General features: G+C 39.5%; 2 protein-coding genes across 3 annotated transcripts; one reads left to right on the top strand and one right to left on the bottom strand.

Annotated features, from left to right (window-relative positions):
* Positions 1 to 5,855: 5,855 nt before the first annotated feature.
* On the bottom strand, positions 5,856 to 24,497 carry CYTH4 (cytohesin 4). The gene is made up of 6 exons (XM_039353137.1): positions 24,324 to 24,497; positions 12,308 to 12,390; positions 11,486 to 11,550; positions 9,326 to 9,392; positions 6,067 to 6,185; positions 5,856 to 5,940 (listed from the first exon to the last, which is right to left on the bottom strand). Exons 1-6 carry the CDS (start codon positions 24,334 to 24,336, stop codon positions 5,856 to 5,858), a joined length of 432 nt encoding a protein of 143 aa, XP_039209071.1. The 5' UTR covers positions 24,337 to 24,497.
* An 8,754-nt stretch (positions 24,498 to 33,251) lies between these two features.
* Positions 33,252 to 47,855, top strand: RAC2 (Rac family small GTPase 2). 2 transcript variants are annotated; one of them, XM_039353132.1, is made up of 7 exons: positions 33,252 to 33,407; positions 38,648 to 38,719; positions 39,853 to 39,970; positions 41,212 to 41,274; positions 42,156 to 42,315; positions 45,522 to 45,654; positions 47,596 to 47,855. In XM_039353132.1, the coding sequence occupies exons 1-6, from the start codon at positions 33,373 to 33,375 to the stop codon at positions 45,650 to 45,652; spliced, it is 579 nt and encodes a 192-aa protein (XP_039209066.1). In that variant the 5' UTR covers positions 33,252 to 33,372; the 3' UTR covers positions 45,653 to 45,654; positions 47,596 to 47,855. The 2 variants fall into 2 exon arrangements, with proteins under 2 accessions (XP_039209066.1, XP_039209067.1); XM_039353133.1 differs by lacking the exon at positions 47,596 to 47,855 and adding an exon at positions 45,957 to 46,177.
* The last annotated feature ends 12,388 nt before the right edge of the window (positions 47,856 to 60,243 follow it).

Genomic DNA, 60,243 nt, shown 5'->3' with positions numbered 1-60,243 from the left:
TGACTGATGCTCTCTTTTCCGCAAGCTGCAATGAAAAATTGGGTTTATTTGCCTGAGATTTTTGGGTAATTCTAATTCTACTGTTACTGGATTTATGATTCTTTTAATTGGAAAAGGTCCTATATATTTTGGTCCAAGTTTTTTACAGGGCTGTAGGGACTTTAGGTATTTTGTAGATAAGTACACCATTTCTCCTATAATGAATGGTGTAGGCTCAACCCTTTTTTTATCGGCTGGTGTTTTATATGCCTGCCTAGCTTCATCTAGTGCTTTTCTGACTATTGGCCAGGTGTTTTGTAATTTCTCCATCCATTCTTTCAGCGAGGGGATCGTTGGTTCGTTTTGGGTTAATTCTGGCATGGGGTTGAAACTTTGACCGGTGGCTATTTGAAAAGGAGTGTAACCTGTGCTGGAGTGGAACTGCATTTTGTAGGGCACTTTCTGCAAAGGTAGAGTAAGTCCGCCCACATCGTTCCTCTGAAACTAGAAAACATCTTAAATATTTGCCTTAATTACGGAGTTAATTTTTTCACCCCGCACCCCCAATTTCCTTTAGGTGGTGGCTAGATGTCAGTCACTGAGTGGTTCCTAAGAGGGATAAAAATTCCTTCCAAAATGCAGACGTAAATTGCACCCCCCTGTCAGAGATGATGCGTTGGGGTGCCCCATGCAATCTGTACATGTGTTGGATGAAAAGTTTTGCTAAGGCTTTTGCAGTGGGAATCTTTTGGCAAGGGATAAAATGCACCTGTTTGGAAAACAGGTCCGTGACCGTCCAGACCACAGTATTCCCATTGCTTTCTGGCAATTCCACTATAAAATCCATGGCTATTTCTCTCCAGGGGGCTGAGGGACTTGCCACTGTTTGCAATAGTCCTGGCACTTTCCCTTGCAACCTCTTTGCCGTGGCACATTTTGGACAACTGGCTATATAACTTTCAATGTCCTTTTTCATGGATGGCCACCAAAATTGCCGTTTAATTAAATGTAAAGTTTTTACCAATCCAAAATGCCCTGCTGATTTTGTGTCATGGCAAAGGTGCATGAAAGTTACTCTTTGAGTTGTTGGTATATATAACTTTTCCCCTATCCAAGGCAACCCGTCTTTCATTGTGCACACATTTTTTTTTTTCTGGAACCAATCATCTGTTTCCAAACTTTTTCTGAATTCAATTCCAGTTTGGCTGTCCGATTTGTGGTTTTAATGTTGGCTTGGGTTCTTGTGGTTTACTGGTGCTGCCAGTTGTGACTCTGCCATTATTGTTCTAAGTCCTATGGTTCGTGCGTCTGTTATTATTGGGCATGCAGGATAGTGCATCTGCCAGGAAGTTCTTTCTTCCTGGTAAATGTTTGAGCTTAAATTGGAACTGGTGAAAATGCTGGACCAGCGGGCTTGTTTGGGATTGAGTTTCCTGGACGTTTTCAGGGCTTCCAAATTTTTGTGATCAGTCCACACCTGGAAGGGGATTTTGTTGCCTTCCAGGAACTGTTGTAATGTGAGTACTGCCCAACGTATTCGATATGCCTTCTTTTCCCATACGGGCCAGCGCTGTTCTGTTTCCATGAGTTTCTTTGATGTATATGCCACAGGGTTGCAATACTGCATCATCATTTTCTTGTAATAGCACAGCCCCCACTGCCACATCACTTGCATCTGCCTGTATTACGAAGGGCTTGTCCATTTCTGGGTGCCTTAGTATTGGTTCGGCAGAAAAAAGTCTCTTTAGTCTCTCAAATGCTGCTTGGCACTCCATTGTCCATGTTAGTGGCTGGCTAGGTTTTACTGAGGATGTTCCCTTCGTTTTTAGTAAGTTAGTGAGGGGCAAGGCTATCTGTGCAAATGAGGGGATGAATTGGCGGTAAAAATTTGCAAAGCCCAGGAAACTTTGTAGTTGCTTTCTTGTGCGGGGTGGTGCCCATTCTAATACTGCTCTGACCTTCTCTGTGTCCATTTCAATGCCCTGTGGGGATATGCGATAGCCTAGGTAGTCTATCCTTTCCTGGTGGAATTCGCATTTTGAGAGTTTGGCATATAGGTGAGCGGCTCGCAGCTTCTTTAAAACCGCTCTGACAAGTTTGACGTGTTCTTCTTTTGTTTCGGTAAAGATAAGAATGTCGTCCAAGTCAACAAGGACCCCCTTAAACAGGTGCTCCCTTAGAACGTCATTGATTAGTTGCATAAAGACTGCAGGGCCCCCTTGTAATCCAAATGGCAAGACTTTGAATTGATAGCAACCCATGGGGCAGTTAAATGCAGTCTTCCATTCGTCCCCTTCCTTGATTCTCACTCGATAGTAAGCTTCCCTTAAGTCTAGTTTAGAAAAATTTTCCCTTTCGATAGGTGTGACAGCATGTCTTTCATGAGGGGCAGCGGGTCTAGGTTGCTTTCACTGATTGTATTCAGGGCCCTATAATCCCACGCGATAACGTAAAGAGCCATCCTTCTTCTCTCTAAAAAGGACCGGGGCAGCCACTTTAGGCTTGGCTGGCTCAAATGAAACCTCTCTCCAGTTTTTTTTAAAATCTTTCCATTTCCTCCTTCTCCTTTGGGCTCATGGAGTATAATCTGGGCTTCGGGAGTTTTGCCCCAGGCTTGAATTCAATGGTACAGTCTGTGGGTCGGTGGGGGGGAAGCTCATTCGCCCTCTCCTCACTGAAGACTTCAGCAAGGTCTCTATATTCCTCTGGTATTTCTGTTAATCTTTTTTCCTCTCCTATGGATGCTTTTTCTATTCTTGATTCTGGTAGCCTCCCTTGGGGTTTTAAGTCCATAGGGTCCCCCTTCGGGAATTTGATTTCTGTCGTCCTCCAATTTACCCAGGGGTTCCATTTTTTCAACCATTCCATCCCTAGAATCATTGGGCATTCCATACCTGGGGTCACCACAAACGTTAAGTCCTCTTCATGGTTGCCCAGGGAGAGGTGTATTGGCAGAGTGGCTAGGGTAGCTGGCACCCCCCCTGCTATGGATCCATCTAGCTGGCCAAATGAGATTGGTTGTTCCAGTCTCCTGGATGGGATGCCCAGATTCCCCACTAGTGTTGGGCTAATGAGGCAGCGGGTACAGCCAGAGTCTATTAAGGCTTTCACCTTCACAGCTTCGGGCATGGGGGGGATTAATATAGTCACTGTTTTGAAGATGGGTGTGATGCATCCACTTACCAGGGGTTCGCCCTCCGAGCTGTCATCTGAGGCATCCACCGGCCCTGTGGTGTAGGCTGGAGTCCTTTCCCCTTGGTGAGCAGAGGTGGGGGTTTCTGCAATTTCCATCATTCTCATGGCCGTTTCTTTTGGCTTAGCTGAATACTTTCCGGGTTTGTTGATTGGGGATCTGTCTGGGTTGTGCTGGGGGGCCTTTGAGCGGCATTCTACAGCTCGATGCCCTTCTCTTCCGCACTTGAAACATCCCATTTGCTTCTTGGCTGTATCCAATGATTTCACCGGTTGGTGTGTCAGCTCAGGCGGGGGGCGGCTCCATTGTTTTCCTCGGCGGTGCCTCTTCAATATGTCGATCTCTGCTTCCTCTGCCAAGACGTACCATTCCTCAAGTCGATGTGGGTCCCCTCGGGGCAGGCAAGCATCATATAGATCATAGTTTAGTCCGTCTTTGAAATGGCCAAGGAGGATGTCTTCTGGCCAATTCAGTTTGCTGGCAATGGCCCGGAATTCTTGGGTATACTCAGCCACTGGGCGTTTGCCCTGCCTCATCGTTGTTATTCTTTCACGGGCTTTGCGATCAGCCAGGGGGTCTTCAAATCGTCTTCTCAAAGAGGACATGAAACGGTTGAAGTTACTGAGTTCTGGGGCATTGGAGTCATGCAAGTTCACTACCCAATCCGCAGCTGGTCCATCCAGGGCAGATTGCACGATCCGGATGCGGGCTTTGTCGCTGGGAATATCCTGCCCATATTCCTCCATGTAGCTGAGGACTTGGGTTAGAAAAAACCCCAAGCGTGTTGGCTCCCCTTTGAATTTCACTTCCAACGGTGGACGTCTTGGAATGGATCGGTGCCTCTGTTGTGGGTGGTAGTGCCTTCCGTCCAGATTGCCATCTGTGGTCCGGTAGGGGGTGGGAGCTCCTGGATCAGTAGATGTCCCTGGGGTTGCAGGTTCCATGTCCCCCTCGGTGTCTCTCCCTTTGCGGCTCCAGGAACTGGGGCGGCCGTAGGGTTCAGTATTCTCCTCTCTTAGGGAGCTGAGAGTTCTCTTCATCAGGTCAATAGCTTTCTCTAGGATCCAGTCTGAGTACGGTGCCCAGCTTCCTCCCTTTTCACTTGCGTGCAGGGATTTCTCCATCTCCTGCTTCCATTCTGGTTGCTTGGTCCCCCTTCTCAGGGTCACCTTTCTTGATTCCTTTCCCCACTCACTTTTCTTTCCAACGCCCATCGACCAGCGAGGCTTGTGGTCCTGTGTCTCCACCACTTCTTCTCCTGAGGAATCTGGCCTCTCGGATCCCAACATCTGGCAAGGTTCCAACTGGGTCAGCGGCTCTCTTTCCAGGGAGTTTTCCCCCTCTCTTGCTCCATTGTCTGACATGGTAAATTTTTGCAAAATCCCCCGGCAAGGGTCTTCCTTCCAGGTGGATTAATTTTGCAAGTCCTGTCTAATGTAAGGACCCACCCCACTTTGCATCTTAAGAAGACAGAACTCTTGGAATAATTCTTCCAACAGGAATCCTTTATTAAGAGAAAATGGTTGCAGGCATGCTAGACAGGACTTGGGGTTCAAGCTCTCCCATTCAAGGTTTTAAGGGGTTCCCCAGTAGTCCCACCCAATCAACCCCCCTTCCAGTGATAGTTTCAAGTATCACAATTCCACCTCCTTTCTTCTTTCTTCCGTCTGGATGGAGACTTCAGATACTACATGAAAGGCAATTACCCTTCTTTGATATGTTAACGCTTAGAGGTTACAATAAACACACATTCAGCTCTTTGAAGTGTAAAGAAGGAAGTGAGGGCCATAAAGCCCCTTTGCTCTCCCCCTTCTCTCCCTCTTATGGCAGAATCCAGAGAAGGCAGAATTGGGAGTTTCTATATTTGATAATTTAAAGATGAAATATAATTGGATTCTGACAACAATCTTTTCTTTTTGCAATAAACTGAAGTCCAGGTTATAATTGTGGCTTCACACATGTGACCTAAGATTTACTTCATACAAAGCAGCTGTGTTCATCCAAGCTGCATAACTAGTTCAGTTATGAGCCTAGATGCTACGTTTCCACAGTATACTAAAAACTGGGTTAGTTTTGGGGGCTTAGTTTCTTATTTTGTGAATTTGAGCCATTTGATTACATTATGGTTCAAGTTATGGTACAAGCTCAGTGACCATCTTGTGTGCCAACTGCTCTACTATTGGATGGATTTCTCTTCCATGCCACAAATTTAGAGTCATTTTTCACAGTGGCAGAGTCTCCAATCTTTACTGGTTTTGCACAACAAGGCTGGAATTTATCTAGATATAATATTATGTACATAGAAGTGGAACAGAAACTGCTTAAGTGCCTGAGAGAATTTACCCATTTGCTTCACATTCACAGCATCTCAGTTGGTTCCCTTCTAGAGAAGAAAAATGGGCATGAAGATCAAAAGAGAGCCATAGAATAATAGAAGGGACCTTGGAGGTCTTCTAGTCCAACCCTTTACTCAAGCAAGAGATCCTATTCTATTCTAAACAAGTGGTTGTCCAGACTCTTCTTAAAAGCCTTCAGTGATGGAGCACCCACAACCTCTGAAAGTAAACTGTTCCACTGGTTAATTGTTCTCACTGTTACAACATTTCTCCTTGCTTCTCTCCTTGATTAGTTTAGCACTTAATACCTAGTCTCAACATTTGAGTTACTTTGCATGTTTTGAAACTCACCGTAGTGCTTGCACAAGATTGAGATTGGCAAACTGGTGGCATTCTACAAAAGCCTGCAGTATCTGGAGATTCAGTGGATCCCTGGAAGGAGAAGAAAATTAAGGTGAGAGACGTGGATTTTTTTTCCTCCCCCAAACATATTTTCCCCTGTGGCCTGAAGGCTAGAAGTGAAACATAAGTGTGTTTATTCACTGACAATGGACTTACCTTTGCCCCAGGTAATCTCCTATGGCTGTTTTATTGAGTCCTTCTCCCTGGTAAAGAAATTTGGCAACTTCTTGTGCATCCAAGGAGAGTACCTTGTGCTCAACCAGATATTGAATACCCTGTTGAGGAAAATAGAGGATCCCTATGAGTTAACTGTGAATGGACTGTTGTTTCCAAGAAACAAACAAGAATATGTAAAATAAGGGGCTATAAAAATGAGTGATGGTTATTGTTATATGTGATCAACTTAGCTTAACTAGTTCCAGTTCTGGTCACCATAATACAAAAAAATGCTGAGGCCCTAGAAAGAGTGCAGAGAAGAGTAGCAAAGATAAGTGCCTATCAAAGAAAAATATTATGAGTGACATGATAGCTGTCTTCCAGTACTGAGGGGCTGTCACAGAGAAGAGTGATTAGAAGTTGTAGATGTTCCATCACTTGAGGTTTTCAAGAAGAGATTGGACAACCATTTGTCTGGACCAATGGGAGGTCTCCTAATCAAGCAGGAGGTTGGACTAGAAGACCTCCAAGGTCCTTTCCAACCCTGTTATTCTATGTCAGTGGTGGTGAACCTATGGCACGGGTGCCAGAGATGGCACTCAGCCCCCTCTCTGTGGACACGCGTGCCATTGCCTTCAGCTGGGTTTTATAAAACCCTTTTGCTTTAGGCCTCTACTGCCGTGTGCAAAAAAAAAGGTTCAATCAGTCAATTTCAACTTCTCACGGAAAAAAAAAAAGATTTTGCGAAGTTGGAATTGATTGATTGAACTTTTTAGTCCCACCCAGTCTGCCATTACCACCGCAGCCACGCCCACCAATTGGCCATGCCCACCCAATTGGCCACACCCAGCCAATGGGCCACACCCACCCGGCACTCGATGATGCATAAGTGGGTTTTGGGTTGCAGTTTGGGCACTCAGTCTCTAAAAGGTTCACCATCACTGTTCTATGTTCTTTGTTCTATGACCCGAATCTCTTTTAAACCATGAATTATCCCTTATTGCAAGCCTCAGGAATATTCAGTTGCCTAAAGAAAGAGGTAATAGGTTGTATAACTGGTTAATAATTTCTTCTGCTCTATGTATTTTAAGATTTCCAACATTTTTTTTTCTCAAAATTCCGCTACAACAGTTGGGCCATATGTTCCTAGTAAGCAAAATATAACTGGATTCTGGAGCTCTGCTTTAGGCCCTGTTATTGTAGGAAATCAGAACTGATTTTTTAACAAGAGATTTCTCTCTGGTGACATCATAACCATAGGGTTCTCCTTCACGCATATGTAACTTCCTTAATTAATTGCATCAATTAAGTGAAGATATTTTGTTCCACCAGGTCCTTATTTTATTTTTCAATGTGTTTAACTTGCAGCTGTGTTTACAATAGCACTCCTCAATGTGAAGGTAAGTGGGAAATGGTTCTCAGTGTTGACGGTTTAGTGTTTACACACATATTCTTATTTGAAGGAGATGGATTTTAAATAGGACTGGATATATTCTCTAGTTGAACTAGTTTTGCATGTGTATGTTCTTTAATAACGTACAAATTGATCAGAAATAATAATGCAACTAATAAAGTGAGCTTAAAACACAATGGAAATCAATCATCCTATCAAATTGTCCTCTGTGTTTTTTTCTTAAAGTCCTTGTTCATATTCAACACACCTTTACCCCATTGTAGTAATGTAGGTAGCTGCTTTTCTATTAAGGTTCTAACTACCATTTAATGATTGAGTGGTCACTTTTGACTGTAGTGTTGTTAGTAAAAGGAAGTAATTACATTGAGAGTATCAGAAAGATATAGTGTAGCACTAAGTGCAATTCACAATGGGTTACAGTTAGTGGAAAGCACAGAAATAATTACATCTAGAAAAGAAAGATAAGGATAAAGACAATTTCAGTTCCATCTTTATGTAGGCAAGTACCTGGTTGTGACAAATAGAAAGAAATATGGTGAAACCAAAACATGGGGATGTATAAGAGGTTCAGAATGAAATTAGCTGTAGTTAACACAACTGCTAATTAGTAATTGTGATTTTTCCTTTTAAAGTATATGCTATCAATTCCAAAGAAGAGAAAGACGATTGGAGAAATACCAATGCACTCTTTATTCATAAGGAAGCGGATGTCGGAAAGGAGCAGAATATTTTGTGTATTCATAGCATTTTTCATTAGAAAGAGGGTGCTTTCTGGTTATTCATTAGAAAGAGGATTTAGATTTCTCAGAGCTGGACCTGTCTTTCATCATATGAGTTATTTCATTTCTTATAATTTCATAGTGGTCTCATTACTTGGCTTTGAAAACTTTCATTCAAGTTTTCTAATTTCTTCCATTCTCTTTTTCATGTAGTATATAAAAATTTGGCTTAGCTAATAATGTCTGTCTGTGTGTGTGGTTTATTTTTTTTATAAAAGCAACTAAGAGCCTTTCTCCATGGCTGTGTTAAAGTGCTATCAGCCAATCTTTGAGCCAGTGAAAAACTTTATTGGCATTAAAGTTGCTGGATCCATCAATTCCCTATTCTTCTATTGGCACAATGCTGCCAAGTGATGTCCTCCTTATTTATTATCCATGGGGCATGTTCAGAAAGGGCTTTGGATAATTTCCTCAACTTTGTTTTCCCTCCTCTCATCATTATCTGACTGAAAATAGCTATCAATTACACTCCTTATTGGGGCATAGGGATTAGGGAGAGTTGAATTTTTACCAATGGCTGGTCTGGCATATTTAGTAATCTTTAGTCAAAATTCACTCTGACTTTGAGCAAATATTTTGCATATCTGAGTTCAACAGGAGCCAACTATTATCTGATAATGGGGATCTTTTTGACATGGGTTTAATACACTAAATCCAATTCAAAACAAATAAAAGCTTTAGTGCTTTTCTCAAAGACCATTAAAGCCATAATATTCAAAACCAGGGTAAACAATAGATAACTGGGTGTGGGTTATGCCACCCAGCCCAAGTACCACCACCTCTGTTTCAGCTGCTATTTGGGCTGGCTCCTAAGATATGGATTGGCTTTGAGACATGGTAGGTACAAGAGTAATTCCTTCTTTCCTTCCTTCCTTCCTTCCTTCCTTCCTTCCTTCCTTCCTTCCTTCCTTCCTTCCTTCCTCCCTCCCTCCCTCCCTCCCTCCCTCCCTCCCTCCCTCCCTTCCTTCCTTCCTTCCTTCCTTCCTTCCTTCCTTCCAGAAATTAGCTTTTTGAAACATGAAAGCTTTAAATCTTAAATTAAATCTCAATACAGACTTGTTTCTACCTTATCAGGATCCATATTAAATTTCTTCCGTCCAATGCTCAAGTTCTTATCCCTCTGAATACGTTTGCTGCAAATATGAAAATAGGATCAGAGGGAAAAACAAAGGAAAGCCACCTTTTGTCTTTTCTAGCTGTTTGCTAAGTCCCAGAAATGTACACCAAACTTCCCCCATTGGATGCATTCAAGTTCAGTTTATACAACTGGTTTACTTATTTTTAGGCACATTAAATCTCAGTCGCTTACTTGTTTTATGTCAGACAAAATATAGGTACAAATTAAACATTACTAATTTATGAAATAAAAGGAACAGTATGAAGCAGAATAGATCTCCCCTGGTGTTGCTCTGTGCCCATTAATTATAAGCAATATTACAAGCAATAAAAGCAAACTAAGTTTGGTCTAGTGCTTAAGGCACCAGGCTAGGAAGCCAGGGACTGCGAGTTCTAGTCCCGCCTTAGCCATGAAAACCAGCTGGACAGTTACTTGGACAGTTACTCTCTCTCTCTCAGCCCATCTCACCTCACAGGATTGTTGTTTGTGAGAAAAATAGTGGAAGATGGTCTGTTGGATACATTTGCCACCTAGAGTTATTTATAAAAAATAATAAAGGTGGCATATAAATAAATATTTCTATTCTACTATATATTACTGCTATAGTATGGTATACATAAGACATCCAATACTCTTGTTCTCGGTAATCTTATGTTTCAAATCAAAGTTTCTATTACAAAATTTCTATTTTATTGTTTAGAAGATCTCTTTGAGCACTTGTTTAGCTTAGTTAATAGTTTAGTTTATTGATTAGCCCATAGGCCAGATCAAGATACAGAGTTCCAAACATATAATATTAATAAAAACAATTGGAGTAAAATACAATAATTTAATATATAGACAAGTAAAATAAGATAAAATTATATTTCAGTGTTACCTCTACAATCTACCCCAATCAGTCCCACGTAGCCAATTTTATCCGAACCATTTCACTCAAGTACTGTGCTGTACTAAGTGCTGTTTTCAGATTCTGGCCACACATAAGATATGTTGTTTTAATATGGGGTTCCCCGTGGATCATTCATTTAATATATGAACCAAGATACCTGTCTCTCACCCTCTTATACAAACAACAATTAAATAGTATGTGAGCCAAGTCTTCTACCTTTATTGCTCCGCAAATGCATATACGTCTATCAAATGGTATAGAATGGAACCTCCTATATTTGACCATTGTATCAAGCTGTTCGAATCCTGCTTGCATAAATATCTCCCTAAGATGTTTTGGCAATTTTAACTCTAAATTTTGGCTTAGTGATGTTTTCAAGAAAACTGGGAAACTCTGTATGATTGACTTGTCAAATTGATGACCTATAATTGCTTATAAAGATATACCTGTCCCAATCAAATAGGCAAACCAAAATGGCAATTTAAATTTAGAATTTAAAGAAGAAACAGTTTGCAGTTTTGATTAGTCTGGCTTTAAAAAAAACCCACTTAGATTGCTTGTGTTCCTTGTGCATATAAAATCCAGCTGTTTTATTGGATCAGTTTCTGATCTCCCGTGGAGCTCTCCCAGGTCCTGAATACCTGACACAGGCTGCCTGTAACTAGCTTTTTTTTTAAAAAAGTAAAAAATAAAAATCCAAGAACTGCTGTTACAAATTGCAGGCAGAGTTAAATGACAGAATGGCAGTTCTTATTTCAGGCTAACAGATTAATCAAACAGAAGTTAGGATGCAAAGCAAGCTGTATAACTCTGAGTGCTTTTAAGTCTCACTGCTGCTGTTTTTCCCTTAACGTATGTTGCTTTAAAGTAGCTAATTCAATGTTTTTCAAACTTCGGCAACTTTTAAATTATATCAGAGGTGTCAAACTGCTGGCCTGCGGGCTGGATGCATCATGCCAAACTACACCCCTACCCCATTGTCAGCAATGGAAAAAAAGTTGTGATACGTCGCGACATGTTACATGACTTTGCAAGTTTGACACCCCTGAATTATATGGATTTCAAATCCCAGATTCCCCAGTCAGCACTGTGGATCATTGGTTAAACTCAATTCTCCACTTATTTAACTAACATTAGCTGCATGAAAAAAACCTTTTTATATACAAAGAGCATTTGTATATATATATTTACTATATGTATGTATGTGGCGGGCACCTCACCATGATTGTGCTTGCTGGAAATGATCAATCTCCAGTAATATTTCAGCAATCTCTTGATTTATTTTCTGGAAGCAAGAAAAACCAATGAGAATCAATACAGCCAGAAAAACAGTGACCACACTGAATGTTTTCCACATATTCTGTATAGGTAGTGAAAAAACAAACAAACAATGATTACATGCCAAATAAACAGATGGATATATTTTTCAGTCATTTCATTTAGATGCAATACACACATTTATTTATCCTTAGAATATATGTCCATGATACAGATGAAAAATATATGTGGAAAGATGAGATTCTCTAGATCAATAAGTCAGAGGCCAAGTTGAGATGGTCATGCATCAAACTTCTAGTAATAATGACAGAAGTCTTGTTTCAGAAGCATAACCTTTATCCAAATATATTGTTCTATCTCACAGGAAAATAGTGCTTACTCAGGGCAATACACTTGACTTTATAAGACCTTTTCTACTATGTATAACCCTATTAAATCCCAGGTCAAAAATTAGCTAGCTGCATTATTGATTTGCTTTCTCTCAGCCATCCCCAACTGGGATAATCCAAATGTTCTTGAGCAGACCTCTTACAATTTCCACTCCACAGTCAATAGGCATATGGAATGGAATTGTGCAAGTTGTATCTACCCAAGGGGTCCTCAACCTTGGCAACTTTAAGACTTGTGGACTTCAACTCCCAGAATTCCTCAGCCAGCAAAGCTGGCTGAGGAATTCTGGGAGTTAAAGTCCACAAATCTTAAAGTTGTCAAGATTGAGGATCCTGGTCTACCCCATCTAGTTGGGGAATTAGAATGATTCCTACCTGAATGTCTTCCAGAAAGTCTTTCTGGTGCTTCTTCATTATCTTTAGCTCAGTGTCCTCAGCTTCATTCAAGTCAGATGTATCTGAAAGAGAGCAGCTTTTTTACTCCCACCATAAAGCTCACTGCAGTAATAAAAATAAGATCCCAAAGGGTAAAAAAAAGGGCAAAAATATGCTTTAAAAAAATCCCACTTATATGTAGATTCTTTCATTCACCTTCATTGAAAAACAGGCAGATCTAGACTGTCATGGAATTTTCATATTCCAGGGGACAAAATTGTTTGATTACTCCAGAACAAAACCCATGAGTGTTGAAGTTCAATTGGGTAGTCAGAAGATAAGTTTGGGGGAAAAAAGTAACAGGAAAAGGCCTGAAGTAGACTGATGATGTTAATCCTGGAAACTGAATTTGCATTAACTAGAAACTTTTATAATGAGAGTTTTTCTGGTTATGCTTCTGTTTCAGCTATTTCTCAGATAAATGACACCATATGGATGTTATTGAAAAGTCTGTTTGTGTGTTTTTCATTATTGAAAGCAGGAGCTGTGATGCAAATCCATGCAGATGCTGCTATTCCTGAGAATTTAAAAGGAGTTCCAGATTTCTTTTCTGGGTTAAATGCAAGGCAAGCTGAACTGATTCTTCTTTCCTATTATTACCATTTTTAGAACATACCATGATGCCTGCGGAGCTATCTTCTCTGAATAGATGTCTTCTTCTGGAGAATGAAGTTCATGACTAATAGGGATTTGAATCCAAGGTTTTGAAATGCTAGTATGTCACTCAATTTATTTTACTCAATTCTATGTCCCTATCCACTTAATTTTTAAAAATTAATATTGTGGGAATGACAGATCTGTTTCCATAAAACTGTTTCAAATCCACTTGAATTAAAAACTTTAATTGCTGTCATAATATAGTAGTAAAATGAATGGTTAAAAATCAGACTAGTGCAGGCAAAAGTATTCCCTGTGACATTGTGTGGAAGTTAAAGTTGGAGTTTGAAGAAGCAAGATAAAAAGCATATTGGCATTTTTGAATTTCTGGTATTGGAAAAAAATCCCTATGAATGCTATGGACAGTGAAAAAAAATGGATCATTGAACAAATTGACCCAGAGTTCTCACTCAAGACACATAGTATCAGGATGAAATTATCTTACTTTGGACACATCATGCAAACATCTAGCTCCCTAGAGAAGTCTACGATGCTGGGAAAGGTGGAAGAATGGAGAAGAGGATGATCAGCTGCATAATGGATAGGATTTGTTACAATGGCAATGGGTACACCCTTGGAAGGTCTGAAAGACCTAATTGGGGCAAATTGTCATGAAGAAAATCTGTGTGGTTACTAAGAGTCAAAAATTTGATGGCACATAATCAGTCAATCAGTCAAAATGTGAGATTGAGCAGAATAATCTTATGGACCCTTTTAACTCAATACAGCCTTTTTGAATGGTAGGAAAATGGAAAGAGAACAAATAGATAACCAAATGGAAATTACAGCAATACAGCTGGTATTGGGTTATGAGAATGACTGCCTGTAGCTGCACTTTTGTTGAGGAAGAAAGATTGGAGTAGAGGATCAGTTTCTCTTCCTGCCGGGTGTGATTATGCAGAGATTTGCATAAAAGCAAGCAGGCTTTGGCTTTAGTGGAAACAGTCTACAAAATGGTGAGGGTTGGATGAGTTGCTTTGAACTGGTATCTACCCATCTTTGCTCCAGTAAATGGCTTTAATCTACCATGATTTCTTTCAAAGAAAACCAATCCTCTGTGTAAAGTGCTTGAGTCCCAGAAAACTCACAGCATGGAGAACTGAATGAATAATTCCTTAGAGTCATTTTCATGTATATCCTGAAAGTGGTCCAAATTTGGTAACTATTTTGTTGAGACGGTATGCATAAACAATTACAATGAGAGCTCAAAACCTAAAATTTATACAAGGATACCTGTTGTAATATCCTTATCTACATATATCTTCCTCCTCACTTGAAGGGAGATTAAGATAGTAGAAGATTTTGAAAGAAATGTAGGCTTTATCAGAAGCTGTCCATAAATCTTACTCTAGGCTGTGCACAGTTTCTGTTTAGTTCTCAGGAAATGGGGTGGCTGATGTCAGAGATAAAAGCCACAAAATGGTTTACTAAAGAAGCAGAAGTAGCAAGCCAGCAGGGTGATGGTGAATACTACAGTTAAATCATGAATGCTTAGTAAATATTTGTCTGTTAATGATAAACAGCGATTGTAACTGCAAATAAACGTATTTATTTGATGTATAAATTGTACCATTTATGAGGCATTCACTTTAATGTAGAATAAAGGTATCACAGAAACTTATCACACAAATGTAAATGTCAGGTCTCTCTGTGAAGGCTGTGCTTTGCTTTAGCTAAATACTGATATTCAGAATGGACTTTAGTTAGTTTAGAGAAATTAATGTTTAGCAGGGGTCAGGATTAGTTCTTCCATTAAAGAAAATGAGATGGTTCATTTCCAATAGGAGTTCTGCAGATTTAACTCACAGTAGTTATTTTAATTATTAGGACATTTTAAACCACACTCACATTGGTTTATTTGATTGGTCTATGCTACATTAGAACAAATATTTTTTGCAAGTACACTCAGTAATTTAATAGCACATCATAATTTTATTTTTGTCTTATTTCTGTTAGGATAGAAAAAGGAAGTTTAATCCATTGGTCCTGGAAACTCTTTCTCTACTTTGTATTTCACATGCAGATTATTGCTAAATATGGTCAGAAAAAGGGAAGCCACCACCTAGACCCAAGGTGAAATTTGGGTAGAAAAAAGATGGGAGAGGAACAAGAATCTCATTCAACATGCCCTTTTTTTCTTGGCTACATTTTTAAAAGGAAAAAAGAGGAAGGCTGATGTGTAATTATTTGCTGAACACTGATGTGAAGCCTGACAGATATGGTGATATCGACATAGAAGAAGGATGGCTTTTTTGAATGAAAATTTGTCACTGGGAGAGGATATTGATACATGAAATATTTAAAAAAAACCTCCAAGTTTGTGTTTTCCATTGAATACATATACAGCATAGTTTCTGAACAATTTTTTTTCAAAATGCACTCACAGATTGCACAGTCTCTGTTCTACAGCAGGAAACATTCATATTCTCATATTTTTCATTGGAATTCAGAGATAATTCACTGCCTAATGATTACCTCAACTTACTATGTCACTTCCTGATAGTACAATACTAACCATATTAGGGCACTCATCTGGTAATGCAAAGATGTAATATTTCAGCCACAGCTAAGATGAGCAATGGAGTCTAGAAAAGATACAGCAAGATAAAAGATACAGGAGCCGTGTGGCACACTGATTCGAATGCAGTATTGCACGCTAACTCTGCCCACAACCAGGAGTTTGATCATGACAGGAGTTCAAGATTGACTCAGCCTTCCTTCCGAGGTCACTAAAATGAGAACCCAGATTGCTGGGGGCAATATACTGACATTTAATGAATTACTCAGAGAGTGTTGTAAAACACTATGGAGCAGTAAATAAGTCTAAGTACTATTGCTATTGCTGTACAGAAATTGTGCAAAGCTGACTTAAGACTTGGACACATGGGGCATTTTCACTATATTGGATGTTTTTACTCAGATACATGATGTAAACTATTAGTGCCAGTGGCACAAAGTTGTTTCAGCACCAGGTAAGAAACTAGAAGACCTGTATGAAAATCCTGCCACCCACCTAGTTCACTGGATTGCTGGGACCAATTACTATCCATCATCATAACTCCTCTTAGATTTAGAAGGATAATATTCAGAAGGGCACCACTGAGATTATTGTAAATTCCTTGAAGATTAAAAAAATGTAGCAAATATTGTTAATTTTTGCCAAGATGTTTCTGAGCAAGGTCAGAAAGCCAGCAATTACCAAACATGATTAGAAAAAGAAGTTTGCAAACTTAATGACCTTTAAAAGGCGTCAACCATGGTTGCAAATAAGATGGTTATTCATGCCTCAGTGCTTAAAACCCAGCAGAAACTGCTGCCTTGTGGTCTCCTCATCAGGAGTGACTGTTCTGAGTGCATGTGAGCAATCTCCCATCTTCTCCTTGTCCAGAGAGATTCTGAAGAACCAGTCTACTCACTGGCTCTTTATTCTTTATTGCAGTCATTGAATTTCTTTTTGTCTGCAGTCTGTCATTTCTTCCACTGGAAGTCTGAGATTCTTTCCCTTAACCCATGTAGAAATGCCATTTAGGCTAGGCCAGAATACTTTTCCAAAGTTTCCTATATATTTTGTTAAAAGTGCCCCAGATCTAGAATGCACCTATATGTGTATTTTCAGCTTCCTCTATAAGCAGTTGTTGTTTTCATACATTTCCTCTGATCAATATTCTATGCAGAAGTAACCAGAATCACAGAAAAATGTTCATTGAAGGTGCAGTTGCAAGGTTTCCTAGGTGAACCTTTAATCTGGGAAGACCAAACCAGAGTGCTTGCAAAAATCCCCCAAAGTAGAAAGGCTGACGATGAATAGAGTTAGCATGACTGCTCTTTAGAAGGCCAGATCCTGAAGTTGAAACTCAAGTACTTTGGCCACCTAATGAGAAGGAAGGACTCACTGGAGAAGGGCCTAATGCTGGGAAAGATTGAGGGCAATAGAAGAAGGGGACGACAGAGAATGAGATGGCTGGATGAAGTCACTGAAGCAGTAGGCGTGAGCTTAAATGGACTCCAGAAGATGGTAGAGGACAGGAAGGCCTGGAGGAACATTGTCCATGGGGTCGCGATGGGTCAGACATGACTTTGCAACTGACAACAACAAAAGCCAGCAAAATTGGCAAAACATTTCCTCCAGTACATGCTTTCTAACCATAGAGTGTTTAGTCCAATGGATAGAGAATTTAACCATTCTTTCCACTTGCAAATTCCCCTCAAAAAACTTTATTCTGAAAGTGAAACTGAGGCTGGAATCCCATACATGTAAAGTAAGTCTTTTGGACATGTCTGAGCTTCTTTTTCAGGAGAAACACAAGTTCTGTGGATACAAATTTTAGTGAAACTAAAATGCAGAACAAGATGCAAAAAAGGAACAGAGTTCTTTTAACAACTGAGAAGATAATTTTATATATAGCTAGAGCTGCTAACTTTTCCTTTTCAATATATAACTATTGTCTAGAGCAGACATATCAAATTCATGACATCACGTGACGTCATGCAATGTATCGGGATAGTTTTGCCATTGCCGGCAGTGGGGTGGGCATGGCTTCTGGATGACGCGTCCGGCCCGTGGGCTGGCAGTTTGACACCCCTGGTCTAGAGTATATTGTCAATAGTATAATTATTGAAGACACTTGAAATACTTGTCCTCTTTTCATCTGGCCACATTGGGAACTAAGCACTACATTACAGATTTAAAACCAGCCACACACAATTCTCCAATCCCAGGGAGAATAAATGTTACAGAGAAAGATTTGGAAATGTCATTGCCTCATTTAAAATCTCTCTATCTTAACAATAACACTATATATTTATTTAGTAAATGGGCAGGCTGCCTGTTTCATATACATAACTTTGGGTGGTGCACAATTAAAATAACAGAATAATAAAATTGGGAGGGACCTTGGAGGTCTTCCAGTCCAAACCCCAGCTCAAGCAGGAAACCCTACACCATTTCAGACAAATGGTTGTCCAGTCTTTTCTTTAAAACCTTCAGTGTATGAGCACCTATAATTTCTGGAGGCAAGTCACTCCACTGATTCATTGTTCTAACTATCAGGAAATTTATCCTTAGTTCTAGGTTGGGTCTCTCCTTGATTAGTTTCCGTCCATTGCTCCTTGTTCTGCCTTAGGGTGCTTTGGAAAATAGATTGATCCCCCTCTTCTTTCTGGCAGCTTCTTAGATATTGGAACACTGCTTTCATGTCAACTCCTAGTCCTTCTGTTCTTAAACTAAATATATCCAATTCCAGCAACCTTCTTTGTATGTTTTAGCCTCCATTTCCCTAATCATCTTTGTTGGTCTTTTCTGCAGTCTTTCTAGAGTCTCAACATCTTTTTTATATTGTGGCAACCAAAACTGGATGCAATATTCCAAGTGTGATCTTACTAAGGTATTATAAAGTGGTATTAACACTTCACGTGATCTTGATCCTATCCCTCTGTTAATGCTGTCTAGGACTGTGTTGGCTTTTTTGGCAGATGGAGCACACTGCCGGCTCAGTTTTAAGTGATTGTCCTTTTAGAAAAGAATCAAAATATACAATAAAACTATCCAGTGTTTAAACAACAAAAATAACATAGAAATAAGGCTAGGATGACTCGCAACCACTCATACCGGCCATATCATGGACTCACTCCTGGTAGCAACATACCAGGCTCAATGGCAAAGCCAGATTTTTAGTGCCCTACAAGAAAAGAAGGGGCAAATCTAATTTCTTGGGGGCAATGTTCTAGAGGGTTGGTGCCACAGCAGAAAAGTTGCTCTTCCTTTAATAAAGAGGAGTAATTTAAATAATCTTGTAACTCCAGCTCTGAAAGAGCATGGTCTCTTACTACTGAGCCAAGCTCAAGCTATTGATGTTGCTGTGCAGAGCCCTAGGTGACTTGGAGCTAGGAAGAAACAGTTCTTTCTGCATCCTCCTGCTAATGTTTATTTGTTTAATGTATATTTCCTTCAATATTGCTGATTTCTGCGTTTGGAAAAGAATCTTCATGTTGTCCTTTTATTATAAGGGGTTTATTGAATGTTAACACATAGGGCTGTCTCCAGGATGATGCCCAGGCTTACTGGGAACCAGTGCAGTGCCCACATTAATGGTCATCTGTAATAAATTTCACTGATTGCTGGTGTGTGTGTGTGTGTGTGTGTGTGTGTGTGTGTGTGTGTGTTTGTATCAGCGATCAGTGAAATTTATTACAGATGACCATTAATGTGGGCACTGTACTGGTTCCCAGTAAGCCTCCAAATACAATTTAATGTTCTGTTTTTGACCTCTAAAGACTTAAATGTCTAGTTTTTAAAATACAAGCAGGGCTACCTTCTCCATTTAGAACCAACTTGTATTTGTTTTGAGTGGAAATGTTATGGGTTTTAACTTCACATGAGGTGAGATCATGGCTGGCCTCAGAATAGTATTTGTGATGGTGGCCTCTGCCTTCCCTGAAGACCAAATCAGCAGCAACCCTGCCTTCATCCAGAAATGCAGTGAAGGTTGGAATAGTTCAAGGAGCTTTTGAAAGCTGAGATTACCAACTGCACGTGGATTTGTTCTTTACTTAGAAAATAGAAATTCAATCCACAAGTAGTGCTTAGTGATTGTGTTTGTGAAAAAGATCTTGAAATAATAATTGATATCAAACTGAATATCAGTAAGTAGTGTGATATGGCTGCAAAGAAGAGAAATAAAATTTTAGATTGTATGAACAGAAGTATATTTCCATGAATTCAGTTTAAAAGAAGGCAACTGTGTGTTGGGAAAAATCACTTTGTGACAGTAAGAGAAATTTAACAGTGGAACCAATTACTGAGAGTTGGGGACAGGGAGTTACTAATGATAGTTGCAAAAAAAGGGGGGAGATGTTTCTCATTGAATTACAGTCACCATAGTTCATATGGTAGCACTATGAGCAGGGTAGCAATATATTCCAGATGTACAAATTAAAAAGGCAGAAGCTTTACACCATATAAAAGCAACCACTTGCCACACACAGCACATTCTTTGCTAAGTATTTATGAGTAATGTATTTATAGCACACTTTAAAGGATGTATTTTCAGAATGAGTTGACTGTATATTTTTTTTGTCCACCAGACAAACAGAACAGGTTTTCTCCAGGACCTCTTGACCAGCAATTGCCTATGCCACTATATACAACAGGAGGAAAAGCTCAATTTTTCAGAGCACAGAGATACAGATGTTACATTACATCACAAAACAATATCTAGCTAGCTATATTGGAGAATTTGGTGAAACCAATCACATAATACCTGCCTCCTAGTGGTCTATGCATAAATTCAATCAAAAGCATTTTCACTTAAAAGCGTAAGATAGTGGATGATAAGAAATATATTTGCCAGAAACCAGCAGAGCTACCACGGACATTTAGAATTCTTAGTTCTGGTTGAGATGAACTCTGAGATAAGAGTTACCATGCGGCAAGATGGGCAGCTAATATACTTTAGAAATAAATAAATAATTTGAATATAGCTGAATTGGGTTTGTTCTGATAAGGCACCAGTTGATTGGTCAATACAAATGTAGCCTTGCTGAAATATCCTGTTTCCAGTCTGAGAGCAAAAAGGACCCTTGGAGAAATGTTATGAATATAAACTAGGATGGGATTTCTTTTCCAATAGAATTCAAAAGAGTGAAAGATATATATATATATATATATATATATATATATATATATATATATATATATATATATATAAACCATAGTTGTCTTTGAGAAAGAAATATCAGAATGCATTAACACAAAATCATTGTATCAGCCATGCGAAGCAGTCCTGACCAGAAGCACATCTAGAAGAACTAGTTCTATTTTATTAAGGTTAAGATTACATTACCTACAGGTCTACTGGTTATATTAACAGAATTTTGCAAGTTTGAGAGTACATCTCTCTCCTGTCACCTTTACAGCCCAAGAAATTAAGAAGGGTCCCTTCTGAGATGTTTCCCATATCCACTTTAGTGCTATGAGTTAAACTGCCTTTTACCAGACTGTTCCCGACTGCAGTTCTCGTCTCTCAAGGTTATTCTCTTATATCATTACATACCGTGACATAAAAGACTCTAATAAATACAATTTTCTATCTCCTCCAGATAGAGAGGTTTACAAAATCTCTAGATTATATTCCAAAATGGTGCATAAAATCAACAGATGTTCTGGAAAGCTGTGTTTAAAATATATGTCAGGTCTCAATATATATAAAGTGGGATTTCTATAAGTTGTATAGAAATACTTTTAAACTACAAGGAAAAAAGACACACAACATCCCTATGAAAACAGCTGCAAATAATTCAATGGGAGACTTGTCAGAATAAAATGTGAATATATGTGGCACTGCATGGGCCAAGTTTCCAAGTACATTGTATGTGGTACTGAAATGGAACCAGACATATTATACCGACTATGGGAACAGGCAGGAAATTAAGGAACAAATATGTGAAGATCACAGTGAATCCACCTTAATGTGCTGTTTTGCCTCACCAAGATGCATCATTGCTTTGATGTGATAACAAAAGTGAGACACTCTGCTTCCTCCAAGCAGCAAGTCAAGGTCAATCTCACATGATCTGCTGCTTCATTCTGGTAGAAGTAGCTTCTGAGCATGGACTGTTTTATATGTTTGGAAATTTTCAGAAAGTATGTACTGTACTTTGAAATAAATCTCTTTTTTATTGGAATTTATGTCTAAATCTGAACTGTTTAATTTTATATTCATACAAAAAAGAAAATGTAATCCTGTAAATTACTGCATCTTAAATTTCTTCTATTTTGCTTTATAATGTCCAGATAGTGTTGCTGGCTAGGGATACTGGAAACATATTGGGGACTTGCTTGTTTTTGTCTAAAAGATATTACAAAATTACATCTTAGCATGGAAATAAGGCCTTCCATTGTCTTTGCTTAAAGCTTTTACCATCTTTAATAAATCTCTATTTGGAATGGGGAAGAATCTCTTGACTGAACAAAGTTCCTGGTCACATTCAAGCAGGAGAGAAGGATATATTTCTCAGGCAAGATTTTTTTTTTTCTGCAAGAAGCTGATCGTAAATGAAATGGATGATTCTGTTAGAGACACTAAGCTCTCGTGAACATGAGATGTGGGACATCAAGGCACTTCATGAAGTCACTTTGGAAAGGTGCTTCACTTAGAGCACTGCTGAAGTGAAGCTCTACTTCATTTGGATTTGCTTTTGTAAGAGATAAAGTTCTCCAGGCATGTCTTCAGCTGATGATATTGTTTTTAGTACTGGAACCACAGGCCAAAGCCTCTTTTTCCCAAGCTTTCTGTATCTTAATAATCTAATTTAGGAAGGGGAAATGCATTTTATTTTTATTATTATTAAACCAATGGAATCCTTGTTGGAATCTATCAACCTCATGCCTGCCAGTAGTCTAACCTTTACAAGGAATTATTTTTTTAATGAAAAATTAACACAAAAAGATGAGATTAAAATACTTCAGCTTTAACAATTATCCTTTAGTGCACTGTTGAAAAATTATATATATATATATTTAAAAAACTATTCTAATTCATTCTTATCAGGGAAAAATACTTTCAATATAGAAAAGAGAAGAAAGTTTCAGAAAAATCCTGATGGTTGGAGTGCAGGATAATTGTGTTTACTGGAATAATACAATTACTAGGAGGGGGTAACCTTGATTTTTTTGGCCATCTGGAGAGATGGGCTGAAGCTACCCTGGCTCCCCCCTTCAGCTATATTTTATGGAAGTCAATATGAAGGAACTTTTCTGGGGTCTTTTCAGAATATCAATGATGGACAACCACAAAGAGTCATGAAGAACAGATAGTAGAAAAGTTACATCCATAAAAACAATATTCCCCATTCACCAGACAGTATTACTGGATATAAAAGGATAGTCAGGTTTTTTAATTTCCTTTCTCAGATGGATGAACCAAATGTTTTATAGCTTAGAAGCAGTGGTGGGATTCAAATATATGAACTACTGGTTCTCTGTGTGAATGCCACTTGTGGAAGTCCATTCTGGGCCTGGGCAGCAAAAAATTAGCTACCGGTTCTGCCGAACTGGTACAAACTGCCTGAATCCCACCACTGCTTAGAAGGGATACTAACCTTCCATTCTTCCTGTTCCTAAGAGCTGCCCTGCATTCAGCCAAAGAAGAAATAAAGCTATTGGAAGAGAATCACGATTGTGGATGACCCAGCAATTAAATAACTCTCCATTTCCCAAGCATTTTCTCTAAATGTTTATTTCGGGTGGGGAGCACTAGCTCTGGTCTTTGCATGTAGACTTGTTTGGTTTTAAAAGCTTCCCCAAATGGATCAAATTAGCCATTTCAGAGAGCTGGTTATAGTTTTGACATAGCTTACAGATACAATGGACAGTAGCCATCATTGCCTTTCATTTAATATTGCTATGATAACATGGAAAAGAAAATTATGTACACAACCAAGAGCTCTTGGAAAGAAGGAAAGGATTGAAAATAAAATGCAACTGATTACATATAGTAACTGGGAGCTGCGCATATCTAAGATGTGTGTGTCTCTGTCAGATTTTAGATATATCAGAAGTTACTGTGATGAGCCTATTTCATATTTTCTGATCTAAATAATTGGCATACATCTCCATATCTGAATAGCACCTTTATGAGAGTGTGGTTGAAATAAAAGACTTGACAATTTGAACTGATTATTTCTTCTCCAATAATTTGCCTTTTCCTAAGTTCTTGGCCTGCCTCTTTATAACTTCATATCAAGATATTATATCATGATATAATTATATTATATCTATCATTTACCTGCAAGTCACAAGGAAACTCCATTAAGGACCAAGTCAAAGTACACATCTAAGCCACACCTGCTGAAAACCTCCTTTCTGTATCACCAGAATGGAGATGAATGAAAACACATAAAGAATTGTATCAGATAAGTCTTCCTGGCCCTTTAGTTCTTTTTCACTTTTGCTAAGGTTTATTTATCTTTCCATCAATCATTAAGTTCAAATAGTGATGATGTGTTATAAAGTGAAACAAATATCCATGATAAAACATGAAAAATAATGAAATGATATAACAGCTGGAACTGTTTCCCTTTATAGCAGCTGGAATTGTTTCCTTGGCTGGAATTAAGGAAGCAAAACAACAACATCCAACAAGAAAGTTGGACAAACTTATATTCTATCTAGTTGTCTCATTTCTTCTTGGCACTTTGTTTAAGCTGATGAAATTCCTCTGAGACAGTTCTCTCAGGAATCCTACACATAGAAAGGCAACACAGAAGTTCCCTATCTCTTTTATGGTAAGAGAAGACTTACCATAATTATCCATCCTGAAGATGTCCCAAGGGCAAGGCAGCAGTTCCTCCAATTTCTCTTCTCTTTCTTTCTTCAAGCTTAAGGTGATTTGAACAGAATAATAACTAAACTAAGTGACTCCACCCTTTGTTTCTGGTTCCTCCTTGAGGGTTAAGATAGACAGAGGAAGCTATTTACTCATAATTCAGAACTGTGCACAAGTAGTTTGGTTCTTTCCTGGAAAAAAAATACAAACCCACAGCACTGTTGCTCACATTGCAATGAATGTCTTTGTTAAGAGGAGTCTTGAATCACAGAAATATATTCCTCTCTTAGAAGTGATTCCCACTGTGTTCAACATGCTCATTTGTAAGTGTAAACCATTCTATAGTTAAATCTGTCATGCTCAGGAAAACAATGGTAGCAAAATATGAAAAACATCAAATAGTGTGACAATTAAGGAGACTTTTTTGTATTGCTAATTAGACTAAAAACTAACTGTTTTAGATTTTGGGCTCCTTCCAGGAAGTCAGAACTAGAAATAAAAGGATGTATTTATGAATGCTGGTTCTTTTTGTCAGTTAAAAAGAATCTGGGGCTTTTATGTATAACTTATTTCTGTTTCTTCAGCATGGGCATACTTTTTTTAATCCCGTGTAGCTCATTAAAATTCAGTTGTGATAAAATTGTACTGATCTCATCTCTGCTTCCCCCACTTTGGCTTATATTTGGAGCCACAACTCTGTGTGGCTGTTGTTTTATAATCCCTTTATTCCTCATTCAATGCAAGTCAAATGCATTGGACATTTGCATACTTTGTACATCTCTCTAGTGAAAAGAATTTCAGCTTCACAAATCCATAAGAAAGGAGCGACAGACAGTTCTGACATGTTGACAAATATAAGTGTGTGTATGAAACTGCATGCTACATCTGGCTTCCTTAACAGACCAATGTTGATACAGAAACAGAAGACTGTACTGTTTAATTGCATACTGTATCTGACATTTCCTCTTCTTTGCACAACTGTGAAGGGAACAAAAGCTCCAATTTTGCATCCGGCTCCCTATAGCTGATTCAATGCACCCCTTCCACATTTTTCATTTCATCTTACAGGAGTGTTGTTTAAAGGCCAGTTAAAAGGAGACAGCAGATCAAGAATACTTCTGCTTCTTTTTCACATCTTCCTCAATCAACAAGGGTAAAATAGGAAATGCTCAAAAGGCAGCACCACCCTTTATTTCATTTCTTCTGCTTAGAATAATCCAGAGAAGCTGCACCACCAGCTGGAAAGAAAAAAGAAATGCAATGATTACAATTCAAAGAAACCAAGTTCCTAAATTTTCCATCTTAGGATATTGTGGCAATGATTAGGAGGACAATATGTAATAATATGTATTGGATTAACAACAACAACAACAGTAATAGTAATAATAAGTCATTATTTTGAATTATGCATGTAGTGAGTGCATCTCAAGAAGACCTGTGTGTCTCACTTTTGTCTGAATTGATGAGGATATGGACAAGATGGTAGGCCTTCTCTGGGGCCACTACCACACTCTCAAATCCTCAAATTCCAGAGATCCATAAATTTCCTTCCACCTTGGTTTTCAGGAGTTTTGCCAAACAGGCTTTCAACAGGTTTTCAATGCTAGGTTTTTTTGTCTTTCATCTTGGGAAGGAAGGAAGGAAGGAAGGAAGGAAGGAAGGAAGGAAGGAAGGAAGGAAGGAAGGAAGGAAGGAAGGAAGGAAGGAAGGAAAAAAGAAATTATTATATAGCACAAAGATGTACTTGTAGAAAGAAAATAGGAAACCTTTTGATGCATAATTTTTTTTTTGCATTTTCTGTTTAATGTATAACATTACATTTTACTTTTTACCTTTAAATCAGAAATGTAGTGATCAATTTTGAAAATAATGTTCCTGTCACCAAGAAGACACTATAATCAAGCTTCATGAACATTTATTTTTAATTCCTGTTGTTTATACACAAAGAAGAAATGACCATTTTGGTTAAAAAGAAAAAGAAAATCAGGAATCTGTTAGTACCTTTTCAGATTTACAGATCTTATTAAAGGCATAAGTTGTCATTAACTATGTGAAATTCTGATTTTGACATCTGTAGATTAACAACAGTTCTCTTACAATTTCCTGAATGGTTAAAAAAACAAAGACATTCAAACAAATTGAACAAGCAAACTGCTAATAAAATAACACCATTAAATTTATGGAGCATGACAACAATTCTGCACATGGATACCTGGAAAGAAGCAGCATTTAACTCTCTGGGGCTTACGTTTGACTACAGAAATGTTTAACTTGTAAAACGGTGAGTTTTAACAAAAGATCTCAAACGTAACTTTTAGCTTTTAATTAAAAATGCAAGCAATCTTAAATAACTCTTATAAATAAAGCAAAACCAGTTATGTTGAGGGAGAAAAAAAGACAATGCCTTTATTAAGCCAGTACTTTGCCACTTAGCTTTTCATTAAAAAATGCAAGCAATCATTTAAATAATTTATAGGTGAAGCAAGAACAGTTATGATGGAGAAAAAAAATGACAATAACTTTATTAACCCAACACTTTGTCACTGTCATGCAAATTGCTGAACATAGAGGCACAGAGAGTCAAAAGTGTGTAGCATGGGAGAGGAGAATATATGATGTCTATGAATCTCAACTGATAAATGAAGAGAACTTATCAAAGCTGAGGAAAAAGTAGACAACCTCTACTTTAGTATTTTTTTTGTTCACTGATTATTTTAATGGTAATATCACAAATTGTGATGAAATGAGTGATATTAGCCCCTCTTCTTTTGGCAAAGCACAGAATACTCATGAATTCTGCTGGTGATCCACCAGATGATAGTATCATACTCATCTTAAGAAAAAGTGTGCAGTTCTGTTTAACTGCCTTCCCACCGGTTATTTTTTAAAAGCAAAGAAATTCTAATCATTTAAAATGTCTAAGAATATAGAAAATTATTTCACAAGTGCAGTGCCCCCACAACTGCTTTTAGCAATTTGAATTTTCAGTCCCAGTAGATTGGAGTCTAGATGGAGCAAGACTCCCTTTTCAGAGCTTGGAGTTTGCCAAGAATTTACACACTGACATGGAGCACAGAAACAGCAAAATATGTAATTTACCACTATCTTCTGTAGACTGTGAAAGAAAAAAAAATTCTTTGCCTTTTTCCTGGCAATAACATTTAATTTCAACCTTGATCCATAGCAGTCAGTAGGCCAGAAAAAGGGCTGAAGTGGTGTCTGTTTGATAAAAGAGCTAAATAATAGCTAAAATGTGTTGTCTGCTGAGGATAGACGGAAAGAAAGATTGCAAGACAGAAATTTTTAGAGGGTAAGAGAACTGCAGACTGAAGCATAAGTCATGGAACAGGAAGACAGATTGAGGGTAATTTAGCAATTTCCTCTTCTGCTGTATAATAATTGTTTTGTTGTTACAATATCCTCTTCTGAAAGGTGAAGAATAGAGCAAAAAGCAGTGTCACTCTCAGACCATCTAAAGATGCAATTCCTTTGCCCTTCTACAGTGGCAAAATTATCTCCATTGTAGTTCTGTAGCCAACACATGATCAGCTGCAGTTTTCTTCCATAATTCCTTGGTATAATAAGAGGAAACTGGAATAATTAATCATGTGATAATTTGATGTTAGCAAGGCAGATTCATGGCTAATGAAAGCAGTTATTTAAATGATCAAATGATATAGCTTCAATTATCATATTAATAATTCATTCTCCTAGTTAATATACCCATTTGCCTTTGATGGAATATAGTTCAGGCAGAGGTATATCATCTTTTCTCGGGTGTTCTGCATGATCTAGTCATGCAAACAAGGGCATGTACAGCTACTAAAGAGAGGGGAACTATGAAATTCTCTCTGGGGAAATGGGTGGGAAGATAACACAAAAAGGAAGAAGCTGGGTAAAACTGCAGCAATTCAGTGGCTTTCCTTGGTATAATTCTTCACTCACAATCACATCTCTAACAAAGAGAAATGGCAAGGGGTACTCCTGCTAACTCGGTAGACAACTTAGTTCTGTAAAATTTTGAAATTTTGGCAGTGGGGGGGAATGACTTAAAAAAATTATTAATTTCTGGTAACTGCCTGGACGAATTCCTGCAGTGTTCGGAAGTGTTTGCTATTGACTTCTTCCTAGACCTAAGAGAGAATGACTTATCCAAAGTCACCCAACTGGCCTCATGCTGAAAGTGGGACTAGAATTCACGATCTCCCAATTTCTAGTCTGATGCCTTAGTTATTATAACAAACTGGCTTTCTAAAGTTTTGAATTACAACATTTACAATTTATTGCAATCTACCATGTTGGATGGGTCTGATAGGAAGTGAAATTCCAAAATTGAAAAAATATCTATATCTATAATCTATATCAGTGGTGGTGAACCTATGGCACGGGTGCCAGAGGCGGCACTCAGAGCCCTCTCTGTGGGCACATGCATGGTCGCCCCAGTCCTAGGCCTTCAGCTGGGTTTTATAAAACATTTTTGCTTTAGGCCTCCGCCGCCGTGTACAAAAAAAAAGGTTCAATCAATCAGTCAATTTCAACTTCTCGCAGGAAAAAAAAGATCTTGCAAAGTTGGAATTGATTGATTGAACTTTTTAGTCCCACCCAGTCTGCCATTACTACCACAGCCACGCCCACCCAATGGGCCACACCCACCCAGTGGGCCACACCCAGCACTCAACAATGCATAAGTGGGTTTTGGGTTGCACTTTGGACACTCAGTCTCTAAAAGGTTCGCCATCACTGATCTATATCTATGTATATCATTTTTGCATACAAGGCCATAGTTAGTCTTCAGTGGTCTCCTAAAGACCATGATCCTTCTCTCCACAGCTGGTTAAAAAACAAGGTATGAAAGGGAAATGTGGACTCTGTTTTCTATGGCACATAAAAGATCAGATACTATATAGCATATGGCTTTTTTCCTCTCTATCTCTCTTACTAAATTTTATCGGAAGCAGCTTCTGTGGACAAATAAGATATTATGTTTGGTTAATTGACAATAATTGCCATGCTAAAAGAAAAGGTTGTGGATATTATTCAGCCTCTTATGAGCATTTTACATAAAAAGAATAAAAGGAACTTGTGACTTATGGTTTTGATTAATAGACAGATTATAGAAAGAGGAATCATATGATATAACTTTAGACAGTTTGGAATATATTTGCATTATGACTGCATCACTTTGTAACTTCTGTGAAGAATATTGAAAGATACTTTTTTATACTGTACTTTCTTTTCTATTAATTTTTTTCTTTGCTTGCCCTTTTCTTTTTTCTTTAATTTCTTTCTTTTGCTTTCTTTATACTAGTTTGTATTAACTTTTATCTTGTTTAAAAAAATGTATTAAAAGTTATCTACATATAAAAATGGAAAGGTTGTCAATATTATTCTAAATCCTACATATTGTACACAAGAAAAGGCTAGAATGTGTGAGACACAATAGCTAAGAAAAAAGACAACTTATACAAGATATGATTGAAGTCTATAAATTCATGTGTGGCTTGCGGATGGTGGGCAGGAATTTGTTTTTCCATTCTGTCCAAATACCAGAGGGCATCCTATAAAAACTTAAGCAGTGCCTACTGGATGAGATGCCTGGCCCATCTAGTCCAGCAGTCTGTTCTCACAGTGACCAACCAACTGCCAAAAGAAGCCCACTACTCTCCCTGAAGGTAGCCTTCCAAGGCAGTCATGATCCCCATGACTGCCATGGATTAGTCCAACCCTTTCTATGGAGCCACCCAAGCCTTTAACCAGCACTACATCTTGTGGCAATGAAAATGACTGATGCAAAAGATTGAATTCATTGCCCAGGGAGTGGCTGTCTCAGCCATCCTATCACCCACATTGAGCCATTCAGGGTATGAGTATCATTCAAGAGAAGTATCAATTGGGAGAACAATATTTGGCTTCAGAGAAGGACTTTGATGAAACATTACACAGGAAATTTGGGAGAAGAACCTAACCCACTCATAAATAAGTCTGATTTAAATAGCCCAGCTCTCTACAGTTTTGTAACAGCAACTAAATAAGCATCCACAAATATCATCTGCTCTTATTCTGAATCTGTGATTCAATAGTACACTCAGCACACCTGACACCATTTTTAGATCTGCCTTCCCCATCACCAAGAACCAGTTTGGTGTAGTGGTTAAAGCAGGGGTGTCAAACTCTCGACGTCACATGACGTGTCTTGATGTATCATGACTTTTTTTCCATTGCTGGCAATGGGGTGGGCGCAGTTTCGGCATGATGCATCCAGACCATGGGCCGACAGTTTGACACCCCTGGGTTAAAGGCAGCAGATTAGAAACCAAGAGATTGTGAGTTGGCCAGCCATTGTCTTTCAGCCCTAGGAAGAAGAAACTGGCAAGCCATTTCTGAAAAATGCTGCCAAATAAACTATACGAGGCAGTCAACATGACTCAAAACTGACTTGAAGATGCGGTTACTTTCCTCTGTTTCTGCCATGCTACTCACCTCTAAAAAGATGATCAACATCCAATGCTGCACCTGCTTCCTTATTGTCTTCAGAAGCATTTCCCTTATTAGCTGCACCTGCACTGCCTGCCACACACCACACTCCCTGACACACCACTGCTGTGATCTATTCTGCTTCAAGTAGCTACTGTATATTTTGGGTAACAGTTTACTTTATTTCATCAATTGCACCATTCCTCCTCTACTAACATGTCATCAGACCAGACTGAAGTTTGGATATCCATAACTCAGAAGAAGCTACCCTATGTAACACAAAGAGTCCAATCTTCTCTTACCAGAATGAAATGTCATAGCACTTTCATACCTCTCTTTAAGAATTCCCTACCTGAAAAAAGAAAATTAAGTAACAAGTCCAAGAAGACTCACAGCTTTCAGTAGGCGAACCAAAGTGCTATGAAAGACAACAGCAAAATATGAATTTAGCAGAGCCTAAAGGTTAATATAGATCATCAGACTGACTACCTGCTTGAAACAAAGGGTTTATACAAGTAGAGGCATACCTGAGGCTTACTAGCAGCTTTGGGACATGCTGCAAGAGTCATGATATAAACATTGCTTTTAAATATTTCACACTGCAACAAATATATTTGGTTCCAATTCTCAGCCCTTGCTCTAATTCAGTATCTTCAGCTCTTGGACCTCTCCATTTCACAGTTTTTCAGGCCATCTGTCCTGTTTCATCTATAATTTGATAAATTGGATTGCACATCTTTCTTTCAGTGACGTAGGACTTCATATGTTTATTTCTGTATGTGTTTTATTGCTGCCTTCACTCATAGATGTGGCATGTCAAGAGTTAAATGGTTAGTATTGTTGAAGGAAAAGTCTTCATCATGGTTCAGTCCAAGCCGGGAATAAACAAAATGGCGACTGCTTTAGAAAGAAGATCGCAGTTTATTGAAGAGGAGAGCCAGACAGAAAGATGGCTCTGGAAGAAAAGAGAGCGAGCACATGTAGGGAGTGGGTTTTATACCTTCTTGAGCCTTTTGTTTGGAGTTGTTCCTGTGGTATGAACTTTGACCTGAGTCTGAGTGTTCCTTTCTGGTATTCTGATGGTGGTGGGTTAATCCTATTATGCCCGAAAGGTCAATCCTGCTTCCCTGGGGCTGGGGCTGATGACTCTTAGATTTTTGGTGTGAGGAATTGTTGATTCTAGGGATCTTTCTTCCTAATCCCAGCTTCCTGATTCCAATCTTTCTGACAAGATTATCACATCTGCATTTTTGCAGACTTGGCTTCTGTTTGGGACAGTGAGACTTGGGAGCGGGGTTGGTTTCTGCTTTTAAAATTCTTTAGGGAAATATATTCTGCCTTTTAAATATTTTCAAAAATATTTCTTTCTTGGGGGGGGGGCTGACTTCCCACAGCATCTATTGGCAAATATTATAGACATGAATATTATCATGACTTGTAGAGCTGTTCTGCATGCATATCATCACTTGCTTTATACTAGTGATGGTGAATCTTTTAGAGACCAAGTGCCCCCAAACTGGTCCTGCCCCTGCTCCACCCCTTGCCCTGCCCCGCTCTGCCCCCATCCCCTGCCCCGCCTGCCCGCAGGGCCACTCACCGCCTCCAGGACCCGCCACAGATTGCCCAGGCAGCCCAGCAGTGCTATGGCAGTCATGCCCTCTGCCCGCACCCTGCAGCATCAACTGTGCACGATGGGGTGTGAAGGCAGAGTCTTGTCTATGCTGCCTGGCTGCCATGTCCTTGGCTGCACTACTCCAGGTGGGCCACGCTCAGGGGTGACTCTCCTTCAGGGGGGCTGCTGGAGAGGAGGGTGTCACGGGGGGAGGCGAGGCTGGTGCAACAGCACGTGTGCCCACAGAGAGGACTTCGAGTGCTGCCTCTGGCACCTGTGCCATAGGTTTGCCACCACTGCTTTATACATTGTGAGCTAAGGAACCAAGAATTCTGCATGTATGAGATTGATTCAAATGTACAAAAGCATCCAAAACATTTCACAATGTTTTCTGTGAATATCCAAGTTTCTGGAAAAGCAAAAAAAATATTCTTAAACATTACTCCTAAAAGGAAGATAACAAAGTCCTCTGTTAACAATTCTTCAGCAAGGCATCTTCTCTTCAGCTGAAGTAGCTGGAAAGAGAAAAGGCCTTTCTTCTCAAGCCTCTCTCTCTACTTCACCTTCTCCATCTGCTGCTCTGGGTAGTGTATGTTGGGGAGAGGATTCAAAGCAACCTTTCTCCCTACTTCCAAAGTGTGGAGTCACAGATAAGAGGAAATGCTGAGCCATCTGGGTTCTGGAAAAAAGAGTTCTGCTTTCAAACAGCAAGCCTGCTCTTCCCCAGCAAACACTTAAAGCTGCCTGGTAAAGGAAGAGACTAGTGGGAGGGCTGAGAAATATTCTATCTCTTCCGCTTCCTCCCTAACCCACAACCTGCTGTTAATTCAGCTTCAGTTTTGACATATCTATAGAAGACTTTCCACCATCAACATTTGTTGAGCTGCTTCGTTGCTCAAGAGGCTTCCTGAACTCCACAGCACTGCTAGGCCGGAGACATGCAAGCCATCAAATGTGTGGTGGTAGGAGATGGGTATGTATCCTTCATTTGGGGAGCAAGGGAGGGTCTTTTTTTTCCTCAGCTGCCCTTCTGACAAAATGTGTGCAGTCTTCTTCTTTCTTGATCTCCATCTTTCTTTCTTTTTTTTAAAAAAAATTATTTATTCCTTTTTCACTATACAACAAAAATAAAAATAAAAATACATTTTTTTCCTTAACAGTACTGTGTTATGCATCTCATATATATTATTTACAATTAGAGGGAGAGAAAAGAGACCATAGAAAGCAGAGGAGGAATTTTGTTTTCTGGGCAATATGGATGGGAAAGTAATGCTTTTATTTTTCAGAAATATGGCATTTTTTTAAAAAAAAGATTAATTGTGGAATTGCTTATCAAATAAACCATGGCCCCTTTATTTAGGTATTTTAAGGCAGAACCTCCCCAGTCTGCTGCTCTCCAGGTGGGTAATTGGGGTCACAGCTCCCAGAATTTCCATTCATTTGGATCAGGAGCAAAACCAAAGGAAATCTGATTTAATTACAGTAGTTTCATTTTTGGAGTTAAATGTCACAAGCCTGAAATAATGTAACTATCTTTCAAACAATTTAAATTGGAGGTACAGGCCTTATATTTGTGGCTTTCTGCCTAGGTTGTTGTTTACTGTACCAGTGATCTTGGTAACTTTTCATGGCTTTTTTTTTTTTTTTTTTTGGCTTATGAAACTAGTAAAACATTTTTTCTATGCAGCCCTGTAAAACTAAGATGAAGGCAATTTGTTATGAAGCACTCATATCTATTTGGTGTGATCATCATTTCTAGATGTCATCTGTGGATTAGGGGCCAGGCTCAAAAGCAAACTAGTCTCTAAAGAATGCCACCTAATATAACTGCTATTGACTCAGAAGCAGAAAAGGGGGAACCATAAAAGATAAGACTCTTTTTTTAGGATTGCCGTGAGGTTACTTTTAGGATAGAGCTAGAGTCAGTCCCTTTGTCAGCTATAACTCTTTCTCATAGTATCTACTTGATAGAGGAGAGTGGCTATAATTAGATGGCAATGTGATAACTGCACAAGATGCAAGAAATCGGCATGAGAGAGAGAGAGATTTGTAGAGTGATATGATGTGTAATAATGTGCTGAAAGCATTTGTAGTACCAAAAAGCAGCAGTCATAAACTTCACCTTCTTGCTGGTAATATGCTCCTGATGACTCAACATTTCTTTTTCCATGATTTGGAGTCGGCTCAAAAAAAAATTTGGGGTCGCCTACATATAAAGACTGTTCCTATATCTATTAACTGAGATAATAAATTAAATTTAGTTTTGGACTTTCTATTAATTGTGCACTGAATTCCCCCCTTAAGCTTCTTGCATTTTGGAGGGTCTTAAGCACAAATCTGTGAAGAATAGCATTACATTCTGGGGGAGAAGGGCATTTGCCCTGAATGAAATTCAGCCTGTTCCCTTCATCCTTCATTACGTATTTGCCCTGGGCCAGTACAGATAAAGGGACTTTTCTAGCTTCTGCATTTCACCAGTACCTTTTCTTTTGCTGTAAACTCAATGAGGAAGTTTCCTTGAAGTGTTTAACACCTGTGGCTTTAAAAAAGAAGCATTCAGAAGTTGAGGGAGGGGTCATATTTCAATGGCTCAGGTTTGAATTTCTCCAGTTGAAAAGGCTAAGTAGTTAATGGGCTCCTGCAAATGAGAATTAGATCAGCCTTTATAAATCAGATCATCAGCAACTCTGCTCATTCAATACTGCAGGGGTGGGGAACTTTGGCCCTTTTATGACTTATGGATTTCAACTCCCAGAATTCCTGAGCTAGCCATATTTCTAGGAGTTGAAATCCACAAGTCATAAAAGAACCAAGGTTCCCCAATCCTGCTATACTGGTGGGAATATGAGGAATTATATAGCAAATTCAACTGGAAGGCTTCCAATTGGAATTGGCAATACTGGGCTTGATAGCTCAAAGGCCTGGCATGATGGCTGTATTCACAAGAAACACTAAGGCAATCATATGCCAATCTTGTGTGAGCCTATCTATTTACTTAGATAACAATTCACACAATGTGCATCCATAAAATTGGGTTAAATAAATGTACTTTGTGAACACCAAGTTCTGAATGATATTCTGATGATGAAGTCTCACTACCTGACATTGGTGTTGTCCTTTTTGACTTTACACCAACAGCTGATATACTCGGCAACTAGCTATCTTTGTCTAGGAGATGATCCTTGAGCATCACTGGTAAATTCTTGATTGGGCCAAATCTTTTTTGCCTTTTCACTCCCACCCCTCAAGCTACATCATTGTCCATGGAATTTTCCATTGGAGTAGTTTCCCTCAAGTATCAGTCATGGGTCCTATTTTGTTTACCTATTATACCCTTCTCTTGGGTTCCCCAATTCATGGTCAATATCATGCAAATATTATGCCTAACAAACTGTCTCACTAGGTTTTCATGCCTGAATATTCTCCTATTGCCTGAAACAGAGTCTATTTTGTTTTGACCTACAGTAGTTGTCTTTTCCATCCTTTACCATCTTCCTCATTTAATTCCAGAGCTTCAGATTACCTATTTTCTCCATCTGAAACTTTGGAGTCTTGCTTGATAATAATTGACCCATTTAGTAATTGTATAGCATTAACAGAATATTTTCAAACTTGGGACCTATTTCATCAATGCTTAGAGAAAAAATTTAGGGATTAGGAATTTAATTTGTATTAGGGAATAAGATACTCAGACAACACGTTTTTGTTGAATAATTATTATTGAACACTGTTAAAATAATAATAATAAAACTTTTAAAAAATATATAGCATATTTTTAGTTATTGGGCATTTTTAGGCTCTTGGTGGCTTTATTGATGCTTGCTTCAGTTGCTTCATGACTTGTGGACTTCAACTCCCAGAATTCCTCAGCCAGCATGGTTGAGGAATTCTGGAAGTTGAAGTCCACAAGTCATAAAAGGGCCAAGTTTGAAGACCCCTGGACTAATGCAATAGGCTTCCAGTAAGTGCTTCCAATGCCTCTCCCTGTCATGTGCTCTTAGTCAAAACAGTAATTTTTGGATTGCTCTGGACCTCTTATGCTTTTCTCATATTTTGCTACACTATATGGCACTTTACTTACTTCCTATTTGAACCAGACCTGAATTTTAAATACTGGTGTTTGGGTTGGGTTGTTTTTTTTTTATTATTATTATTTTGAGCTTGCTGGTCTCAAGCTCTTCAATATGTGCTCTTATCCTATAATCCCAACCATCCTTTCTGTCCCTTTGTGCAAGTCTTTCTTTCTCTTTCACACTCCAATTTGTTATCTGGCATTCTGGGATAGGCCCATCATTCTAAAATCAGTTCCTACTGTTCCTTCATACAGTATCTGTGAAAGTTTGCATGCTTTCAAAAAGGACTTAAGGACCTTTTTGATTTGTGGGTTAAAGTGGAATTTGCTTATTTGACCTTACTCTTCTGCAATTCCTAGAAATAAATTAATATTGCAGTTCTTGCTGCCTTGTTCTAGTTATTGAGAAGTCATGGATGGATGGATGGACGGATGGATGGATTGGTAATAGGATAGTGTAAATATGTCTTGTTGTACAATACCAGGTAGCTGTTTAAATTCTAAATATTTGTTCAGTTGCTCATTAGATTCTGAGCACTTTTGTATTGGATGAAATGTTTATAATTACTGGATTTCCTTGATCGTACCATGCCTTAGTACAAATGCATATGATTTATTATCATTGTTATTATTACTACCACCATTCTCATGCACCATTCTCATGTTCATGTAGGAACAAAATGAGAACATCCTTTTAAAGCTAATTCCAATTATTGGTTAGAACATTTACCAATATTTCAGCTGAATCCCAAGGAGGATTATCTAGATATAAACTCCACAAATGCCATCCTACTGTATTTTTAATTAAGAGAGCTGAGGATGAATACCTTAGAACAGCTTTTCCAATCTGGTGCCTTCCCAAGATGATGCTAAAATCACTTTTGTAATTTCTTAGCAAAGGGCAAGCTGGATGTCTTACAAGATTTTTTTTAACTAATTTTACAGACAGACAGTTCACTAGAAACACATATAGCTCTTCCTTCCAATTCCTATCTAATACCCATCACGGTACTGTCTAGACTATGGGCTGGTGGGAAATATCTTTGAAGTTACATTTTCCATTGGATCATCCTGTTTGCTCGAATCATCCAAACAGACACATTCATGTTCAATTTCACATGCCTTTTTGTGGCCTCAGGTCTGACATCACTTTTTTAACCAGATTTTTAGAAAGGCCTCTGAACATGGACAACATGTATTCATTGCACAGGATTTAACAAAAGAGTGATTCTGCATACTTGGTCTTAGCATGCCTTTCACAACTATGTAGTAATAGTAGTAAAGTTGGAAGGGACCTTGGAGGTCATCTAGTCCAACTCCCTGCTCGGGCAGGAAACCCTACACCATTTCGGACAAATGGCTGTCCAGTCTCTTCTTAAAAACTTCCAGTGTTGGAGCATTTACTGTGGAAAGTTTATATGAATTGCACAGACCAGCTTTCATCCATCTGATAGCTTCTGAGTATCTTGGACAAAGCTGTGATTATCTGAAATAAGCATGCCTGGACTTGATGTAAACTATAGAAACTACATCTCAAATATGCCAGAGAAGGCTGGCATAAGCAGTCAGGTGACATTTTTTTAAACTAAAGAATGGATGGGGAAGTGGCAACTTGCTTCCGGTTCCTTCCTGATTTTAATGAGTCTCCTTCACTAGCACCCAAGCAGACTATAAACATGCACTGGTAATCTCTCTGTCTTTGTTTCTTTTATATGTTCTTCTGAAGTTGCCTTCATCTCATTCCTACTCATACTTAAGAGAGACTAAAGTTGTCCTTACATGCTTCATGATTCTATCTCTCTTATTTGACATAAAACCTGGGGAAGTGTTTCTCAATCTTGGCAACTTAAAGATGTGTGGACTTCACAAAATTTTCCAGCTAGCATGCTAGGAGCTGAAATCCACACTTCTTAAAGCCACACAAACTGTGTAGTGCATGTTAGCCATTACTGAAAATATCTTGTTAGATCAGTTGGTCCTCTTCATTACCTATGATTTAAAATGTTCAATTTCTGGATACCATTATGATACTGCCATGGAAATCATTTGACCAGGAACTTCATTCATAAGCAAAGCATCCCTCTAAGCATGTTTTAAAAAAGAACTGAATTTATATGTCTTTTCCCCTTTTTTCCCCTCAGAGCTGTAGGTAAAACTTGTCTCCTGATCAGCTACACCACCAATGCATTTCCAGGAGAATATATTCCTACTGTGTGAGTATGGAAATTGTTTAGCTTGAGGTTGTTGGATTTGAAAGAATTAGATCTACTAATATTCCTGTTTGTCAAGGAAATGCAACTTTGCTGTGTAAATAATATCAGCAATAACATAAGATTAAGTTTCCAAGAATCAAGGGCATTCAACATTGTAATATTCCTAGATGGGAATGTTAAGAAAAATAAATGAATTTGATTAAGAAATTATTTGTACCTATTCTGTCCATTTTGGGGATAAGATGACAGATCAGTCTAAATTAACTTGGTCCTCATCAAATTTCTTAGGATCACAACTTTCAGAACAGGAGCTGTCACTGCCAATATATCTAGAAAGGGTAATAGCAAAGAGATATAGCTTCACTTGGGATTGCACCCTCAATAGTTTCTAATGTACTGCTTTAATATAGAATTTGGCTCCCTACCTTATGAAAAGGATTGGTTTAGTGCCAATTTAATTATATATTATGGGGAACTATTGCTTAAGAAGGTAAAGAATTAAAATATGGTATACAAATATTATTCATCTGATTTGAAATGAGATTGTAAGCATCAGCAGTCACAAAACATCCATTTTCCTAAAGACAGCTTAGAGATGCTAGTTCCTGTGGTTTTTCCCAGCTTTCTAGAAGGGATGGGGGGGTATAAAAAACTCAAGATGGCAACCACAAAAATACAATCTGAGCCATGCTCCTTATGTGCGATACACATAAAAAAGGAGCTCAACTTTGATTGCTAAATTGTGCCCACCATCTTGACTTCTTTTGACTTCTTCCCTGTAGACACCCTTACCTTTCAGATTGTTTACTAGGACTCCAGAATATCTTTGTGTTGCACCAAGAGTCCACACATAAAGAAATTACTGAGATCTAACCATCCTCTATTTTCATAGAATGCCTTTGGGGCCTCATGCTACTCCAGAAAATGCCAGTGGGATTTACAGAATCAAAACTTCCCATTTAATGTTTACAAAATAAGGTCAAGTGACTCAAAGAGTCTGATGGTGCCAAGAGAAATATCTGTTAGCACCCTGGAGAGAACCGTGCTTTTTCTCCTGAATCAGGATTTCAGTCTAGGAAAGAATAAAATCCCTCTCCCTCTAATGTCACTATAAATCTTGATATCTGTTACAGCTTTGATAACTATTCTGCCAATGTGATGGTTGATAGCAAACCTGTAAACCTGGGATTATGGGATACAGCTGGCCAGGAAGATTATGACCGCTTGAGGCCTCTCTCCTATCCACAGACTGTGAGTCATGTATTTTCTCTGAAGCATTGTCTAATTGTTTAGGGCTATCAGATATGGACCACAAAAATCCAAAAGTTGAGGCCACCAGTAGAAGCTGCAAAGAGCCATAGTTCTCCTTATTTAGTGGACACTCATATTTATTTGTTTGATAGCCTTACTTATCTCTGAAAAGCTTTGTTCGATATTCCTTGTTAGCATACACATGGCAGCTTCTACCTAACCTTAGTTGATTACCCAAAATCAGCTATCCAGGATTCGACCTAGTTAGCATTTTGATGAGATACCATCAAAAAATCATTAGACTGTAGACTACAGTGAGGATTTTTAAAAAGGCATTCTGAAAGAAATCAATGACAATGAGATAGATCCACATCATCACCAGGAGTCAATATTACATTAATGATGTATTATCATATCTGGGCCACCAAAATCCTAATTACATTGGATGGTGGTAGTACAAAATAGTAATGTGATATAATAGTCATCACAGCCCAAAAAAACCCCATCCCAGAATGTTTAATAGTTTGACCTATCTGATCCAGGACTTTAGAGAGCCTTTCCTCTCACTTTTTAAAGAGAGAAATAAGATTCTTTAAGATTCCTGGATAAAATCCTCAAGCTTTTCTAGCTGATAGTAAGTACTGTACAATATAATATGACATATAACTCTCAGATGGGGAAGGTGATGATGACATGAAGAAAGCATCAAATCAAGATTATTCTGAGTTAATCTTGATTAGATAAACTAGCTAGTATTTTTCAGCCTGTAGGCATAGCTTTGAACTTGTTAGGGGTTAGGCTTGCCTCATCAAAAGATGGCTAAGATAATATGTTACTCTGTGTTTTTTTAATATTGCAAATATTGAGTTATTCGTGGAAAAAGTAATTCTGTCATGTCTATATAATAGATCTAGATTTTGTGTACTGCTCACACTGTCTCTTTGTTTCAAAAGTCCTTTGGTTTCAGTAAAGTATTTCCACAAGATTCAAAATTCCTTAGATGCATCTTTCAAACCAACCAAAATAACTGGGCTTTAGAAATATCCATTAACAATAACAATGGAGCCTACACAGTTGTTGTGAGAGTTGCAGAGATGTTCAGTAAAATGCTTTAAGCACCTGAGCAACAATGTATATCAATATTTGGTACATTCTGTTTCATAATGATGACATTTTTTTCCTGGCTGCACCAAACACTCACATGATTTTTTTCTCCATGTCTTTGAATTTTCTGCCTACAGGATGTGTTTCTCATCTGCTTCTCTCTGGTCAGCCCTGCATCTTATGAAAACGTTCGTGCTAAGGTGAGATTGTCCGGGCTACTGTGTGCAGAGCAAGTGACACTAGGGAAGACTCAATCTTGATATTGCAGCAGCATGAAAAATGTACAGGATAGTGACAGTAAAATATTTGGATCCTTATGTAATGTATAAATTGGATTTATGTCAAAGACTTCATTGAAAGTTTTGAATGAAGACACCTAACTTTTCCCATGATTATGTTAGATATTGTCTGGGAATTCTGATGGTTGAAGTGCAATAAATTTGAAGGATGAAGGCTGTTTTACATCAATGTAACTCTTCAGATCCATTAGAAGTTGCATCCTACTCTACAAATAGGATTCAGCAACACTAGAACATAAGGCTAGGTAGAGCTGCCCAAAGTTCCAGTTTGTCTGGATCCTCCTTGAAAGTATTTAGGGATTAGATGAGCTCTTCATTGTGAATTTATCTTTTTTATGATCAGAGCTGGGTTTGTTTTCTAATGCTATTACTTTTTCATTAAAAAAAATGTCTGGCTTTTTTAACCCCAGCTTTGTCTCCCAGAACTGCAATTATGAGATGGGCAGCTATATAAATAGACCAAAAATACTTCAGTGGATGTAACCCCAAGTTACATTTGCTAAATGTTTTATAACATTTATACTCCACCACAATCAGAATCAACTCTCTATGGTTCAGCAGCCTCATATTCATCTTGAGATCAACTGCTATTCCAAGATCTATTTCCTGGGTTTATTAAAAACATTTATGTCCCACCCAATACCTAGAGGTTTGATTTATAGTCCTTATCTAAGAAGGTTTCATTGATGCAAATGATCTGCCTGGTATTTCATTTACCAATCTCTTGTCCTGCATCACTATTTTTTTTTGTTACTTCAGTAAAATCTTGAACTTTCTTTTAGTGGTTCCCTGAAGTACGACATCACTGCCCTAGCACTCCAATGATCCTGGTGGGCACAAAGTTGGATCTCCGGGATGACAAAGATACTATTGAGAAGCTGAAGGAAAAGAAGCTGGCCCCTATTACATACCCACAAGGTCTTGCCCTAGCCAAAGAGATTGGTAAGTGTTGCTATGGGGAGGGAAAAGTTTGCTAGTTTCACTTATGCCAATTCAGTTGTGGCTACCTATTTCTCTTGAACCAATCAAATGCAGGCAGACATCCCTATCCATTCTTTAGACGAGATTGGCACTTATCTTCTAGCTCAGTGTTCTCAACCTGTGGGTCGGGACCCCATTTGGGGTCAAACGACCATTTCACGGGGGTCGCCAAACAACGCAGTCCGCCATTTTTTTCCCTTTTCCTTAGCTGTGCTACTCCCTTTTATTCTATTGGCTTTTGAAAGCCAATAGAATAGACTCTCTTGAATAGAGTCTAATTCTATTGGCTTTCAAAAGCCAATAGGAATTATCCAGGCTGTCTCTGCCCTGCTGAGCCCGCCAAAAGTCCCATTCTGCAAACAGTGCTGCAAGTTGTCTGCAGCGAAGGCGAGCTGTCTGGAAGCTTCCATCCCTCCCTGCTGAGCAACTACTAAAAATGTAAGTAAAAGAGGGCCAGAAGTGGGAGGTGGGAGGCCAACGGGCACAGGGAGGGTTGCTGGTGCATGTGGGGCCCGGCGGGTGCCTTACCTCCCTTGGGCTGGGCCAGCTGGTGGCCCAGCCAGTGGTCGGCCTGCTCCGTCTCTGCCACTTGCCAGCTACGCCTCGGCCGGTGCAGGGGGCGGCACCACGCATGCGCAGCACTCCCGGGCAGGGAAAGTCCTCGACTTATGACCGTTTGGGTAGTCCTCAACTTATAACCGGTTAGGTAGTCCTCGACTTACGACAGGTTGGGGGTCACGGCATTAAAAAGGTTGAGAACCACTGTTCTAGCTGTTCTTCTTTCCTTTGGCTTGTTTATTTTGTACTTTCTGCACTTTAGCCTTTAGTGACACTATAGAAAGTAACTCTGGTGCAATGTGAGGAAACCTGTGGAAATATAAGAGTTAGAAAGCAGCTGAGAAATTAAGAAAGGCAAATGCATGTAAATACTGAGCTCACAAACCCTTTTTTTCTTTTCTTTTGATATAACAGTGCACTTTCCCACTATTAACTTGAAGTCCTGTTCATCTCTCCTTGACTTGATAGAAAATATACAGCTGTTAAAAATTAGCATTGCCATTCCAATCTCTATCCTGCCTTTATTTCTTCTGTTCCCATCTTTTATTTGTTTATTAGATCCTGAAGGTGACCTTTGATGGTACTTATACAATGGTGTCTGTTTCTATGAAAGAGGGTTTGTCTTCTCTTCCTTAAAGGAGGCTATGATGAACCCTCTTAAGAATCCCAGCAGCATGGGATCATTTTCATCTAGCATTGAAGTAAAGATTACAATTTATTAAATCAACAGGATGATTTAAATAAGGAGAGCAATAATATTTGCTGCATGTTGGGCTAAAATAGCCACAATGTATGGTAGATAAGGAAAGAAAGTCCTTCCAAGATAACTCTTACATTAGTTGCTCCAAAGCTCCAAATAAATGTTAAGTTGAATATTTTGGTCTCCAAGAGAGGGATGCTCAAGTATTTTTTTTTTTTGTTCACATTTTAATGAGCCAACCAGTTCTGAACTGTTATGCAAATCAGAAAGCAGTTATCTCTGAAATTTCACACTTTTCCTAGTGCCGTTTCAGAAAATGCATGCATGAATGTGTATTTTGAGAATTTAGAAAGGTAAAAAAATGTGGACAAAAGTCCACTAGGAAATGTGTATCAAAACCACATTTTTCTACATTTAAAAATACAATGTATGTGGCCATGTGTTTGAAAAACCATGGGCATAAAAAAAACCCATTTGTTTATTTCTATGAATACACTAGAAAACCTATATTCATGCCTATCAAACCTTGGCAATAGAACTATGCTGGTTTGTGAACACAGGCACCAATTATCTATGTATAAGGGTTAAGGTGGCATCAGGTTTCTTGCAGAGTTAAGATTAAAATTAGGGCTTTAACTCAAAATATCAGAATGGTGATATTTTCCCCCTCCTCTTTTCAACTTTCTATATCCGGAACTTGCCTTCTGTCGCTTGAAATAGTGTTGAACCACAACTTCCTTTTCCTGTCCTGTATTCTGGGACACACCAGCAAAAGCTGAAAGTCTGCTCTCTTTCTGAAGGATCTTTACCAGGGCATATAGTCATGTTTTCTGGAAAAATAATCTATCTTTCCCTTTTTATTATCTCCCAAGGCCTAAGTAAAAGGTGAGACATAGGCAGAGTGAGAAAAGGGAAGGATACAGTATCTTAGATGGTATTTCTGGGGGGGGGGGAATCTGTTCTTTAGGGCAGCAGTTCTCTCTTGCTCTCTTGGGTAACAGATGTCCTGCTGGGTGGATTTAAGATTGGTACTCTTCAACAAACTAAAAAATTTGGCTTTTCCTATGATCTGCCCGATAATTTAGAATCCGCGTATGCAGTATCAAAAATAAAGTTTTTATTAATTGATGCTGCACAGCCATTACAGTTTTATTTTCTTGCTTATTACATCAAAGACATCTAGCTTTATCACATCAAAATGCAAGCTGTAGAGGAACAGCAAGCAAAATTTTTGTGCTCTTGTATTCCTTATGGATGCCTGTAGCCATCTGATTGGCTAAGAGATAAAGCATCTGCTTAACATGCAGAATGTCCTTGTTTAGTGTTTGGTCTCACAATTAGTGATGATCAATATTTCAGCTTGAAACCCTGGGCAACCAATTATTGTCAGTGCAAACAATATTGAGGTAGTTTCTTGAATGGTTAGACCAGTGATGGTGAACCTTTTAGAGACCGAGTGCCCCAAAACTGCTCTGCCGCCTACCACCTCCATGACCCATCACAGCAGTTCACCCAGGTGGCCCTGCAGCATCATGGCAGCTACACCCTCCACAGCATCATCTGTGCATGATGTCCCTGCTGCCTGGCTGCCATGTCCTTGGCTGTGCTGCTCTGCGCACACCTGGGGGCAATTCTCCGGGGGAGCTCCTGGTGAGGAGGGGGTATGCGTACCCACAGAGAGGTCTCTGGGTGCCACCTCTGGCACGCATGCCATAGGTTTGCCACCACTGGGTTAGACTCTACATAAGGCATCTTCCTGTGGCAAGGTTTTGGTATGATTATGTTAGTCTTTTCTTATATTCTTACATTCCTAAGTAGTTCTGCTATCCATAGAGATGCCGAACTTGATATTGGGACAAGTGAGGGAATTTTTTTTCATTTCTTCCTCAGACATTTTTTCTCTTTGCAGATGCAGTAAAGTACCTTGAATGTTCAGCACTCACCCAGCGTGGCCTGAAAACAGTGTTTGATGAGGCCATTCGAGCAGTTCTCTGTCCACAACCTACAAAGACAAAGAAAAGGAGGTGCAATATCCTTTAGGGGTAAATATCAAAAACCTGCCTACCATGGGACTTTAAAATATTAGAAAGTTTATCATGTGCTACTGTTGTGATTTTAACAGGAAATATATATTTAAAAAATCAGAATACTCATTGCACACATAATCCACACATCAGCTTTGCCACATGGAACTCTGCAGATGAGTTGCATTACAATTCATTGTGCTATTCTTACCATCTTTGATCAAGGATTGTCAGTGAAGCAGTGGATGGTAGTTGACAAACAAAGATGTATCACTGGGTACACACACCTTTTCAAAATTCTCTGTTTGATTTATTCACAGTAAAGTTGATTCAGAAGATTTTTCCAAACCTCTCCAGGGGAGAGGAAACAACTCTGTAAACATCCTCTTAGTAATCACAGTCACGCTGCAATTGCAAAAGTCCCAGTGAAGAAATTGTCTTGTGATAAATTTCCCCAGGATTTAAATGAAACATGGAATATCAGAGAAGCTGCAACCCATTGGAAAGATGTTTGTATAATAAACAACAAGATATTTATATATGGGCATGCATCCACACTGTCTACCCTTTCATTATATAAATGTAAAAATATTGTGGGAGATTATAGGTATATTTTATGTATAGTGGTTGGTCTAAGCTTTAATGAAACTTACGTTATATTGTGGCCACAAAAGTGTCTCTAAATCTTCTTCTTTGTTCAAAGTTTCCAAAGTCAGTACTTTTTTTATTAAATCAAATGGAACCAATTGGAGAAAAAGTGCAGGAACATTTCTCTGGTTAGCAGTATGAAAGTGTGTAGAACAAAATGTTTTTGGCAAGAGCAGAATGTATATTTGTGCTTAAGAACAAGAATAGCAGAGAGTGTGATATATGTAGGTAGTCTGGAGCACAACCCAACACACTGGCATTGGGGGATGGGATAGATTGGAGCCTTTTCTCTTAGTTCATCCCTCTCATTGATCTATTTGATAGAAATATGAAGAAATTCTACAGCACACTAAAATTTTTCCCATGCTTACTTTTCATAATTATTTTACCAAATGCCAATGCATCGGTAAAGGTCATGACCACCAGCTCTATACAAGAAAAATGTTTTCATGTCAAATGTTTTCATGCATATGGCACTGGGTTTGGGATCCAGCTGTTCCAACTTTTCCATGGGTTTTCCCACTGACTCTCCCACCCTCAAATCCCACTCACCTACTTCCCCTTGGCTAGTATTTTAAGGTGTTTTTTTTTTTTTTTTTAGTATACTGCTACCTTATTGTATTGTTCTGGACTTTTTATATTAGCTATATCAAACCCTTAAAACTATTTTTGTACTTCTGCAAACCCTGAGATTTTTCCAAGCCTGATGACAACACTTGTCCTCTTCAGGCAAGTCTTTAGTGAACAGCAGGATATTCACTTTCCTATTCACCCTCAACAACTAATGAAGTCACCCAAGTGGTTTTATGGGGCTCAAACTATAGAGGGTAAGGTTTCTCAGCAACAATACCACAACTTTGTGATTCAGTTGTATAAAAAGCCAGTCCTTGCTGGATTTCTGGGCTGGTATTTGTAGTAGCACAGTAAATTTTTGCCAAAGGAAGAGGGTTCATCTTTGCACTTTGTCTTTTTCAAAACAACAGACTAGTTCTATGATCCAACTGGGCTGTGGAAGTGAGCCTAAGTCTGCCAGTTTCTCTCCTGCCCTAAAGGAAATTTGGATTTTAATGGCTGCCTGCAACTATCTACTGCTTCATAAAGGGTGGAGAATGCAATTCTTTACATCAGTTTTCCCCAAATTGTTTAATCCACCCCCAATGCCCTATCCATCATAACCTTAGCTAAGAACTCTAGGTGTTGAAGTCCACATATGTGAAGGAGCCCTGGGGTGCAGAAGATTGTTATGTAGCTAACAGACTAGAGTAACACAATTTCTCTCCCTCCCTCTCTCTTTCTGTCTCTCTGATATAGAATCTGGATTCTGGCCCTTCAGCCCACAGACCTTTGAAGAGGGGAATGAAGAAAGAGAATTTTAGAGGCTGCTGGATTTTTAATCTTGTTTCACTATGAATAGCCCACAACTAGCTATTTGTTAAAAAAAATCTGAATGTATGCATTACTTTATTCTTAATAAGATGCATTACAGTATAAATTCCTTTCTCTCTCTCTCTTTCTCTAGACCTAATTTGTGGCTACTGCTTAAAAAAATAAAATGCAGTCATGGCAATATATTCATTAGTAACGGGGAACATACTATGAAAACTTTTCAAAAGGGCTTTGTTTTGCGCATACATTCTTTGCAGGTTCAAACAGTTAATGTCTCCAGTTGATCTGGGCTAGTGGTTTTTTAATCAATAATTTTCATTTTCCTCCTGAATAGATTTCCTAAATTTCCCCAGCGCTAGTACGAGTGTGTGTATGGGGAGTACATATTAACTATTGATTTTCTCCTCATTTTTTTCTTTTTTTCTTATTTCTTTTTGACTGGTAAACTAGTGCTATAAATGAACTCTTCCCATATTATACAAAGCAAAGAAATATGTATAATGTCAGGAATTGTTTTAGTTCCCAATGAGAAATCAAAATGGCAGTAAGGTAATTGAAGGCTTATACTCAGTATTATCCCCATGCTTTATTAACATGTATACGCCACAAAAGACATTGCTTTTGAATAAGTACTTTGGAATATTGGAAAAGACTTTGCTAAGTAAGGTGCCAGGTAATACAGTAATGTATAATGTGCTGTATGATCCTTCATGTTTTTAAAAATATTCTTGTACTGAAAAAAATGATGCTTCCTCGATACTAAAGAGCTTTAGCATGGGAGCACCCTTATTTAAGTTATTCTCCTACATTACCTGCCTGCTCCTATTACTGATCACTGCATTCTAAATGAGATGCAATTAAAATATAATCATAAACCATCTATTCCTATTACCCATAACTTGTATGGGTGCTAATACAGATATACATTTTCAGAGGTAGGTTGCTGAGATGCTAGCTGTTCTGCTACTTATTGACCAATCGATCTCATTTGGCAATATTATGAGCACACAACTGATGACGTTTATTCCTCATAAATACTAAATGAGAATTTAGACTGGATGTCATTACTGAGAAATAATGTGCCCTTGGTAGATATTACGTTGATTAGACGGCATGATCCCAATTTTTAGTGCATAAGACTTCATAGTCACAGGTCCATAATTTCATTATGGGGTTTCCCATTCTGTATTGTTCCTGTAGCCCTTTTGAGAGGTAACCTGGACATTTAATTGTTTTGGTGCTACATTTTGTTTTACCAGTAGGTCTTCTGGTAGGGCTGGTTGTTTGCCTTTTACTTACTTGCCCAGTGTCTGTTACCCTCAACCCAAACACTCCAAATTGCTTCACTCTCTTCTGTCTTACAGGAAGCTTTTTAATGAGGCTCTGAGCTAAGCCAGGGTGCCTACATGCTGGTAGTGTTACATCAATTCTAATTTAGAATTGCAAATATTTGTTCATGGCAGACGTTGCGTGGCAAAAACAATGTGACTCTTGACAATATATAATTACATGGCAACCTACTAGATGCGCAAGAACCACATGAACATGCCAAAATGAGTGATGTGATTAAGCCTACATTGGATATACCTTTGTGGATTAACAAATGGATACAGCTCCATACTGTGAAGGTATAGGTTGGCTGGGTTTTCATCTATGCCAAAGATCTTGCCATTTTTTCACAGTTGCCTTTTAAGGAAGAGTCCAGTTCATTAAAAACATTTATTAAAGATACGAAATATCTCTCTTCTAATTCTAGACCATCACGCTGGTCAAATCTGATTGGGATGACTTTGGATCAACAGGGACTGCATCGCTTTTTTTCTAAAATCTCAAAATCGTCCAACTGGAACCAGCTATGAAAGATGATGCATTAGAGCCTGCTGGCTGGGGAATTCTGGGGAATTGAGATCCACTCATTTTAAGTTGCCATGGTTGCAAAATGCTGGCTTAGAGGACAGACAATTACCTACTATAAGCTATGAGCTATACAATTGTATTATTGGCATATTCAAGCACAAATCAACAATTGTCTAATTACAGTCTGAACGAGGAGGTGGAAGAAAATTGCTGCTATTGTTAAATGATTCTTAAACAATTAGGAATTTCAAGCCATCCAATGAGCTACTAGCAAATCCTAATTTAACTTTACTTTACCCCTGATACTAAGAAATGCATTTCAGCCATTCTAAATAGTATTTAAGAACTATAAATCTGTCTTTCTGACATAAAACATATCAGGAACAAAATTAGGCTCACTGAGAAGCCTGTGGTCTCAACTTCCTTATTCACAGTAAGAATTCCTGACCTGCTTACGCTGTGTGTGACAAATAAATGGCATGTATGTGTGAGTGGGATGGTTGGTAAGAATCATTTCTGCAGGAAGGCAACATTATTCTTTGTTTCTTATATGCCAGGCTGTTTTGTATCAGTGTACCCGCAGCTTTTTGCTATCCACAGAATGGTGCCAATGAGCATAAATGACTATATGTTATACAAGCCAGTGGTTTTCACAATCAGAAAGTCTGCATTATTAGGGACTTTCTTAATTTAGAGTGAGGCCCATGCCTTTGTGGCACTTTCCTCCTGCTGGAGTGCTTCTGGCCACCTACAAAGAATGGCACAGATCTCTGCTTCTATTCCAATCTCTCTGCTTGCACTAATCTGCAGGCAAGCAGCAGAGACAGAAAATGAATGCTGGAAGGAGCAAGGAGGCAATAGAATGAGTCACCGATGAAGACTAATAGCCTACGGGTTGCTAAAATAAAACTGATGACAGCTATCCTTATGGTGCAGTAGAATTGGCAGCTGTGGGAACCTGTATTACTGGATGATGCTAAGGATCAGGAAAGGGGCATGGCTTTAAATGATGATCAGTAAGATATATTCTTGAACAACTTCCCAAAGGTGCCATTTTCTCATAGTTTTGTTGCTACACATTTTATTAGCTGAAACAAAGTTCAGAGCAACAGATACAATCAAGAAGACCCTCACCCAGATAAACGAACACAGAGGAATGGAAGAATCCCCTTCTTACTCACAAAAACATAGCAGAAAATTATACCTATAAGGCATTTTATAGATTAATTGCTGCAATTCACTTAATGTCAATTCTTCTTCAGTACCAGTTGGATGTGATACCTAGTCTACTGTGCCAAATAAAATGTTTGATATGGCTATGTTCTTTTTTCATGTGAATTAGATGAGACATTTACTGTAATTCAGTGGTCAATTACAGGTTTGCATGCAAAAAAATCACTTGTGTTCACTTATCAAATTACATGTTTTGCATGCAAAAAAATCACCCCAGGATCTCCAGCAAAAGACGGGAATGCCCCCTGCCTGAAAATTTGGAGACTGCTGCTCAGATGGGACCCATACTGTATCCTCTTCTTGAAAAGCTGGATATAAACCAAATATTCACAAAACGTAATAATGTTGGATTCAGACATCATGTCAGCTATGCATTACGTAAGTACAATTTTATAAAGAAGCCACAATTAGTTTATGCTCCAAGGAGCATTCTCATCCTGTACCATTGTTAAAGAGTTTATCCTTGAGAGAACTTGGTGAAGAAAAGGAAAAGAGAAGACATTAGGTACGCAGCCCTTTCTCTCCAAGACCTCCTGCCAGATTGGGGCGAAGACTCCCACCTGTGTTTGATGGGGAGTTATGAGTTGTTCTATTCCCTTTCCTTTACTCACAACTGGGATCTGGGTTATAAAGATGATGAAATGCTTTTATGTGGATTCAAACAAAGATGACTAAAAGACCCTATGGATCTCTCTCATCTCAGTAAATGGGACTCAAGAATGCTGGAGAGACAACTGGACAAAATCACTGTATGCTTTGGAATTTCCAAGGTCTTTTCCTGTGGTAAAACAGTTAAAAAGAAAAAATATATTATTAAGGCATACAATTTTAGATGGTTTGGGGGAATAGACTCTGGTTGTAGAGATTCCAATATGCTTCTCTCAAGATTTATAGAAGGAAATGACCACATAATTGTTTTCCCCAGCATACACCATTTTGGGATATGTATTTAAAATTATTTGCATTCTTTTTTAAATATCTATCTGTCCGTCTGTCTGTCTATCTAGCTATCTAGCTATCATCTATCTATATCTAGCTATCTATCTCTATCTCTATCTATCTATCTTCTATATCTGTTGCTACATGAAAAGTACAATACGTTCAGAAGAAAATGAAAAGACAGCTCTAACAGTTTCCTTTTTCTTCATATTCTATCTTTAAATGGAGCAGAAAACAACATAATCTCAAATTTATTAAAATAGGAGAAAGAGTAGTGGCAAGGTATAGCTATCAAACATTAATGCTATCTTAATGGACACCAGAAACAATACAAAGTTAAGTTCTATTCCACATTCATGTGGAATAGTTTCTACAGTTGGTCCTCTGAACCTTGTGGCTTAGTCAGGAACACAGACTACAGTATAATCACAGAAAACAAACTCCCTTGAGTAAAGCAGAAAAAGGTGGGCTGTAAGCAGGAGATGAAGGACAAATCCAGGAGCTGGAAAGAAACAAAGACAGATAGGCAGAAGCAAAAAAAGGTGGGTGTTGTTGATCTCTAGATAAATGCCAAGGCAGATTCTCTGAAAACACACATTCACACTCACACACAAATCATGTAGAGACAGAAGAAAATAGCTGACATGTTCTGTTCTTTTTTAATGGCACACTTTGGTTGCTCTGATTTTATAGGAAATCCTTCACTTAAATAATAATATATTTAATAATGTATTTACTTATTTCAAAGGTGGAACAGAGAATAAATATTCTATGCACCCCTTCACATTCTCCCCTTCTGTGCTTTACAAATATCATCTCCTTGATATTTTGGGGCAAGGGGAATCATATTAAGTTTCTTGGTAAAGATGATTCTTTAAAAAAGTGAACATGCCTAGAATTTCATATTTAAGGATTATATCATTATCATAACAACAGTCTATCGAAAATCTCCCTTCTACATATTCATGAGGATTAAATCCTACAGTAAAGTGGATTGGGAGTAGAGGAGCATTATCTATTATCAAATGATTAGGATAGGGCTATATTTTAGTTTTCTAAAAATAAGTTGCAATTCTTCCACATCTTTGTCTCCCCTGCCTCTGAAATTAGAAGTAATCAGGACAAAACTGCATACCTAGGGACTCTTATACTGTTATAAAGACAATGTCTCCAAATCAAGCTAAACTTCATGCTGTTTTCTGGTCAGAGAAAAGAAGTAATTTAAGTTGCCATTGGCATCTTTCCAACCTAGCCTATGGCTCCATATTCTCTAGTAATCTCCCAACCAAGTGCTAATGAGGTCTGACACATTTTCTGTACCAAAGGCCACCAGATGTTGCTACCTAATGAAACAGTAGTTAAGGTCCTCATAATTAAGGTATATTTAATTTGTGATAAGCAATCAGGAATTATGAAAAAAGATGAACACACGGTCCATTTAATTTCATATTATTTTTAAAAATTCTAGCCATCAGCAACTAATCCATCTAAGCTTGGTAAGGGTCCACCTGTGAACTATGGTGCCCTCATCCAAAATTGCCAGTAACGATAAAACAGAAGACAAACAAGTCCTAGATATCTAGATACCAGTATATCATCAAATTAATTATAGTAGTAAAGTTGGAAGGGACCTTGGAGGTCATCTAGTCCAACCCCCTGCTCAGGCAGGAAACCCTACACCATTTCAGACAAATGGCTGTCCAGTCTCTTCTTAAAAACTTCCAGTGTTGGAGCATTTACTGCTTCTGGAGGCAGGCTGTTCCACTGATTAATTGTTCTCACTGTCAGGAAGTTTCTCCTTAGTTCTAGGTTGCTTCTCTCCTTGATTAGTTTCCACCCGTTGCTTCTTGTCCTGCCTTCAGGTGCTTTGGAAAATAGCTTAATTCCCTCTTCTTTATGGCAGCCCCTGAGATATTGGAATACTGCTATCATGTCCCCCCTTGTCCTTCTCTTCGTTAAACTAGACATACCCAATTCTAGCAACCGTTCCTTATATGTTTTAGCCTCCAGTCCCCTAATCATCTTTGTTGCTCTTCTCTGTACTCTTTCTAGAGTCTCAACATCTTTTTTACATCGTGGTGACCAAAACTGGATGCAGTATTCCAAGTGTGGCCTTACCAAGGCATTGAAGAGTGGTATTAATACTTCACGTGATCTTGATTCTATCCCTCTGTTAATGCAGCCTAGCACTGTGTTGGCCTTTTTGGCAGCTGCAGCACACTGCTGGCTCATATTTAGGTGATTGTCTACTAGGACTCCGAGGTCCCTCTCACAGTTACTACTATTGAGCATGGTGCCACCTATGCTGTACTTGTCCAGTCCTCTGGTAGTTCCCCTGTGTTCCAGAATCTTTGAAAAATATAGTTCAGTGGCTCCAATATCACATCTGCCAGTTCCTTGAGAACTCTGGGGTGTAATCCATCTGGTCCTGGCGATTTGAACTCATCTAGGCTGGACAGGTGCCCACTAACCATTTTCTTGCCTATCTTAACTTGTGTTTCTATTTTGTTTTTTATGGCACTATTTTTGATAGGTTGGTCTGTTTTTTCCCTTTGGTTAAAGACAGATGCAAAAAATGAGTTAAACAATTCTGCTTTCTCCCTGTTATTGGTCACCTTCTTGCCACTTCCACCCACTAATGGACTAATCATTTCCTTCACTTTTTTCCTGTTTTTTACATGTTGAAAGAAGCTTTTTTTGTTATTTTTGACTTTGGTCGCAAGCCTTAGTTCATTTTGAGCCTTGGCTTTCTTCACTTCATCTTTGTAGGCTCGGGCTATTTGCTGATATTCTGACTTAGTTATGTTCCCCTCTTTCCACTTTCTACACTTGTCCTTTTTATCTTTCAATTTGTCAGAGAGTTCTTTATGCAGCCATGCTGGTTTCTTTTGAGAGCTGTTGTTTTTCCTCTTTGTTGATATTGTGCTAGATTGTGCTTTTATTATCTCATTTTTCAAAATTTCCCAAGCTTCTTGATTTGTTTTCCCCTTGAGGATTCTCATCCATGGAATCCTTCCCAAGCCCTCTCTAAGTTTATTGAAATTAGCTCTCTTGAAGTCCAAGACTCTAGTTTGACTGTGTTCTATTGCTTGTGCTTCTATAATGTTGAATTCTAATATTGCATGATCACTTCCTCCCAGGGTTCCTATGGCTTCAACACCATAGGTATTAATCCACTGAGCAGAAAGCGGGGAGAGGCAAAGTATTGTGCTGATGCTGAGACAATGTTGGCTTTTCACCTGTTATATATGCTTTATATAAAAAAGGAAGATGTCTGCATTGTTTGTTTCATCTTGACAAATTATCTGATCCTACAGATACATTTGAATATAATTATAATTCACCTATCCTAAATTTAAACACCTTGGGCTAGGCATATTTTTGATATCATATGTTATCTTGGAAGCTGTAGAATTATGAATGTGGTGAAATAAATTCAGATTCCAGCTTTGAAAATAGAGCTATTTGTCATCAATAGACATTGGGGCAATGTAATAATATTTTCTTGATAATAACTCTGGATGGAACTGTTGTATACTTTGTTTGCATGCGAATGATGAAGACACATGGCGATGCTGAACAAACACTTTATTCTCCTTCTACAACAACCAAGCAAAAGCAAAAGGCACACAGACCTTTTTATATAGCCAGAAGCCCGGAAAGTGTCAACCAATAGGAACAGAGTGTTTTCGCGTCTTGCGCATGCACACAAGGCTGGCGCCGCTCTGTCTGGTCTCGGGCAGCTTTTGGAATGCCCGGGACCAATGCAATGTCCCAAGCCTGCTTTTGCAGGCTCAGGACACAACACTCCTCCCCCCTAGATGGAACATACTTTGCGTACACACATGTATGTTATGCATTGGGAAGAGTTGCATTATTCAAATGCAAAGAGTGTGGAATCTCGAGTCTGCCCTCAGGCAAACCCCCTTCAGTATTTATTAATACAAATAAATGTATCCAAAATCAAAAATAATATAAAATAATCTACCCACGAGTTACTCTTCTTATTCAGGGGCCTCATGAGCAGGTCCCTCATGATTTGACAGCAACCTCACAAAGTCTCTCAGATGTTTGGGTGGGCACTTGGCCCGCTGCAACCTTCTAAGGCCCGGAGAGATTGCCTGGCCCACCTGCTCGCCTACCAGGTTAGGCAGGCCAAGACGTTGCTGCCCTAAATCCCCAGGTGACCCCGGTGAGGGTGCCGGTTGACCTGTCCAGCTGCTGGCTGGCTGGACCCTCTAAGTCCAAGCCAGAATACCTTGGAGGGGTGGAAGTCCCCAAGTCCACAATGGACCCCTCTTGGGAACACTGTCCCTTGAGCCCAAGGCCAGCAGATGGAGAGGGCTGAGTAGCGGAAGTGCACCAGTACTCTGTGGCCCCCAAGCACGTGCCCGAGGTGCCAGAGTCAGGAGTCACCTCCATGGCAACCCCCTTTGCTGGTGACTTCCTTTTGGGAGCAATTGTGGAATTAGGCAAGCGCCCCTGATGGAATTCCTTTTCTCTTGCTGCTTGTGATTTGTGTGGATACCACCCGTCACTCTTCCTGTCTGAAGCACTACCTGACATATGTGAATACTGTGGATACCCCCAGTGTGACTCCCTGTCTGGAGTAATTATCCCTATCCAGTAAATTCCTGTTTGGAGCACTTGCGGAACCTTGGAATGAATCCCAAACAGCCTCAGTAGCAGCTAATGAGGGCCTGTTAGGCCTGGGAAACTGTGACCCAGAGCCAGGATCAGAAGGGTGGGAGTCCAGTCTCCAACGCAGTTGGTCTATGTGTCTGCGAAGAACGCAGCCCCAAGGCAACTTTGTATGACAACAGCCCAGAGACCTTGCAGATCACAGCTGTGACCCAGAGATGTGCAGGCTCATAGTTTCTTGCCCAAACCGGATCGCCCACCTGGAGTCTCCTAAGTGCTCGCGGTTGTGACACCTGTGAAGCCACCCGGTCAGGGTGCAGCCTGTCCAGTTTAGTGATGAGGCGGCGACCCCAGCAGAGTTCAGCAGGGCTCTTCCCTGTGGCTGTGCATGATGTGGTGCTGTGTGCAAGAAGGAAATCTGCTAACCTGTGATGCCAGTTACCGTAAATCAGTTTCTTGAGGGCACCTTTGGTGGTGCGCACCATTCTCTCTGCCAGTCCATTGAAGGATGGATGGAAGGGAGCCGATGTTGCATGCCGGATCAGGTTGGCCTGAAGAAAAGCCTGGAACTCAGAAGAGGTAAATTGAGGGCCATTATCTGAAACCAGAACATCTGGAAGACTGTGTGATGCAAAAATTCCTCTCAACACCTGGAAGGTCCTGGCAGTAGTAGTGGAGGAAACAGGAACAACCTCTAGCCACTTGGAATGGCTATCAACAACAACCAGGAAGAATTGCTCCTGAAAGGGCCCAGCATAATCTATATGCACCCTAGACCATGGGGTTTGAGTTTCCTCCCACCTATGTACTGGGGTTTGAGGCATTTCAGGCCGAGACTGTTGGCACACTTGGCACCCGTGCACCTGGTGCTCGATGGCTTTATCGAGCCCAGGCCACCAAAGATGGCTGCACGCAAGCACTTTCATCCTGACTATACCAGGATGTCCCTCATGCAGAGAGGTCAATATTCTAGACCTCAATGAGGCTGGGATCACTACCCTGTTACCCCATAACAGGCAACCCTTGAAAGTGGAAAACTCATGCTTCTTGTGCCAGAAGCTTTGGAACTCAGTATCTGGGCACTTGTCAGGCCATCCTGACAACACCCATGTCAACACGGGTGTAAGCGTGTGATCAGTGGCAGTTTCTGCAGCCATGTCCCTAGCATTGAGGGGAGACTCAGGCAACTCCTGAATGGAAAGAATATTAATGGCTGGAGCAGGATCTGGCTCTAATTGGTTCAGGGGTAATCTGCTCAGGCCATCTGCATGACCCATTTCTTTTCCTGGTTTGTGAACTAATGTGTAGTCATATGCTGACAGGAAAATGGACCATTTCAGCATACGAGGAGAAATGATATGTGGGGTCTGCTTGTTAGTGGTAAACAAACCCAGCAGACGCTTATGATCAGTATAGACCGTGAAATGGCGGCCATATAAGAAATCATGAAATTTCTTAATGCCAGCCACTATGGCCAAGACTTCTCTATCAATTTGAGCGTAATTCCGCTCTGCAGAAGACAGAGTCCTTAAGTAATAGGCCACAGGGACCTGTGTCCCATCAGCCTTCAGATAGCTAAGTACAGCTCCCACCCCATAAGGAGATGCATCGCATGCGATGCAAACAGGCAGTTGCTCATTGAAATGCACTAAAACAGCATTAGAAGTGAGCAACCTCATTGAAGCTCTTGTCATGGACTTTAGTCCACTGCCAAGGAGCCTGCTTGTCTAAGAGCCTGTGTAATGGCTCTGCCACTGCAGCTTTATGTGGGATAAATGCATGGTAAAAATTTAATAGCCCCAAGAAGGCTTGCAGCTCACTCTTAGACTTAGGGCTGGATAGCTTGCAATTTAGTTTCAGTAGGGTGAATGCCTTGAGCCTCAATCCTGAATCCTAAGAAGTCAGTAGAAGTGACTCCTATCTTACATTTATCCTTCTTTAGTTTAAGGCCTGCTTTTTGAAAATGAAGCAAGACAGCCCTTAATCTTTCTGCTAAATTTTGAGATGACTCCCCAGCAATGTCATCGAAGTAGGGACAGACCCCAGGAATACCTCGAAGTGTGCTCTCCATGACACATTGGAATATGCCAGGGGCTACATTTACCCCAAATTGCAGTCTCTTGATCTTGAAGGCCACCCTGTGAGTTACAATAGTCTGGGCCTCTGCAGCTGTCTCATCAACAGCTAGCTGTTGATGGGCCTGTGCCAAGTCAAGCTTCGTAAAAATGCACCCCCCCCTTGAGGGAGGCCAGAATGTGACTTATCACAGGCACTGGATAAGCGTGCTGTTGCAGCGCTTTATTCAGTGTGCACTTATAGTCTGCACATATACATATGTCCCCATTAGCCTTTAGAGGCGTAACTATGGGGGTTTTCCATGGACTAGAATCCACAGGTTCTAGAATGCCCTGCTGGAGCAATTTGTCCAGCTCAGCATCAATCTTACCTTTGAGGGTAAAAGGTACCCTCCTAGGCTTAACCCTGATGGGCGTGATGGTTGGGTCTAACCATAGTGAAATGGGAGGCCCCTTGTAGGATCCTAGCTCTGAACTAAACACATCTGCAAACTCCTTGCAAACCTCTGCAAGGCCCAGCGTTTGCAAGCTGTGCAGCCCAGTTACCTGGATTCCCAGAGCCTCAAACCAATTGAGTCCAATAAGACTCGTACTTTCACCCCCAATAACCACCACATCTAGGGAACCTTCAAAATCCTTATACTGTACCCTAAGGGTGGCCTCCCCCTTAACACACACCATAGAATTTTGAGAATCAGTGAGTATTAGATTCGGTGGCCTGAGTTTAATTCGAAGGCCACTACTGGTGCAAATCCTTTTAAAGGTATTAATTGAAATAATGGAAAGAATGGACCCTGTGTCCAACTCCATCAGTAAGGGAACCCCTTGCAACCTTACGTTAATGGAAAGTTTCTTCTTAAGGGGCTTGTGTGTCCCTGTTCTTAGAATGCTCCTGCGCGATGTGCCGAAACCCACCCTGTTTTGGCTGGGGACCCTAGTACCTTTCTGAAGCAATTCTTCCTGAGGTTGAACCTTCTGGTGAGCCAAACAGATGGATGCAATGTGGCTCTGCCTGCCACACGCCCTGCAAATGGTGGAGCGAAACCTGCAGTCAGCTCGCTTGTGGCATCCTCCGCACTCAAAGCATTGAAGAGATGCTGGGGCCTTGACCAGACATCCCTTCTGCCTCCTCTCAGCTGGCTGGTGAAGTCTGTCGACCTCCTTTTCAGGATCCACTTCTGATCCTTCCCAAGCGTCCTCTTGATGGATGGTAGCTGTGTCTGGAGGATTCCTGGCGAGGCACAAGGCCTTCACAGCCCCGCCTGCTGCTTCTTCAGCTGCCACCTCTCACAATGCATCTTGGAAGGAGACATCTTCTTTTGCAAAAATCTTTTGTTGTAAGTTTCTGCTCCTTAAGCCACAGACAAAATGATCTCGCAGTCTCTTTTCCAGATCCTTGAACTCACAAGGTCTGGCTGCTTGCCTTAAGGCCACAATAAAGTCTGCAGCAGATTCACCCAGCCTCTGGTCTCTCTGCTCGAATGCATGCCTCCAAACAATGATGGATACCTTTGGCTGGAAATGTTCCTTCAACATTTTCTTCAAGTCAGCCTATGTTACTGACTCCAGAGGTGCAGGGGCCACCAGATTTTCTGCAATGTCAAAAGCTTCTTGTCCACAGGCACACAAAAGAGTTGCTGCCTTCAGGCTGTCTTCTCTAATCTGATTTACTCTGAAGTAGTTCTCCACCTGTGCTACGTAGGAATTCCATCTCTCTGGGTGGGAGCCATCGAAATCAGTCAAGCGGCCAATCTTCGACATCGTAAACTTTACAACCTTCACCACTCGCTGCCTCTGCAAGCTGTTGTTTGGGGAAAGGGTCCTTTAG

This window comes from Crotalus tigris, unplaced genomic scaffold (genome assembly GCF_016545835.1).
Source record: "Crotalus tigris isolate CLP2741 ecotype Arizona unplaced genomic scaffold, ASM1654583v1 scf7180000018491.14276545383:2951260, whole genome shotgun sequence".
In the NCBI taxonomy this organism is placed as follows: domain Eukaryota; kingdom Metazoa; phylum Chordata; class Lepidosauria; order Squamata; family Viperidae; genus Crotalus; species Crotalus tigris.
The sequence above is the reverse complement of the archived record's forward strand: the minus strand, read 5'-3'. Positions and strand labels throughout refer to the sequence as shown.

What these genes read in the sequence shown, in the direction of transcription:
- CYTH4 (XM_039353137.1), bottom strand. An exon ending in ACTTTCTGGAAGACATTCAG is followed by an intron (nt 11,551 to 12,307) that starts GTAGGAATCATT and finishes TCTTGCTTCCAG; the next exon opens with AAAATAAATCAAGAGATTGC. An exon ending in TTCCAGCAAGCACAATCATG is followed by an intron (nt 9,393 to 11,485) that starts GTGAGGTGCCCG and finishes TCATATTTGCAG; the next exon opens with CAAACGTATTCAGAGGGATA.
- RAC2 (XM_039353132.1), top strand. Translation starts at nt 33,373, where the DNA reads ATGCAAGCCATCAAATGTGTGGTGGTAGGAGATGG. An exon ending in GGAGAATATATTCCTACTGT is followed by an intron (nt 38,720 to 39,852) that starts GTGAGTATGGAA and finishes TATCTGTTACAG; the next exon opens with CTTTGATAACTATTCTGCCA. An exon ending in ATGAAAACGTTCGTGCTAAG is followed by an intron (nt 41,275 to 42,155) that starts GTGAGATTGTCC and finishes ACTTTCTTTTAG; the next exon opens with TGGTTCCCTGAAGTACGACA.